The following is a 72,089-nucleotide window of genomic DNA, read 5'->3' as shown; positions in this document are numbered from 1 at the left end:
GCGGCTGCCATTGGTGGAATACACTTATTTTCGTTAAATAATCCTATCAATGGCTTATGATCTGTATAAATGGTGAATTTTCTATCAAACAAATATTGATGAAATTTCTTTAGTGCGAATATAACGGCTAATCCCTCCTTCTCAAGAACACTATAGTTCCTCTTGGCGGGTGCTAGCGTGCGCGAAACATATCCAACCGGTCTGTCACATCCATCTTCCATTTTGTGCGACAGGACAGCCCCTATTCCATACGTTGAAGCATCACACGATAGAACAATGTCCTTGTTCGGGTCATAATGTACCAACACTTTAGAAGACTTCAGTAAAGTTTTTGATAGTTCAAAAGCCTCTTGTTGTGATTTTTTCCATTCCCATTGTTTTTGCTTTTTCAACAGTTCATGCAACGGTACTAGTTTTGAAGATAAATCCGGCAGAAATCTGTTGTAGTAGTTAAGCATTCCTAAGTACGATTTTAACTCGGTAACATTTTTAGGTTCCGGTGCCTCTGTGATCGCTTTGACTTTGCTTTCAACAGGATATATTCCATATTGATCAATTCTATGACCTAAATACACTACTTCAGGTGCTAGAAATACGCATTTGTCCTTGTTGAGTCTCATACCTGATTCCTGTATCTTGCCTAATACAGTTTCTAAATTGTTTAAATGTTCACTCTTTGAACTTCCAGTGATAAGAATGTCGTCTACTCTCACAACAACTCTCGGGATTCCTTGCAACAAATTTTCCATTGTTCTTTGAAATATTCCCGGTGCGGATGAAACTCCAAACGGCAAACGATTATACTGATACAATCCTTTATGCGTGTTGATTGTTACATATTTACGTGACTCCTCGTCGAGTACAATTTGTTGATAGGCCTGGCTCAGATCTAGCTTGGAAAAAGCTTGTCCCCCACTTAATGTTGCATAGAGATCATCTGTTTTAGGGATCGGATAATTGTCAAGTTTAGACACTTGGTTAATAGTTACTTTGTAGTCCCCACAAATCCTTACTGATTTGTCCGGTTTTACTATTGGCACTATGGGAGCAGCCCATTCGGAAAATTCAACCTTTTCGATATTTCCCCCTTTTTCCAACCTATCAAGTTCTTTTTCAATTTTTTCTTTGAGTGCGTACGGCACTGGCCTTGCTTTGAAATATTTAGGTGTAGCGTCTTTATCTACATAAATCCTTGCTTTAGTCACTTTTAACGTGCCTAGTCCTTCTTTAAATACTTGAGGGTACTTACGTAACAAGTCTTGTAACTCCTTGTCTTTTTCCGGTTCCCGATTGTGTGACAATTGCTCAATTTTGAATATTGATTTCCAGTTCAGTTGTAGTTTATGAAGCCAATCACGCCCCATTAAACTCGGTCCCGTTCCCTTAACCACGGTGATCGGTAAATCCACACTTTGACTGTTGTATATAACGGTAACATTCCGTTTCCCTAACACATCAATTTTCTCTCCTGTGTATGTACGCAAACTACACGGTGATTTTTCTAATGAATGGTCACTTCCAAATACTTGTTTACATGTCTCCTGACTTATCACTGAAACTGATGCACCTGTATCGATTTCCATATTTATTTCAGTGTTGTTGAGTTTAACGGACACTAGATACGGTTTCCTTTTTGTATCTTCCAATTGATACATTGTATAGGTATCCTCCATATCGTCACTATTCTCATCAACAAAATGTGTTTTAGTCGGACGCTGCTTAGGGTACACTTTCCCTTGCTGTGTTTGTTGCTTAAATTTCGGTTTTTCTTTAGCATTTTGCTTCCCCTTATTTCGGCATTTTTTCGCTAAATGTCCCTTCTTATCACACACATAACACTTTGCGTCTTTCCATTTACAATCCGTTGCATTATGAGATCCTCCACATCTGTAACATTCCTCATTACGAATTGTAACTTTGTGCACTTGCTTAGGTTCCTGAACTTGCAGATCGTGTGCGTTCTTAGCTGCCATTTCCATTGCTGTTGCAACTTCCATTGCTTTTTTGAATGTCAATCCAGGTTCAGCCAACAAACGTCTCTGAATACGGTCTTCTTTTATTCCACAGACAAGTCTATCTCTCAACATATCATCAAGAGTAGCTTTGTAATCACAATGTTCAGATATCTGTCTAAGCTCTGCTACAAACTGGCTCACCGATTCGTTTGGCTGTCTCAATCTACTGTTAAACTTGCACCTCTGTACGATAGATGACGGTTTTGGATGTTGGTGATCCGTGACTAACTTAACAATGTCATCATAAGTCTTTTCCCCTGGCTTTTGCGGACCACTTAAATTCCTCATAAGTTTATATGTCTTTTTGCCACAGGCACTTAAAAGAATTGCTCGTTGCTTTTCCATACTTTCAATGTTATTTGCAATAAAATAATGGTTAAGTCTTTCGGTGTATTGTATCCAATCTTCGGAAATGTCATCAAATTCGTCAATACGTCCATAATTTGTTGGAATTATTATAGGTGGTGCAGCTTCGTCTCCCATTGTTCACAATGTATTCACTAAATCGAAATAATTTTTAAATCCTCGTCGCCAAATTATGTGGCATCTTATGCTACATATATATAAAGTAGAATCCAAGTAAATACTAATATTTATTATACAACTCAAACGATCGAACTACAGTTACAGAATGATTATAATCCTAATAAAAGCCTTATTAAACTATGTGCAGATAATGAACCTGTGTGTGGTCGAAATGATAGATACATAGAAACTGTCACAGTATCAATTATCAGCGGATGTAACTGTTTTATATCAAGCCAGTCCAGTTCAAAGTACTATCACGTGGTACAATTCTCATTTACATATTATGAATATTAATTAGCAAAACCACTACTAATTTCTGGCTATGGATGCTGTACCCTTCCTAGCTTTCTTTTAACCTTTCAACGGATTATTGTATACCAAACCAAAATACGATGTAGGAAACGTCTTTAAAAAATCTTGATTTGTTTTATTGCTTTTTTTTTTTTTTATGTTAAATGCCACTTTCATCACTACTGGTGTTTTCATTGCGGACAGTTTTTTTATCAGTAAAAAAAAAACTCCAAACAAATGGTAGCATCAGCAAAGTGAATATGCCATTCATATATATCTGTAGTCGTTGAGATGCCGTCTCGTTTAGGGAAACTTGCATCTCCTTTTCTCCGTTCAGCGTGCACATGTCGTTTGCATATTTTTGTTGCTAGGTTGCTGTCTCATTGACGTTTGCCCCACATTCTGTTTGTTGCACACTATATATTTTCAAACATGCAGTGAAAGATGTTATTTCATGTATAATAAAGTGAGAAAATGCCGAAGAGAAGACCAAAGAACTTAATAGAAAAAAGAAGAAATCATATTTTTTTCTTCTTCAAAACGACCTGTTTGGTCACTCGTTATATTGGTTGTCTATAAATATAGTTCCTGTCAGTTTTATGAATGTAAACTATAAGTACTGTGTTTTTTCGGGGAAAATGTATAGCTTAACGTTATAAGTTATGTTATTTGTTTGATAGTTATGTGTATCATCATTTCTTTAAATTTGAAATTTTTCGGATGGCTTTGTGGGATGAAGTGTCAAAAATGTATGGAAGGCAACTCTGTCTACTTAAACAGCGTAAAAATCGTAGTTTTAAAGTTGCGACTTTTCCCATGTGTCTAATGACTTTATATTTCATGTCATTAAACAGTTCATAATAAGTCAGCACACGAGCTTGTGTTTAGACATACAACAGATTTCAACTTTTGTTTAATTTAGTAACTGTAAATCTTAAATGTGTGTTTGCCAAAAAAAAAAAAAAATTAAAAAAAAAATATGTCTTCACTGGGAACTCCAGATCTGAAACCTACAGACTTCAGTTTAGCAGGGACGTAACTCTATTGACATTTTTCGCATAGAATCTTTACAGAAACAGTCAGTGTAGCACAGTTGTGCTTCCCAACAACATGTCTACTAAGCTACCGAATGATGCATTCAAATATTGACTGCAAGATACATTCTCCGAAATTTTGCAATCCTTTGTCATAAACCACACCCTTTCGTAGTAAGAAAAAATATTCTATATATAAAGGTGTCGTCTTAAAGTTATAGAACGAACTGACTAGTGTAACTTTAATTATAAAGTTAAAACCTAAAGGTCACAACACTGAAAAAACAGTGATAGACACATAGACCTTTTAACTGAGGCCCTCTCACTGATGCTGTATTTTCCTACCTTTCTTTTAACCTTTCAACGGATTATTGTATACCAAACCAAAATACGATGTAGGAAACGTCTTTAAAAAATCTTGATTTGTTTTATTGCTTTTTTTTTTTTATGTTAAATGCCACTTTCATCACTACTGGTGTTTTCATTGCGGACAGTTTTTTTATCAGTAAAAAAAAAAAACTCCAAACAAATGGTAGCATCAGCAAAGTGAATATGCCATTCATATATATCTGTAGTCGTTGAGATGCCGTCTCGTTTAGGGAAATTTGCATCTCCTTTTCTCCGTTCAGCGTGCACATGTCGTTTGCATATTTTTGTTGCTAGGTTGCTGTCTCATTGACGTTTGCCCCACATTCTGTTTGTTGCACACTATATATTTTCAAAAATGCAGTGAAAGATGTTATTTCATGTATAATAAAGTGAGAAAATGCCGAAGAGAAGACCAAAGAACTTAATAGAAAAAAGAAGAAATCATATTTTTTTCTTCTTCAAAACGACCTGTTTGGTCACTCGTATATATTGGTTGTCTATAAATATAGTTCCTGTCAGTTTTATGAATGTAAACTATAAGTACTGTGTTTTTTCGGGGAAAATGTATAGCTTAACGTTATAAGTTATGTTATTTGTTTGATAGTTATGTGTATCATCATTTCTTTAAATTTGAAATTTTTCGGATGGCTTTGTGGGATGAAGTGTCAAAAATGTATGGAAGGCAACTCTGTCTACTTAAACAGCGTAAAAATCGTAGTTTTAAAGTTGCGACTTTTCCCATGTGTCTAATGACTTTATATTTCATGTCATTAAACAGTTCATAATAAGTCAGCACACGAGCTTGTGTTTAGACATACTACAGATTTCAACTTTTGTTTAATTTAGTAACTGTAAATCTTAAATGTGTGTTTGCCAAAAAAAAAAAAATAAAAAAAAAATATGTCTTCACTGGGAACTCCAGAGCTGAAACCTACAGACTTCAGTTTAGCAGGGACGTAACTCTATTGACATTTTTCGCATAGAATCTTTACAGAAACAGTCAGTGTAGCACAGTTGTGCTTCCCAACGACATGTCTACTAAGCTACCGAATGATGCATTCAAATATTGACTGCAAGATACATTCTCCGAAATTTTGCAATCCTTTGTCATAAACCACACCCTTTCGTAGTAAGAAAAAATATTCTATATATAAAGGTGTCGTCTTAAAGTTATAGAACGAACTGACTAGTGTAACTTTAATTATAAAGTTAAAACTTAAAGGTCACAACACTGAAAAAACAGTGATAGACACATAGACCTTTTAACTGAGGCCCTCTCACTGATGATGTACCCTTCCTACCTTTCTTTTAACCTTTCAACGGATTATTGTATACCAAACCAAAATACGATGTAGGAAACGTCTTTAAAAAATCTTGATTTGTTTTATTGCTTTTTTTTTTCGTAGTAAGAAAAAATATTCTTTATATAAAGGTGTCGTCTTAATGTTATACAACGAACTGACTAGTGTAATTAAGATATGAATTTAAAGCGTCAAGGCCACACACTAAAAGAATTGTGATGGACATATAGACCTTTAAACTGAGGTCCTCTAACTGATGCTGTACGCTTCCTACCATTCTTTTAAATCTTCTCACACGTCGAAGTCATATACTTGTTTAAATCAAGTACAATCTAACATTAGTAATATGTTTCTCAATAAGTCAATCAATACAACAAGGCATTGATCAACAATATTTATTAGATGTAACTGCTGCATGTCCAGCGACAAATATATCAGTCACATTTAAAAAAATGATAGTAACATGTATGTGTTGCAATACATTGCTTAAGATGATTTAAAACTCTAGTTAATAGATCTTACAAAGCATACAACAAAAATTTAATCATCGATGAATCTGCTTCATGTCCAGCGACAAATATGTCAGTCATAATACAAAAAGATAGTAACATGTATGTGTTGCAAAACATTGCTTTAGTCAATTTAAAATCCTTTCAACAGATTCTTGTATACCAAACCAAAATACGGTATAGGAAACGTCTTTAATAAACTCTGATTTTTTTTATTGCTTTTTTTTTTATATTTAATGCCACTTTCATCACTACTGTGTTTTTTTTTCAATGCGGATAGTTTTTTTCAACAATAAAAAAACAAAAACAACAAAAAAAACCCAAGAAAAATGGTCACATCAGCAAAGTGAATATGTCATTTATATATATCTGTAGTCGTTGAGATGCTGTCTCATTAAGGGAAACTTGCATCTCCTTTTTTCCGTTCAGCGTGCACATGTCGTTTGCATATTTTTGTCGCTAAGTTGCTGTCTCATTTACGTTTACCTTACATTCTGTTTGTTGCACACTATATATTTTCAAACATGCAGTTAAATATGTCATTTCATGTATAAGAAAAGAAAAAGAAGAAATTATATTTTTTTCTTCTTCCAAATCGATATATTTGGTCACCCGTATATTGGTTGTCTATAAATATAGTTCCTGTCAGTTTTATAAAAGTTATGTTATTTGTTCGATAGTGATGTGTATCATCATTTTTTTTCAATTTGAACTTTTTCAGATGGCTTTGTGGGATGAAGTGTCAAAAATGTATGGAAGGCAACTCTGTCTTCTTAAACAGCGTCAAAATCGTAGTTTTAAAAGTGCGACTTTTCCCATGTGTCTAATGACTTTACATTTCATTTCATTAAACAGTTCATAATAAGTAAGCACACGAGGTTGTGTTAAGATGTACGTACTACAGATTTCAACTCTTGTTTTATTAAGTAACTGTGAACCTTAAATGAGTGTTTGCCAAGAAAAAAAAGTAAAAAAAGTAGATATCTTCACTGGGAACTCCAGGGCTGAAACCTACAGACTTCAAATTAGCAGGGACGTAACTCTATTGACATTTTTGCACATAGAATCTTTACAGATACAGTTGTGCTTCCCATCGACTTGTCTACTTAGCTACCGAATGGTGCATCCAAAATATGACAGTTTTTATCAGTAGGGAAAAAAAATAAAAAATAATACACTGTAAAAGTCGTGCTTAGAAATTAAAAACTTTTTTTTTTACATATTTAGATTCAAACATGTTTATGATTATGTTGAATTTCTAAACACATTTCTCAGGAAAGCACATATAATAACTAGACATGACTTGAATTTAAACACATATTTCTAAGCGAAACACGATTCTAAACACAATTCTAAACACATTGCATTGAGACACGTTTAGATCTAAACATGAAAAACAAACGTGCACAAAAGATGTGCTTAGAAATGTGTTTAGGATCTTAACACAATTTTACAGTATACTTTGTAAACACGATTTACGAACGACCAAACAGATGATTTTGTCTTTTTCTATTCAGTTTTTGAGTCTTTCTTTTTAACTTTATTATGCATAACATGAAACCTCAGCTGCATATTCTAAATCAATAGATACGTGCATATTCACTGCTTTAATATGAAAGTATGGGATGACGTCAATGAGACAGCCACCTAGTGACAGAAATAACCAAAAGACATGTGTTCTGTTTGGCGGTAAACCAGATATAAGCGAGATTCCCTTACGGGAGAAAGGAAAAAAGACCATTCACAATTTGTCTTATATTTTTTTTTCTCTCTTTTAATTAATTTTAAAAAATCTAATCTTTTCGAATTAGTTGGGCGGCTTACCAAACAAATCATGCAAATGGTGATACAAGCATGAAAATTTGTAAGAACATGCCTTTAGGTGTATGTAGTCATATTGGGGGTAGTTACGAAAAAAAATCATCCGATCATGTCGGTCATCTTGGATTTTCAAAATGACGTCTTTCAAGGGAAACATATATCCCCCTGCTTGTAGTGTGTCCAAAATGATACAAGATGGAGTAACTGAAGATAAAACATCACTTCCGGTCAAATATCGGTCGAAAACTCACTTCCAGTTTAATAAATACCCCGAATATGACTGTTTTATGACCCGAGCAATGTCAGTCGTTATATTCCGCCAATCTCAGACTAATCTCCGAATGCTACAAAGTTTAGTCCTTGTATCTATGATGAGTTTATTTACAACCACTTGGTCGATGCCACTGCTGGTTGAAATTTATTTCCCCGAGGGTATCACCAGCCCAGTAGTCAGAACTTTTTATCAGACATGAATTATCATTGATATGGATATTTATAAATTAACTGTGTACAAAATTAATCGAGTTTCTTTGTTGCGTATACGTAGATCCATTAATGTTACAGACACACACTTCGTGCACTTCTCTTATAGTTGATGTGTTTCACTCGGTTTTGGTTTGTAACCAGAGGATAATAACATTTGCGTTATTGTTCTATTATTGAATTGTTGATTGCTTTTGTTTATATAATATTTATTTAGTTTTTGACTGAATGACAAAATAATTTGATTATCAGCTTCCTCAGCAGATAGTTGGGAAACTGGTTGGACAAAATGGTGCTTGTGTCAGGAAGTCTAATAATACATACTGAATTCGTCAGATGAAGGATATACGATGTAGTGCAAACATATTCCTCTGTTTCGTGAATTAAATGCCCTCCTTATCTCTTTAGATATTCGGCGAGTAAACCACAGAGAGGTTATTGAAAGCACAACGAAAAAGGAAAATGCCAAGTACCATAGTACGTGCAGAATGATGTTTAACATAACAAAACTTGAGAGACCCCATGAATGCAATATGTCACCGATGCCATCTGGGAGTTCGATTGAATGTAAGTCTCCTTAACTTTTAGGTGTACTGATCGTTCTAAAGGCGAACAACCAGATCCAGTTGAAAATGTGCATAATTGTTTCATGTGTGATAAAGAGTCGCCTTTATCTGTCTTGAGATAGACAATAACAATGAAACTGAACCAACGACTAGTGGATTGTGCAACAGTTCGCCAGGATAAACAATTGTTGGCTATGTTAAGTAGTTGTGATGTGATAGCACAAGAGATGAAGTATCATCCGTCTTGTCTCGCAGCTGTATATAACATAGAGAGATCTCAAAGACGAGACAAACAGAGATCGGAAGCAGTTGTACACTGAATGAAAGAAGTTGCATAAGCTGAGCTTGTTACACACATCTTTGTAACTCATAGAAACGGTCGAAAGAAAGAGTCGGTGATGTTTTGATTAGCAGACCTGGCAAACCTATACGATGAAAGAGTGACACAGCTTGGTTCTTCTTCTGCACATGTACATTCTACCCAGCTGAAGGACAAGCTTTTGCAGAATATGCCAGAACTAGAAGCACACACGAAGGCCGGAAATATACTGTTGATGCTTGTTAAAGATATAGAACCAGCTATCGCGTTTGCTTGTGATTATAATGACACCATGCATTATAGCAAAGACGGCCGAAATGATTCGCTGCCAGTTAGCTGCTAACAAGACAACATTTTCGTGATCCCTGGTCTCTGAAGATATCGATGATAGCATACCCCTTTCTTTGTTACAGTTGATTAAAATAATAGACGTCTGACTTAGCTCTGGCCAAACTTTAAATGTTTAATTATCATCCCCACATCAAAAAGGTTATAGTACAACAGAAACATTCAGATAATATTCAGACACCATTTTGTGTGTATTTTGGACTGTCACTCTTTCAAAAACCAGGAAGAGAAAGCTAATAGATACATTATTTCAACACGGGTTATGTATTTCTTACGATCGGGTATGTTGAACTTTTTTTAAATGAAGGTGTGGTATGCCCGCCTTTATTAAAGGGTACAGTGTTTACCACAGCTGCAGTTTAAAATAAAGAAGAATACCCCCAGAGTCTCCCGAGAGGAAGGATGAGAGGCTCAACCAAACAGATCAAACGGCAACGACTAGGAAACGAAAACGGACAACGACACAGATGGTGCAAACAACTTTGACAGGAGAGACGGCAGAAGCTAAATGCCATTGTGGAAAGATCTGCAAGAACAAAAGAGGCTTAAAGATCCACCAGTCAATGTTCGGATGCAGTCGAGCAATTGTTAAATTGCGCAAGGAATCTCTCAGCATCAGTCAAATTCCACGAAAGCAGTCAAAGCTTGAATGTTGAGGAGCCTGTTACACAGCAAAGGCAAGAAACATCACATCAGAAAGAACGGATAGCATGGCCAAAGATGAACAGCGAAGACCAATGGAGAGATCTGAACGATGATTTAGGGGTAATTCTAGAAACATCACTCCAAGGATGTGTTGAGAGGAGAATAGAAACACTGACTACACTAGTATATAACATCGGGAAGGAGAAATTTGGTGTTGAGGAGAGGAAAGAAAGGAATAACACCAAGCAGGCGTCAAAGAGGAGATAACAAAAGATTAAACAGCTAAGGGATGAGCTCAAAGACCTAAACAGAAGGTACAAGAAAAGCAATGAGATAGAGAAGTTGGGAATAACTTGCATTACAGACACTGTTAGAGAGGAATTGAGAAGAACAAGAAGGGAAAAACAACTCAAGAATAGTAATAAGAAGAAAGCAAAAAATAGAGCAGACTTTATTAAGGATCCATACAGCTACAAAAAAACACTGTTGGGTGGAGAAAGAACAGGGCATCTGCATTGTAGTAAGGAAGAAGTAGAGAAGTATCTGCATGCAACACACTCAGACAAAGAAAGAGAGACACCTTTGGGATATTGACCATGAGTTGAAGAAGAACAACAACCAACGATAGAATTTGAAACAAAGGAACCAACATGGAAGAAAGTTTGTGAGGTGGTAAAAAAAGGCAAGAACAGGATCAGCACCTGGATACAGTGGTGTACCATAAAAGTCTACAAGAAATGTCCAAAGATACTAAGAAAACTGTGGCAGCTATTCCAAACACTATGGAAAAAAGGAACCATTCCTGAAAGCTGTCAGAAAGCAGAAGCATGCTTTGTACCAAAAGAAAAGGATTCAAAAGACATCTCACAGTTTATGACAATTTCATTGTTGAGCGTCGAGGGAAAACCTTTACTTCTCTGTAATGGCAAACAGGATGACAAAGTATATGGTAGAGAACAGCTACATTGATACATATATGCAGAAAGGAGGCATTGTAGGTTTTTCGGGATGTGTAGAACAACTCATACATGAGGCAAAGACAGGAAAGAAAAATTTGGCAGTAGTATGGTTAGACCTGGCAAATGCATATGGATCAGTACCACACAAATTAATAGAGATGGCAATGGATCACTACCACATTCCAGAACACATCAATAAGATAGTCTTAAAGTATTACGATGGAATACTGCTGCGATTTACTGTAGATAACAAGACCACAGAATGGCAGAAGTTAGAGAAAGGAATAGTTACTGGTTGTACCATATCACCAATACTATTCATTATGGGTATGAATATCATCATGAAGGCAGCAGAAAGAGAAACAAGAGGTCCAAAGACAGATTCAGGGACAAGAGAGTTCATGGATGACCTCACAGTAACAACACCTCCCATATTCAAGCAAGATGGATACTGACAGCACTGGAAGAAGTAGTCACCTGGGCAAGGATGAAATATAAGCCAAGGAAATCAAGATCAATGATACTGAAAAAGGGTCATATAACAACAAAGTTCCAGCTTAAAATCCAAGGGGACGAAATACCAACAATAGTAGACAACCCTATAAAGTGCCTTGGAAAATGGTTTGATGATACCCTTAAAGACAATACCAGTGTGAAGACAGTACAAACTGAGGTTGTAGAATGGCTTAAGAAGGTAGATAAGAGTGGATTGCCTGAGAAGTTTAAGGCTTGGATATACCAATATGGGCTGTTATCAAGACTGACATGGCTTCTCATGATCTATTAAATGACAGCAACAACAGTCGAATCTATAGAAAGAAAGATAAACAGTCACCTAAGAAGATGGCTAGGAGTACCACCAAGTTTTACAGCCATAGGCCTTTACAGTAGATCATCACAACTACAGCTACCTTTAACATCAACTTTGGAGAAATACAAGGTATCAAAGAGCAGACTTGTTATGACTCTCAGAAACTCGAAGAATAGCAAGATCAGTAAGGCTGGAATACAGACACGTACTGGGCGTAAATGGTCAGCGAGAACTGCAGTAGATCAAGCACAAAGACATAGTTGGCAACACCTGTACTGCAAGACAAGGCTTAGGAATGACACATTTCCAACAGTGGTCAAAGGCAACACCAAAAGAGAAGAGTAGCATGGTACAATCAGAAATAAGAACAGTAGAAGAAGAATAAAGAAGGGCAAAAGCAGAAGAGCTTAGCCGTCAAGGAGCATGGATAAAGTGGAACTTGCCAGAAAGAAAGATCACGTGGGCAGAGTTATGGAGGATGGAACCATTCAGAATTTCATTCATGCTTAGGTCAGTGTACTATACACTTCCTTCCCCTTGTAACTTACACCGATTGGGACTGATAGAAGGACCAAGCTGCAAGTTATGTGGTGAAAGAGGTACTATGGCAATTAGACTTTCAGGCTGCAAGGTTGCTCTGACACATGGAAGGTATCGATGGCGGCACGACAAGGTCCTAAAACATCTAGCAGAGATCCTTCATATTGAGAGAAAAAAAGAAGAGACCATCAAAAACAGAGGCAAAGTAGATCAGATTCGTTAGGGAGGGAGATACGGGACATGCAGAGATGAAGGAAGATGAGCAGTCAAGAGAATATGACAGCAGAAAAGCAGAGTACCACCATCTGTAAGTAATAGTCAGTGAGTAAAAATGAGTAAAAATGAGGTTTGTCTCGTCCGTTTTTTACTGAATTTTCACGGTCACGTGACTCTATTGTTGCTGATAGACTTGGGGTTAAACCGTGTCCTGCTTTCCAACTGTATCCTTTTTACATCTATGTATTCCTCATATATCGAGGAATGGAATATTTTAAGGTAAACAAATATATATGGTCTCAGGCGTTGTCAGTTAATTTTCAATCTATGAGTTTGACTATCCCTCTGATATCTTGCCTCCCTCTTTTAAAGTTATGTGTACAAAACTACTAGATTCCTTATATTCTATTTACTTTTTTCACTTTTCAAAAATGGTTATATCTCCTTAGCGAGTTCAGTGGAATATTTCTCTTTGTTCACATTTTCCTACTTGGGTTTTTTCAATATATATTCGCGAGTATTTTTTTTTTAAAAGACGATGGACGGGTTGTTACCTTAAATACATGTTTAAGTCTTTAAAGGCACATAAACTTGTGGAAAGAATGTCGATTGCCGTAGTAAAAGGATGCTTAATTGTTCAAAATTATAAAAATATACCTTATACTGATAAATGAGATTATAAAACTATAATCGAGATCCCCTTTCATTTTATAAGGAAGAAGTTAGTAAAAAAACTATTGGAAGATATACGATATCCATGTGAGTTCATGCAGTTACATATTTGTATAGTCAATAGCTTACTTCCTTAAACTAAATTTGTATAAAATGTACTTTTTACAAAAAGATGTCCCTTACGTGGGAATAAAATAATCGGATCATAATAGAAATTTTATTGATAAAGATCAAGTATTTAGAAAAAGAGGAAGCAGACGAAGACATGAAACCTGCTTTACTGATAAAGACATGTTTTACTGCTTAAACAACCATTATATGTGAAGGAATAAACCAATAAATACACACCAGTAGTGTACGCAAAGTTTATACATGTATCTTTTGTTATGATTGATTTTGAAACATAAACTGTCACATCTGTGGCCTGCATCATCATAGCATGTGTTAGTTTTAATTTTGATTTAGCGGACCATACATTTGTATAAAATGTACTTTTTACAAAAGGATGTACCCTTACATGGAAATGAAATAATCGGATCATAAAAGAAAAATTATTGATACAATCAAGTATTTAGAAAAACAGAAAGAAGGCGAAGATACAGAACCTGGTTCAATGAAAAACACGTGTTTTACTGCTGAAACAACCATTACATGTGAAGGAAGAAATCGGTAAATACACACAAGCACAGTGGATTAAATTATGAAATTCGTACAAAGAATTACCCTAGCAGTTTTTTGGGTATCTACATTATTGTTTTTTAATAAGACAGTGATAATTTCTTTTTCAACATACTATGAAACAGTGTACAACAGCATAAATGAAAAGGTACAAAACGCTAGAAACAAAATACTTTTATTTCATGGCAGAAATATCTCTACGGAGTTTGAGAGCTTTTATATAAATGCTTCTGATTATGAACTTATGGATCCTTTTATCCATCAACATCGCTACGAACTATTACTAAACAATGTTGTGAAATGCAAAGGGAAAAATCTTTTTCTTTTAGTATTTGTACATATGGCACCGGGCAATTTTGCTGGGCGCATTCTGATAAGATCCACGTTTGGATCAATTCTAAAATTTCACAATAAACGCATTGAATATGTATTTGTGCTCGGCAAAACCGAAAACGCAACCCTTCAAAAAGATCTTGAAAACGAAAGTAAGATATACATGGACATAATTCAAGGAAACTACATCGATTCATACAGGAATTTAACATACAAACTGGTATTTAGCTTGTTTTGGTTGAATAATTTCTGCAAAAATGCGAAATTCGTCATCAAGATGGACGATGATATTATTATCAATATTCCACTAGTAATACTCTACCTGACAGAGAAGCTAAAGACAGGAAAATCGGTCAATGTTCTTGAATGTCAAACGATAACGAAAAATATTCCGGTTCGTGAAAGTAACAAAAAATGGTTTATAACACTGGAGGAATATCCATTCACAAAGTTTCTACCATATTGTGCTGGACACAGTTCTATAATGTCAATTGACGTTGTAAGAAAAATGTACAGAGCATCAAAGAATGTACCTTATTTGTGGTTAGAAGATGTGTATGGAAGTGGATTTTTATCTTTGCTCTTAAAGCTAGATATGGTGATGCCGAAATTTTATGTTGAACCCGTGTTAAATGGGTTATATGAAATGCCATGCAGTTTATTTTATTTGAATATTTTAAAAAATTACAATAATTCGTTAGAAATGTGGAAGACTATAACAAAATACGAAAAAAGACTCAATTGTTCGGATTGATATAAAAAAATAAAATAAATGTATGTATTCACAAATATCCCATACTGGATGTAAAACAAACAACCTGAACCAAATACTTTACTAACTGCTACGTTTTCTTTTTTTTTATAAAACCAGGTTTAATCCACCGTTTTCTACATATGAAAATGCCTGTACCAAGTCAGGAATAGGACAGTTGTTATCTATTCGTTGAATGTGTTTAAGGTTTTTGATACTGTAATGTGATTAGGGACTTTATTTTTTTGAAATTACCTCAGAGTATAGCCCTTTTGTGATTTTACTTATTTCCACAATTATGTATATATTTCAAACATATCCCATCATTATGAATGGATGAACTTAGGTTCATGTTTGCACGACAACAACTGCATGGTGAGCTACCTTACAATTAGTTTTAACTCGATACAGGTTGTATTAATCCTGTAAAATATGACCTTGAATTTTCTTTTAATTTAAACGGTTTTATATTGCTGTTCTAATTATTCCTTTTTTGGTATAAGATAGTAAAACAGCAAATACAACATAAAACAATTAGCACAATACAAACGCATTTTTGCCATTTAGCATGCGTCCGCCATTGAGGAAATAGAGGCTTTAATTCATACCTTCCTTTAGACGATATTTGTCTTTGTTAAGGAATAGTATTGTACGGCATACAAACTATTTTCCTTGTTCCAACAAATGAATTTATTGAAATTACACTCCAATTATATTACCATTTGATACTGTTCTACCTGTTTGGAAAATAGGTTGGTTCCCTTCGGAAAATATTCCGAATACTTATTAAGGCATTTGATTTATAGTTTAATTGACTCGTCCTTATTATGCGTGAAATATTTGTTGTCGGTAATATACCGCGCTGAAGTATGTCCATTTTTCATAGTTCATTATTCAAAATTCAATAATGAATAATGAAATAGTTCACTATTCACTATTCAATGTTTAAAAAATGAATAATGAATAATGAAATAGTTTATGTTTCATTATTCAACTTGAAGCGGTGAATAGTGAAAAAAAAATTTAAAAAAAATGACTGTGACACTATAGCTATATCCCGTATTGCGAAATTCGTCTTTTTGGTGTTATATAACAAATATTCAAATTAATATCAGAAAAATTAGATAAAAACACTTTTTAAATTTTAGTTTGATATATTTATCTAGTTCCTAGTTACAGAGGATAAACTAATGGGTTTTCCTAACTCTATATATATATTTTTAACAGAAATTCCTTGGTTCAATGCATGGACGACCTGAATGCCAAAACATATTTTTTCAAAATTGAAATACTCTACGTGGTCTTTTTTAAACTTTTCACTGGACTATTCCTATTCCTTTTCCTTTAATAAATTATAAATAAAACAAGTCGATTGTACAGTAATGGCCATTAGAGGGGTTACGGAGGATCTATAAATGCAAAAATACGATTGAAAATTAAGAAATAGCTAATTTTGAATAATGAAATAGATATTTTGAATAATGGAATGTACTGCTGCGACCCTTTAGCCCCTAATTATAGATAAACTTTATACCTCATTCGAAAGCTTATTACGAGAGGAACAACAGGTATATAGTCAACATGTTCCACAAGGCAAATTAGAGGAGAAACGAAGGACTTAAATATCGAAATACGCTTGAACTTGAAGAAATAGCTTATTTTGAATAATGGAATGGACTGCTGCAACCCTTCAGTCCCTAATCAAGGCATTTGAAATAAACTTGACTCATCATTTCAGTATAAATCACAAAACTAAACACAAAACGACAAAATGCTCAAAGAATAGATGTAGTAAAATCAACGGTACCAAGTTTATTGCACCAGATGCGCATTTCGACAATACATGTCTCTTCAGTGATGCTCGTGGCCAAAATATTTGAAATCCAAAGCTTATATAAAAGATGAAGAGCTATAATCCAAAAGGTCCAAAAAGTATAGCCAAATTCGTGAAAGGAATCAGAGCTTTGCATGAGGGAGATACATTCCTTAATTTAAAATAATTTCTAATATTTTGTAACAGCAAATTTCAATAACACAAAAAATCCGTATTTTCATGCCAGTACCGAAGTACTGGCTACTGGGCTGGTGATACCCTCGGGGACTAATAGTCCACCAGCAGAGGCATCGACCCAGTGGTAGTAATAAAATCAACGGTACCAAGTTTGTTGCACCAGATGCGCATTTCGACAATACATGTCTCTTCAGTGATGCTCGTGTTACCATCAGTTTCTGAAAAGTAAAGGCCATTTTCAAAATAAACAATCTAAGTTGAACACGTTTTCCAGACCAGTGCACCTTCAACGTATTTAGTTAAAGACTTTGAAAGCAGTATTTGTAGAACTTTCTAAACAAAATCTTTATTATACGTGTATATACAAAAAAATACTTTAAACGTATTAAATTGTTCAAAATGACAAATGAATCAAACGAATTACACTTCAATACAGACACGAGGCATAGCGAACGAGTTGTGAAATATAGATACAGATACAGAGTAATGAGAGTTGTCCCGGTCGTGATGGAGCAACCATTTGATTTTTATGGGGGTGGCTTAGATGAAATTTAAAAAAAAAATAGACAGGACATTTTTTTGATCGAGTAAAACGAAAGGCAGAATTAAACACTTATAAAAATAGCCAGGATGATAATTTATGTATAAAGGTCAGGATAAACCGTGAAAAAATGCAGGACCCAGTTGAATGAAAAATCAAAAGGTAGGAGAGAGATTACATCTATGAAAAAGGCAGGACAATATTTTTACCCTCCCCCCTAAAAATCAAAGGTTAGCTCCCTTATATTTATATGATATATTTTCTTAATCATTTCCGTTTCTTCAATTCATGAATGTTATTTAATGGTGTTAACACTTTTGATCAATTCATTAATCTCCTAATTCTACATGTACTCCGTAAGAATTTTTGGTACCTAAATATTGCTTTACTGAAAATTGGAGAGAAAGCGATGTATATGTCGTGTACATGTTATTATTTTGTACAGGTTACTACTTGTACAAACATTTTATACGAGAAATTACTTGTATGAGGCCATCATACAAGTTATTACCTGTACAAATACAATTATACAAGTAATTACTCGTACAATTTTTACTGAGAAAAAAAATAATTACTCGTGCAAATCAATATTCTACCTTTGCCCATTTGAGGTTCTCAACAAATCGTTTCCCTTTAAACCAATAGTCCGTAGTTAGCCGACAACAAGCTGTTTATCTGAATTTGCTCAAGGTGTCATGTTATCGTAATACATTGTTACTTTGCATCCGTCGTTTGTCTGTAATTTTTTAACATTTGAAAAATAATACTAATACACACGTAAACAAAGAAAAAAAAACCAATCAAACAAAGTTTAAATTACAAAAATACAAACGCTGAGTAATATCAACTAAGAAAAAAAAAACCAAAAAAAAACAAATAAATAAATAAGAGAAAATAATAAAACAAAAAAACAAAAACCTGACAATCGACAAAAAAATCCTTGACTTACAAACCCAAAGAAAGGAGTTTTTTAATGAATCATTTAAAGCAAAATAAGAAACAAACATAACTCAAAGATGATGTTTTGTACAAGTTATTATCCTTTTCTCAACAAAAATTGAACAAGTAATTACTGGTACAATTATATTTGTACAAGTAATAACTTGTATGATGGCATCATACAAGTAATTACTCTTACAAAGTTTTTGTACAAGTAATAACCTGTACAAAATAATAAAATGTACACAACATATATACGAAATAAAATCACATATATTCTAGAAATCTGTAAATTTTAATTATCCAATTAATATGGCTGTGTTATGGTATTGATAATTATGGCGTTTTTTGACGACCTTGACTACCCATGAGGGTTTTGCACGGTCGGGATATCAATAATGCCGGGTACATTTTGTATCAAACTGTTATTAGTTTTAACAGTAGTAAACACTTCTTCCATATCAATACACGGTTTATCAAATCAAGATATGTAAATATACAAGGTTATAAAAAGTAAATATTTGAAATTTACACAATTGAACCCACATAACACGAAATATCTAACACTTTTAAGTATTTAGGTACATAATAAATACTTGTATTTAACGTAGATGTTAATATACTAAAAGTACAATGAAGTGCCTTAAGTTTATTATTGTAAAAGTTTACTGTTTGTGAGTATAATTTATAGAAAGGGGTATACTCTGTTTGTGTGAGTCGATTAATCGGATGATACAGTCTAGAAGTATCAAGAAAAGATATTTATTAGCAGGTTTTTTTTTAACATTTTTGTTATTGGTGGCTGAAGCCGGAGTGTCCGGAGAAGAAGTATTATGTTGAAAATATCTTATAAATTTTCCACTGGAAATGTATGGAACTTGACAAATATTATTTGATGAAAATATATAAACAAATGTTATAATTTTCACAAAACATAAACAGACATGATTTCTAAAGTTTTAGTAAAATTTAATATTGAATGTCTTTCTTATTTGTTTATTTTACATACGCGTTAACATGTCTTGTTGTTTTTAAAAAATTAAAGTTTATTTCGGAGTTGTACCTGTAAAACCTTACAAAGAATACGGCTTTCTACTATTGAATAATGAGAAATGTGTATGATTTTGACAACAATTGTAACAAATCGTGTTTCCGCTAACCGTTTGTTAGAAATTTGTCAATACAAACTGTCTTTATATTTGTTTGAAACATTCCACATCATATTTTCATATATATATATAGATACTTGTACTAAGATATTGACAAAGCAAACGTTAGCATAATAAGTTTAGTTCAATAGCTGGATGTATACACTTGAACCACCCTACCTACCCCTATTTCAGTGTCTAAGATTTATTTGCAACATTTGAACTATCACTACACTGAAGAAAGATTGTTTCTCCTATTTACACCAGTCTAAAACGGTTTGAAAAATGAAATTATCAATGTCGACCTTTCAATCGGCCCTATTTTCAGTATGTTAGGGAAAAACTTGTGATGTGTCTGTCATTTTTTCAAAGAAAATGTTTTCTGAGTGTATTGCAGAACATTTGTGTAAAATTACAGAATATGTTGATAGTACCTCAGTTGTTAATACGAATATGTCTAGAATGATTAGTCAATATATTGAACAATGAAACTGCAATTTACAATCCAAGAAAGTTTATATGGCAAACTTGGAACACATAATTTATTTAAGAACAGTTTTACACAGAAACTTATTGTACTCTTACAATGTCATTTTCACAATTGAGTTATTTTGCACCACTAAGAATCGAAGCACGAAGATTTAAAAAAAAAACGCACATTTTGAGGAGCCATTCTGTGATAGTTGTACGCGTCTGGCGTACTAAATTATAATCCTGGTACTTTTGATAACTATTTACACCACTGGGTCGATGCCACTGCTTGTGGACGTTTCGTCCCCGAGGGAATCACCAGTCCAGTAGTCAGCACTTCGGTGTTGACATGAATATCAATTATGTGATCATTTTTATAAATTTCCTGATACAAAACTTTGAATTTTTCGAAAAACTGAGGATTGTCTTGTCCCAGGAATAAATTACCTTAGCCGTATTTGGCACAACCTTTTTTGAATTTTGGATCCTCTATGCTGTTCAACTTGTACTGTTTGGCTTTATAACTATTTTGATATGAGCTTCACTGATGAGACTTATGTAGACGAAACGCGCGACTGGCGTACTAAATTATAATCCTGGTTCTTTTTATAACTATTGTAAGGATATTTTAGAAAATGAAGCCCATATTATTTGATCGTGTCCTTTCTATTTGGGCCAACTTTTTGGAGCTTTTGGTCCTAAATGCTCTTCAACTTTATAATACATGTTTAACCCTGCCATATTATGCATGTATGTGCCTGTCCCAAGTCAGGAGCCTGTAATTCAGTAGTTGTCGTTTGTTTATGTGTTACATATTTGTTTTTCGTTCATTTTTGTAATATAAATAAGGCCATTACTTTTCTCGTTTGAATTGTTTAACATTGTCATTTCGGGGACTTTTATAGCTGACTATGCGGTATGGGCTTTGCTCATTGTTGAAGGCCGTACGGTGACCTTAGTTGTTAATTTCTCTGTCATGTTGGTCTCTTGTGGACGGTTGTTTCATTGGCAATCATACCACATATTCTTTTTTATATAATAATAGGACCCTAAAAATGCAAAATTTAAGTTGCGATACTGTTTGTAACTGAGATACAAGCAAATATTGGTAGTTTTTGGAAATAGTCATGGTATTTTTTGTCATCCTTTTGTTGTTGTTTTTTTTTTCTTTTTTTTTGCAGTTTTTGTAAACTCTCTTTCTGAATATGCAGTCTTTGTTCTTTGACGCTTAGCTAGCAACAATGAATCCGTCATAATTAATAATTTTAAAATGAAGACTTTCACTGCTATAAACTGATCAATTAAATTTATAAATGGCAGTAAAAAGTTTTAAGCAATCCGAGAAATAACACATATTTTTAAACAAAATGTACACTGAAAAATATGTACATTTCAAAAATTCGTTCATGAACACACAAGTTCTAGTATAAAAATAAAAGTTTAACTTTTTAAATTAAAGTCGTGTAGATATCTTTACCGTTACGAACTTTTCCGAAAGTCAGATACGGTTATCTTTTGTTATTCGGAATTGTTACGTTAAGATAAGATATTTTTTTTCGCTTTGTCGAAAATTCTGCATTGTAAATATTGAAATATTGACCCATGAGCAAACAAATAATTTATTCGAAAGTCGTTTTTTAACAGGCATATGAAATAAATGTTATCGAATTTTCTCTAATGCTTAGTTCGTGCTATTTGTGTTACATTTTAATGTTGTGTCGTTGTTCTCCTGTAATATTTAATGCGTTTCCCTCAGTTTTAGTCTGTAACCCGGATTTGTTTTTACAGCGGTAATACTGTTGCCTTTATTTATACCTTTAAGGAATGACTGTAGAAATTCTGTCAATGATAAAAATAACACAAAACTTGTGTTCACACTGAATAACCCGCGTAGCGTGTTATGTAAAAGTGTGCACACCACTTTTTAAGTTATTTCGAATAGACAGGAAAATATTACAATGAGTCCTAACAACTTAATTTTAAATTCCATTTTTCAGTAGTAAATCATGAAATATATGTGGTTATATGACAACATAATGTCTATGAGCTGTCAGCTAATAAGTACGTGTTAAACCCAAAATTAAATTATTTTCAAATGTACATACATTACTTTACCCTTTAATTTATGCTCTAGCAAAATGTTCTTAAACTCAAGTTCAAATGTAATTCGATTTGATTTTCTGTGTTAAACGCAACTTTTGTATTGGTGGAGGAGGCCGGAGTGTCCAGAAAAAACCATCGGCCTTCGATAGGACAACTGACGTCACAATCCTAGTAAATTAAGATTGAAGTCGAGTGCACCCGCATGAACAGGATTTGAAGTCACAACATCAGTGTTGACTGACGAGTGAATTTAGTAATAACTACTTAGACAACTCGGCCACCGAGGCCCCTCAATTCAAATTTTCAATTCAAAGTTTAAATATCTGTCATATCAAAGTTTAACACGTGACATTTACACGCAACGATGATATATTAAATACATGGTCCGTTTCCTTGAAATACCAACACCAATTTTGAATTCTATGTGCAATAACACGGTATTTCCTCACTTTCCAGTTCGTTGATTCTTTGAATCATATGCATTTGCTATGCAAAAGTATGTTTTTCATTGGATAATAAAATAGTTTTCCAATTATTATATTCTCTGCCAAATTAGACTTTATTTTTGTTTAGCGTTACCTTTGTACACAAGTATGTAATGAGATAAAAACTTATTAGTTGTTTAATTAAGAAGAAACTTTGATACTACAAAATTCAAATGTAAATGAATAAAACATGATACAATTAATTGGTCTTAAAATAAATCTCGAATTTTATAAATAAATCTTCTTCTTAAACAACCATTTTGACAAGGTATAAACACATTATAGTATATGTTATTTATAAGCAACAGCATGCCTTTACATGATTTTGTCTAAAATAATGTTATTTCAAAATTAAATAAAATCTAATTGAATAATATAGAAATAGCCATCTTATAGAATGGATTAATGGTAACCAGTCATTCATCAAATAATAAAATAATTAACATGACTTTTAAACTACGGATTAGGAGACCGTATCTTCATATTCACTCTCTGACCAACAGGACGTACTATTAAAGAGAAATAAAACAAAATTAAATAATTGGATCATTCATATTAATCGAAGTGCTAAAGACAAAGTGACAATCACAATTTGATATTGAAACTAGATGGCCGTAAACAAATCTTAATTCATTGAAAAAGAAGGTTTTGACGCTAAGAACAATTATCACAAGTGCAGGAAGGAATTAGCAAGTCTCAAGATATACAAATATGAAGTTCGTACAGAGAGTATTTTGGGTATTAGTTTGGGTATTACCATTATTGTTTTTTGATGAAACAATTATGATTTCTTTTTCATCTTACCACCAAACAGTGAACAACAGCTTTGACGAAAAGTTACACTACGTCACAGAGAAACTTCAATACGTCATGGAGGAATTACAATACGTCACAGAAACAATGCTAAACGCTACGAATAAAACGCAAATCAATACATGTAACCAAAAAAAAAACCAATTATTTCATGGAAGAAAAATATCGCCACAGTTTGAGAGCTATTATATATATGCTTCTGCTGCTGAACTTATGGACCCATTTATCCATCAACATCGCTACGAACTATTTATAAAACAAAATTTCAAATGCAAAGGGAAAAATGTCTTTCTTTTAGTTTTTATACATATGGCACCTGATAGTTTTGCTGGACGAAACTTGATTAGATCCACGACTGGAACAATTTTAAGTTTTCACAGTAAACGTATTGAACGTGTATTCGTGCTCGGTAAAACTGAAAATACAACACTTCAACAAGAAATCGAACTCGAAAGTAAAAGATACATGGACATAATTCAAGGTAATTTCATAGATTCATACAGGAATTTAACATACAAACTTGTATTTAGTTTATTTTGGGTGAATAGTTTCTGCAACAATGCGAAATTCGTGATCAAGATAAACGACGATATTATAATCAATATTCCACTCGTAGTACCCTACCTGACAGAGAAGGTAAAGGTGGGAAAATCAGTCAACGTTCTGGAATGTAAAACGATAACGGAAAGCATTCCAGTTCGTGAAAGGAACAATAAATGGTTTATAACATTAGAGGAATATCCATTCTCAAAGTTTCTGCCATATTGTGCTGGACACAGTTCCATAATGTCAGTTGACGTTGTAAGAAAAATGTACAAAGCATCACAGAAAGTACCTTATCTATGGTTAGAGGATGTTTATGGTAGTGAATGTTTAGCATTGCTTTTAAAGATAAATATGTTTATGCCGAAGTTTTATTTCGAATCCGTGTTAAATGGGTTATATGGAATCCCATGCAGTTTATTTTATTTGAACATTTTTAAAAATTACAATAATTCGTTATAAATGTGGAATACTATAACAAGATACGAAAAAAGACTCAATTGTTCGATTTGATATTCAAAATAAGTGTATGTATTCGCAAATATTCCATACTGAACGTAAAACTCCGAAATAAAAAAAACTTTTAACTGAAACGTTTCTATAACCAGTGAACCTTTAGAAACCTGGATTAAACCATAATTTAGTATATATATGTATTTTAAACAAATTCCATAATTATTACAACTGAACTTAGGGTCTGGTTTGCTCGACAACAATTGAGCTACCATTAACTTAAATATTAACTTGATAACGATCGAAGTCGTCCTTTAACATACACCACAAACCAGTGAAAGTAAAAAAATTGCCTGTTTGTGTTTTACTCGACCAGTCTGAATTGGTCTGAGTTTTTCTCAATATTACTTGACCCCATTCTTAACCATAATCTACTGTACTGGTTTGTACTTGACCTTTATCTTTGATATTAAATGTAGTCCAAATTGCGGACCCGACCAGTCTAAAACAGTCTGAACCCATTCGTGACCTGTATTTTATCAGTACTTGGCCAGTTCTCGTTCATATTTTTCAGTCTGTACCATACTCGACTAAAGGTCTGAACAATGCTGGACCAGTCTGCACTTTGCTTGACCAAATATCCTTTTTTATTTTTTTTTTTAAATTTTAACTGTAAAATTAACTTTAACTGACCTGACAACAGCCACAATAAAAAAAGATAAACAGATTTTTACATCAGTACATGATTCTCAGATGTATCTAATCGAGATCGTTAAATTATCTTATTTTAAAGTCTTAGCCTTGTTAATTAAAAGATTTTCTTTAAAATGAAAAAAAAACAAAAAAAAACATACCTATACTGAGGGTAATAACAACTTTATTAGGGTGCTTCTAGTTTTGGGAAATTGGACAGAAAGTCACAGGACCTATACTCATTGATTTGATAAGACAAAAAGTCACAGGACATAATTTTATTGATTTGGTAGGGAAAAAAAGTCACAGGACAAAATGAAACACAAATAATTTGTTGGTAGTTGTTTGTTGTTTCAGAGAATGTTCTTGAAATAATAACATTATTAATAACTTTTTATAACGGATAATCATTATACAGTTTAGAAAAGTTTGCATAAGAATGATAAGCCTTGATAAATTAAAGATATGGCAAATTTAAGGTGGTAGACCTAGGTTAAGGGAAATAACTTTTAAAATCATCAGTACGTTTGTGTCAACCATTTTCAAAAACATATTCTAAGCTTCTAGGTTACATAGATTATTTTCAATCTGTTTCAGGTAGATGCTTAAAATACATTGGTGAACTTGACTTTTACAAATGCTTGACTGATTTAAAGAGTTATCTCCCTTAACCTAGGTCTACCTCCTTAAATGCAAATGATATACATGTATGTCTAGTCACCATGTAACCATCTAAGTACCAATTATAAATTAAGCCATTTTCAAGCTGTTTTCGTAACAATAATTTAATCATCATTATTTTTATTACATAATAAAATACATGACCTAAAAAGGGACAAAATCTTAAAGAAATGAATTGTTCTTATGGGTAGGTTAACTTTAAAGTAAAACCTCCTGCTAGGGGCAAAATCATTTAAATGATTACATCTGGTCAGAGGGTTTTAAATTTTAAATAACAACCATTGAAAATGACATCCTGTAAAACTTAAATCTCATGGCATTTTGGACTCACTAGAAAGGTAATACACGATTTTGAAGATTGGAGTTCCTTTTTAAAAGTAAAATACACCTGTTCTGAGGAAATAAAACCGGACCAAAAGTGCTTCTTGTATGCCATGTCTTTAATTTTTACAAATCATTAATTAAAAAAGATTTTACTGCAATTTTTTGAACACAGTTCCTTGTTAAAAAGGTAATGAAGGATTGCTATGGAAGTTATATTATCATGAATACTAAATTCTTGGTTTAACAAAACAAAGGTGTAATTTAAAAAAAATATTATTTTGCTTGATATACTAGCCTTTGTTTATCAAATATGAGACTACTATAACACATATGTGTACATATGTGTTATAGGTTGCACTTTGTAAATACAGCTGTTTCTCAAAACACGCCTCTTTTGGGGAGTAATTGAATATTCATAGAAAATTCATTTTGTTTACATACTGGTTCCCAGTTATGCTCTCTGTGTTCCATATCGCAGAGACAGAACTTGGGAATGTTACCAGTAAATAAACACGTGCATATTGTTTACATTGAAATCTGTGGTAACCTTTCATTCGAGGTAGGGGTAGTTAAGAAAATTAGTGTAAGTTTAAACTCTGAGAAGTTCAGGGCATATAAAGGTTAAAAATATGCCGCACAGCCCTATATTTTGACCTTTGAAAAAAATTGTGGTGCATATGAACTTTCAATTCTAGGATAAGATTTTTTTCAAAACTTCATAGTAAAAGTGGTACAGTTTTAGCCGTAAAAGGAGTTCCTATGGGAAATTGCATTGTCAATATTTACAGAAATGCAACCTATATAGGGTGAAAAAGGGTAACATTCAGAATTTAACCAAATTTGCTTTATTTCACAGATTTTAAAGAAATTAACTCAAATAAGAAGTTTTATAAATATTTAATGAAGATTGATATAATCCTGGGCCTTAAATATGATGACTCAGCATAAATTCACAGTTTACAGTATGCATAATTTACTTAAAGTCCTGGATACAAAATTAAATCAAAATATTTGCATATTTGTAAGTTAAATTGTTAAGAAGTGCTTATATTTACTCTTCGCAGTCATTGAAACTCATAGATCCTTCCTGAATATTATTTATGGGGTATTTGTGTCCTTTCGATAACCCAAAAGTAAGCCGCAACACCTAAATCTTCTTTTTTGTCACCACGGCATAATAAATACAAGCTAGAAAAACAAAAATATCTCAAGAAAACTTGCAATAGTGTGTTCTATCCTGAATATATACTAAATATTCCAAATTGCTAGAAACAGCAGAATTATTTAGGAAATTTGAGGCCCCAGGGGCAAGAAACATAGAAAATTGCCTACCCCCTGGGTCATAAAACAAATAATTTAACTTGTAAATGCTATGATTTTATGATTTTAAAGTTCTTGATATAGAAAACAATAACTATGCTTGGAAGTTATGAAAAAATCAAATGTTAGCAGTCATCTCTACAACATTTTAAGTGAATTTATATCTCAGACTGGTATCTGCATACATACAACTATTGCAAATATGGCTTTGTTTGAACACTTCTAGTATATATATAGTAGCTAAATTGTGTCAGCTATATGGTTAAAGATGATACTGTTGTGACAAGAATTCTAAATTGATCATTTGAGGCAGAAAATGTGTTCTTTAATGGACAAATAGGCATACAGTAAGATGTGGACTGGAGATAGAGGCTGGATTGGATACTTTATATAATGAATAATTTGAATGTTGTAATGATTGACAGCTAAACATTACATTTATGATATTCTGATATGCTTTCAATATGTTATCAAAACAGTTTTTAACAGGTTCTTGGCATTTTTTATCAGAAAATATGCAAATAGGGTAAGCTGGCAATAATTAAAGTCTTGTTTTCAAATTCTTTAAAAAGTTAAAACAGGGGAGGGGGTATAAAATGTATAGTAAAGAAAACCTTAGAGTATACACAGTGATTTCTTTAAGACTTTAATTCTGATAAATGAGTATTAATGTGAGAAAAACTGATTTTAGAGAGTTTTCTATTTAAATAAATGTCTGTATAGGTTGCACTTTGTAAATACAGCTGTATGCCATGTCTTTAATTTTTACAAATCATTAATTAAAAAAGATTTTACTGCAATTTTTTGAACACAGTTCCTTGTTAAAAAGGTAATGAAGGATTGCTATGGAAGTTATATTATCATGAATACTAAATTCTTGGTTTAACAAAACAAAGGTGTAATTTAAAAAAAATATTATTTTGCTTGATATACTAGCCTTTGTTTATCAAATATGAGACTACTATAACACATATGTGTACATATGTGTTATAGGTTGCACTTTGTAAATACAGCTGTTTCTCAAAACACGCCTCTTTTGGGGAGTAATTGAATATTCATAGAAAATTCATTTTGTTTACATACTGGTTCCCAGTTATGCTCTCTGTGTTCCATATCGCAGAGACAGAACTTGGGAATGTTACCAGTAAATAAACACGTGCATATTGTTTACATTGAAATCTGTGGTAACCTTTCATTCGAGGTAGGGGTAGTTAAGAAAATTAGTGTAAGTTTAAACTCTGAGAAGTTCAGGGCATATAAAGGTTAAAAATATGCCGCACAGCCCTATATTTTGACCTTTGAAAAAAATTGTGGTGCATATGAACTTTCAATTCTAGGATAAGATTTTTTTCAAAACTTCATAGTAAAAGTGGTACAGTTTTAGCCGTAAAAGGAGTTCCTATGGGAAATTGCATTGTCAATATTTACAGAAATGCAACCTATATAGGGTGAAAAAGGGTAACATTCAGAATTTAACCAAATTTGCTTTATTTCACAGATTTTAAAGAAATTAACTCAAATAAGAAGTTTTATAAATATTTAATGAAGATTGATATAATCCTGGGCCTTAAATATGATGACTCAGCATAAATTCACAGTTTACAGTATGCATAATTTACTTAAAGTCCTGGATACAAAATTAAATCAAAATATTTGCATATTTGTAAGTTAAATTGTTAAGAAGTGCTTATATTTACTCTTCGCAGTCATTGAAACTCATAGATCCTTCCTGAATATTATTTATGGGGTATTTGTGTCCTTTCGATAACCCAAAAGTAAGCCGCAACACCTAAATCTTCTTTTTTGTCACCACGGCATAATAAATACAAGCTAGAAAAACAAAAATATCTCAAGAAAACTTGCAATAGTGTGTTCTATCCTGAATATATACTAAATATTCCAAATTGCTAGAAACAGCAGAATTATTTAGGAAATTTGAGGCCCCAGGGGCAAGAAACATAGAAAATTGCCTACCCCCTGGGTCATAAAACAAATAATTTAACTTGTAAATGCTATGATTTTATGATTTTAAAGTTCTTGATATAGAAAACAATAACTATGCTTGGAAGTTATGAAAAAATCAAATGTTAGCAGTCATCTCTACAACATTTTAAGTGAATTTATATCTCAGACTGGTATCTGCATACATACAACTATTGCAAATATGGCTTTGTTTGAACACTTCTAGTATATATATAGTAGCTAAATTGTGTCAGCTATATGGTTAAAGATGATACTGTTGTGACAAGAATTCTAAATTGATCATTTGAGGCAGAAAATGTGTTCTTTAATGGACAAATAGGCATACAGTAAGATGTGGACTGGAGATAGAGGCTGGATTGGATACTTTATATAATGAATAATTTGAATGTTGTAATGATTGACAGCTAAACATTACATTTATGATATTCTGATATGCTTTCAATATGTTATCAAAACAGTTTTTAACAGGTTCTTGGCATTTTTTATCAGAAAATATGCAAATAGGGTAAGCTGGCAATAATTAAAGTCTTGTTTTCAAATTCTTTAAAAAGTTAAAACAGGGGAGGGGGTATAAAATGTATAGTAAAGAAAACCTTAGAGTATACACAGTGATTTCTTTAAGACTTTAATTCTGATAAATGAGTATTAATGTGAGAAAAACTGATTTTAGAGAGTTTTCTATTTAAATAAATGTCTGTATAGGTTGCACTTTGTAAATACAGCTGTTTCTCAAAACACGCCTCTTTTGGGGAGTAATTGAATATTCATAGAAAATTCATTTTGTTTACATACTGGTTCCCAGTTATGCTCTCTGTGTTCCATATCGCAGAGACAGAACTTGGGAATGTTACCAGTAAATAAACACGTGCATATTGTTTACATTGAAATCTGTGGTAACCTTTCATTCGAGGTAGGGGTAGTTAAGAAAATTAGTGTAAGTTTAAACTCTGAGAAGTTCAGGGCATATAAAGGTTAAAAATATGCCGCACAGCCCTATATTTTGACCTTTGAAAAAAATTGTGGTGCATATGAACTTTCAATTCTAGGATAAGATTTTTTTCAAAACTTCATAGTAAAAGTGGTACAGTTTTAGCCGTAAAAGGAGTTCCTATGGGAAATTGCATTGTCAATATTTACAGAAATGCAACCTATAGTAGTCTCAGATCAAATGATTTAGAAATTTCACAGAATTATCAACTAAGCTCGACTGGCACCATAAATCTATACCAGAAAACAGTAAATAACAAAAATACCCAACTCCGATTAAAATTCTAAATGGGAAGTCCCTAATCAAATGACAAAATCAAAAACCCAAACTCATCAAACGAATGGATAACTTCTGTCATATTCGTGCCTTGGTTCAAGAATTTCCTTATGCAGACCATGATGAATTAAACCTGGTTTTATAGTTATCTAAACCTCACACTTGCATAAAATTCCATTATATTGACAACGATGAATAAACAAAACAAAACAAAACAGACATAATAGGTAAAATGGCAAAAATAGGGTAACGCACTCAACATTGTATCATAATCTTAATCACTTCAAAAACAAACAAATATGTCAACAACAAAAAAAAAAAATGGTAAAGACAAGGCACATAGGCAAAAACGAAAGAAAAGAATACTATAACACGTTATCAAGAAGATAAACAACGTCAGTATCTAGAATCGATACTTCAAGACCATCATTTATTATTTGTGAATTCGACGTTCATTTGGAAAAAAAGGACGAGACGTTCTTTGACATAGGTATTATCCCTTGTTTTTTTATTCTGCTTTGAAACTTGAATGAAAAATGACGAGTCCAGAACCAATCCTAGATATACCAATACATACTCTTTGTATTTTATTTTTATTCTTATTCTATTTTGTTCCATTCGATATTTTCTTCTTTGTAGATATCTTTTGTGTTTTTATGTGTTCCGCTAAAGGTTTAACTATAAAAGGCTTTTCCTCATCAGGTATCCCGAGCCTCTTAAATATTAAAATATTCAGTTTAGAAGGAAAGTTCAAAGCATCCATGCGCATAGAATTTAATTTCCTGGATATTGGGATACGACACCTGGTAAATTTGTATTGATGTATTGTTCTCTAAAGTCAGTCAATTAATGTTTTGGTATAACTACTGTCTTTAACCCCCTGGATCCGCCTATGGGCTTTTCCTCAACAGGTATCCCGACGTTTTACAAAGTCTGAGTAGCAGCTACAAGCTCTTAAATACCGAATGATTTGGATAATGTATATCCTGTATACAGGTGCATGAATAATGTTACAGTGGTACCCAATGAAAATAATGAATCCACAGTATTCTTTAACCAGTCATATGCCAATAGGCATGATACACAACTCCTAACGGGAGAGATGGGGATCAGCTGCAAATCTCTAAATTTGTAAAACACTTTCCATGAGATCATTCCTGAAATAACACAATTGATAAGCCAAGTGATTCCTTATAAAATTTCAAAGAACAAGACTATTTGAATTTGCCCTGTTTGCAAGTTTGATCTGGGTTAATATGGGCAGTATACGAGTATAAATCTTTTTTTTTATCAGATTTATAGTGAGAGTTTCTTTCTCTAGCGATAGATTGATTGATTAATTGTTTGTTGTCGATTAACGCCACTTGTAGCACAATTGTCTTAACCATGGTGGTCAGTATGAAGTGGTGGAGGAAGCCAGAGTGTCCGTAAAGAATGTTTTAAACAGTGATAGAACTAAAAGGCATACACAAATTCTGTAACTTAAACCAATCATGCTTAAAATAAATAAATTTAATAGAACAATATTATAGATTTGTAAAAAGTTTTCAAGAGTACTAATTTTTCACTTTTAAATCATTATAAATATCCAATGACATATTTTTATTCCTATCTTAAGCTTATCGCCCTAAACTATTTAGAAAAAGATTTAAAAATATAAATATTTGATTAAATATTTTTTTAATTAAATCATTTAAACACTTAATCAAGAAATCAGAGGCTAAAGGGAGATAACTTTAATCCGTCAAATAATTAAATAAAAAGAACTATCTTAAAAAAAATATCTGCGGCATTCAGATGTAAGCATAGAGTTTAATCTTTATCAGTTTTTGTTTATCATCATAGTTGATAAATTGCAAACAATTTGACAACAAAAGGCTGATGATGCTAAAAGTAAAGGATTTGCGTTTTGTTCTAAAAGAAATAAAACAAAATATTCTGAATGATACTTAACTAAACGTATCTACATAGAGGTATTTTTTCAAAAATAAAGATGTACATATACATTAAATAACCCGCAAATTATTGAATAACGAACTTGAAACGGTTCAGATCCATGCTAGTAAATACATTAAAAAAAAAAATGAAAACAACACGTTTAATAATTTCTTGCGACAGAAGCGCTTTTCTGGATTTATCTTCATCAGCAACGCTCAAAGCCAAACATTTGAAATCCGAAGATGGATGAGAACCGAAACTGTTGAAGAGTTATATGTCAAAAACACCTAAAAAAATATAGCCAAATTCATCTAAAGCCAACTTTACCTGAGAGAGTTGAAACCTTAGTTTCTTAATAATTTCAAAATTTGAAAACGGACAGTTTTAGTATGTATGTGTCAAGAACAACTTAAACAATTGGAGATATGTATACAACCTTTTTCTGTGTATATATCGGGATTGACCTGACGTAAAATTTGGTACTCACTCTTTAAGATTATTACTACGCCTTGGAAGTTTCAGTTGTTAGCACTCGAGGTTTTAATACCCTAATTGACCTGGTCTAATGAACCTGTCAGTTATAAGCACATACTAATGTATTAATGTATAGGTAACAATAATTCAAACAATTTGCCAGAGATGGTAATGTCTGCTTCTTGACCTTATTTGAATTTGATTTATCTGGATAATTTTTCAGTTTGATCCTTTTATTGTAGCATAAACATTTTTGAAAGTGTTTGTACAATTCCGTTATTTCATCCAATCATAGTAAAGATTTGTTTCATGTTGTTACCATAGGGAAGCGTCTTTTATAAATGGCTCACTTATTACATGTTCTGACTGCGTCGGGAAAATGTTGATGAGACAACCTTTAAAATTGAGAATCGAAATGGGGAATGTGTCAAACAGACAACAACCCGACCATAGAACAGACAACAGTAGAAGGTCACCAACGGTCTTCAATACAGCGAGAAATTCCCGCAACCGGAGGTGACCTTCAACTGGAATTGATATATTGGTATTTGATCGGTTTTAAGATGGCCGGAGATCAATCTATTCCCAAATACTAAACTGACCTGTTTTACTTTTCTTTTGTTCATGAATACAAAAGTATGACTTCTATGTTGTGTTTTGTAGATTTCTGGTTTCCAGATTTTCAATGCATCAATGGTACATTATTTAGTCAGAGATTTCGTTACCATAAATTACTTTAAAAGTTTACTAAATTCTTCCATAGATACAAAGATTTGATAAATAAAGTTGGCTGTTTTCGAAAAACTAAGGATTTTCTTATCCAACAAACAGATTACCTTAGCCGTATTTGGCACAACTTTTTCGAATTTTGAATCATCAATGCTCTTCAACTTTGTACTTGTTTGGCTTTATAACTAGTTAGATTTGAGCGTCACTGATGAGTCTTATGTAGACGAAACGCGCGTCTGGCGTATTAAATTATAATCCTTGTACCTTTGATAACTATATACAGTAATATTGTACTAAAAGCGCGGTAATCACTATGTGATCCGTGTAAACCCATCGAACCTTTAAACAAACTATTTAATCATAGTAAAGGTTAGGTTACCAAAGTTGTAATTAGATCTTTGAATATAGTTTACATTGGCACCAACATCGATTTTGTCATCAGCAAATTAAATTATAAACAAATTGTTTTGTATTCCTTTTCAAACGGAATGCATAAAGACACATCTACGTTCATTTTTATTAATTAAGAGGTTAACTCCTAACTATCCTACTACATTTATGTTTGGCATTGCACAAGTCATGTCTTCTTTCACTGTTCACGACGTTAAAATACTAAATCCCTGAGATGTGATTTAGTTGTTTTAGTCTCTGAAGCATGATGATTTATTATTAATTATTTTTGGCTTTTACCTACATGTAGCGGTCAGTAACTGAGAGTACTCGCAAATCGTACTTTCTTGTTATATTGATTTAATTATTGTTGATATGGTTATATTTATAAATTAACTGTTTACAAAATTTAGAATTTTTGAAATACTAAGGCTTTTCTACCTCAGGTATATAATACGTTAGCTGGATTTGGCAAAACTTTTAGGAATTTTGGTCCTCTATGCTCTTCACCTTCGTACTTTACTTGGACTTCTTAACTTTTTTGGATTCGAGTGTCACTAAGAGTCTTTTGTAGACGAAACGCGCGTCTGGCGTACATACAAAATTTAGTCCTGGTATCTATGATGAGTTTATTGATACTTTTATAATGCTTTGTTTTGTTAGTTAATGTTTACTTATTCAGGGTTATATCTAGTCTATATACCAGCTTTGATATATTTTTAATAGTATTACTATAAATTTTCACTTCTTCGTATTATTAAAATAATCTATTTTGTAAAAATATTTTTTTCCATTCAAACTGTATGCCTAACAACAAAATCAGTTTTGTTTACCTGTGTTTGTTATTGAAAATGGAGGGTTTTTTTACAAGGTTATTGTTTTTTCGGAATTGCTTGACATTTCACAGCGGTGTTATACAGTGACTTTAATTATTCACCCTTTATTAATATTTTTATTTTGTATTTACATTGTATCATAGATAAAATTTATTCGTTTAGAGTATGTGTACCTGTTTTATTATGTCTTTTGATTGAATAAATCCATTTGAATTGATATTTTATAGTGTGTCTTTCTATGCTGTAATGTTACAATATTGTTTCAGATAAGGGTGAAGGTTGGTACCTATTAAAACGTTGAAACCTGCTGCAATTGTGTACATCTGTCTGAAGTCCGGAATCTGGTGTTCAGTAGTTTTCGTTTGTTGACGTGGTTCATAACTGTTTCTCGTTTTTCATTTTTTACATAGATTAGACCGTTGGATTTTCGCGTTTGAATGGTTTTACACTAGTCATTTTTGTGGCCCTTTATAATGTGCTGTTTGGTGTGAGCAAGGCTCCGTGTTGAAGACCGTACTTTGACCTAAACGGTTTACTTTTATAAATTGAGACTTGGATGGAGAGTTGTATCAATAGCACTCATACAACATATATTCTTATATCTATTTATCGTTTGTTTTTTCCTGGTCTTTGACAGTTTTATAGCAACTAATGAGTTTAAATATCCCGTTGTTATCTTCCGTCCCTCTTTAATATACAGACCAATCTTCTGATTTTTATATATACATAGAAAGAAGGTACAAGATGTAGTATATTAACCCCTAGATGTCTTTATTGATAGATTTAAAATACATATATATGTAACTAAGCAATGACTGTGGTATCACCAGCCCTGTAGTCAGCACTTATGTGTTGACAAGAATTGTCATTGATATGGTCATAATTGTAAATTACCTGTTTTTCTAAACTTTGAATTATTAAAATACTAATGCTTTTCTTAATCAGGAATAGATAAACTTAGATGTATTTTGCAAAACTTTTAGGAATTTTTGGTTCTCACTGCTCTTCAACTTCGTATTTATTTGGGTTTTTAACATTTTTTTTATTTGAGCGTCACTGATGAGTCTTTTGTAGGCGAAACGCGCGATTGGTGCAAGTACTTGATATCAATCCTGGTATCTATAAAGAGTTTATTTATTATTCTAAGAGCTCACCGGGTAGAAAATGTACAAATTTGGTATTAGGTCTACATAGACGGTATATCAATTTTATATATAGATATATCTTTAGTGCTATTACAATTTGCCATAAGTGGATGGCAATAACATACAGTTAATACGAAATAAGACATATTAAGAGGGACATTTGACATAAATATTTTCGACGTAGGTGACGATACAAATATTACTTAAAAGATTAAAACATTAGAGCCTAAACATCTAGGTAAATACCTTTATTTAGCTGATAAGATTCGTTATTCATAATATAATGATGATATTTCATTATTTATAACTATATTATTTGTTGTCATTCTCCACCGATGATAGCTGAATAACAGACTTTTATCATTATAGGTTATTAAAAAAGATAAATATTTTATTTATCGTTCTTACTCCGAACGAAGTTGCGGAGATACATAAGGTTTTAAACCAGTCCGTCTGTCTGCCGTCCGTCAGTTCGTCAGTCCGTCGGTCCTGTTTCTTGTCATCGCAACTCCTCTCAAACCACAGAAGAAAATTTCATGAAACCTTTTGGATAACAAGGACGTACTATGTAGATGTGCATATCGACAGGATTTTTGTTTCTTTCTAAAAGTTATGCCCACTTTAACTTATTTGCTTCAATGTACTACTGCAAGTTTGTCAACTCATCTTAAACTACACAACATCATTTCATGAAACCCTTTTTGATGATAAGGACATACTATGTAGATGTGCATATCGACAAGAAATTACGATTCAATTTTTTTTCTAGCAGTAACACCCCTTTGTACATATTTACTTTAATGTAGTTCTGGAACAGTTTGTCATCACAACTCCTCTTAAACAACAGAATTTCATGAAACCTTTTTAAATAACACTACAAAACTCCAAAAGTCTGAAAAGACCAGTTTTTGTCTCGATTTGCATGAACTTTTACTCGACATTCTCGTTTTGTATGAAATTTTTGTAAAAATTCTCGACAAAGTCTTAATTTGTCTGAAATATGTATTTATATTCTCGACATTGTTCTCGACTATCTGTATTGTTTCTCGATTTTTCTCGACACTTTCTCGACAGTCTAAAATGTGTCTTGATTTGTCTTGACCTATTCTCGACTGTCTTGAATTTGTCTCGATAAGTCTTGACATATTCTCGACATTCTTAATGATGTCTGAATATGTCTCGACACATTCTCGACATTCTTAATGATGTCTGAATATGTCTCGACACATTCTCGACATTCTTAATGATGTCTGAATATGTCTTGACACATTCTCGACATTCTTAATGATGTATGAATATGTCTCGACACATTCTCGACATTCTTAATGATGTATGAATATGTCTCGACACAATCTCGACATTCTTAATGATGTCTTAATATGTCTAGACACATTCTCAACTATAAATTTCATCTGAATTGTGTATCGACGCAGTCTTACAGTCATAAACACTTTTTTGAGCTGATTTGTTTTCATTTCTATTATGGCTTAACTAGACTAAAAGAATTAGAATACAATATCACAATGCAAATTATAAAAACAACAATTTGGTCAATAATTGTTTATTAGCCATACAAACATTGAATATTATGCATGTAAAATGAAATATGTCTACAGTATGAGTGATTTCAATCATTAAGCACTTATTTATTATATGTATAAATTAACATTTGTAACCCATATTTAAATAGGTTTATATTTAACCATACTCACATTTGTATTTGTAACATTTTCATACCAATATTAATTTTTGTTCTTATCAAAATATTTACATATAAACATTTTAATACAAAATATTTAATTGCCAAAATTTTGTTTCAGTAGTAATAATTTAAGTGTAACTTGAAAAAGAACAGTAAATTCTAGAAAGAGAAATAAAGCAGAATAAATATCCTGTACAATGGTTGTAATTTGAAAGCTCGGAACTTTTTTTTTTCAATTACAGAAAAAAGTAGGATGTGAAATGTGTGTTTTGGTTTCCACATTTTAAATGTTTTGACACTACGTTTCTGAATTTTTATAGAAGTCGTTATCCTCATTGCTTTTTAAATTGATAATACTGACCGAAACCAAATCAGGACATAAAATTGAGTGTCCAAAAAATAAATCAAACATATGCAAATTTATATAAAAGATATAACAAAAAACTGAATTCATCAAATATGGGTCCACTTTCTACATGATAACTTTTAAAAAGTACTCACAATGTTAAGGCAGATCATATGTAAGTTTCCTGAGATTCATTTTTTTTATACTTTGCTAAATTGAAGATTTTTATATGCTCTTTTAAAAAATATAATAGAAAGAATGGGCCTCTGTGCTATTTTTAAAACTATGAGTCATTGAAAAATTGTAGGATCATGCAAAAACACATTTTTGTGCAAAAAAAAATCTATGAGATAGAACTTTCATTGAAAGAAATTGTGAGAAGATAGGTTTTATAATATGTATAAAGAAAAAAAAAGAAAAAGTGGTGTCACTGAACTGCTTTCTTGATACAAGTAAAATTTAAAAAAAATCCCAATCAGACCAGTAACTTTTTTTTACTAAAAGAGTTATCTCCCCTTAAATGGCTCAGTTGAAAAAAAATGTCTCTAAAACACAAAATGTATGGTATTTGTTTAAATATTTTGGATAATGCAATAATTATCTACCTATTGAAGGAACTCATTAATTACAAATTACTAAGAAATACTATAATAATATTAAGTCTTATATATTATTATTACCATTTTTTACAGGTGAAATACAGGTAAATGCGTTAAGGTGCAACTATTATTTTGGAAAAGTAATGCAAAAAAATGTTGGAAACGTAATACACCCTTTGAAAGGAATATCTCATAGAAAAAAGCAAAGTTGACTTCCATTTAAAAAATCTCTTTTTATCCATTTATTTTTTTCTTTTGAACAACTCGTTCTATATACAGCAAGAAAATACATAACAATGTACCTTTCCAAGTATATAAACTATTTATCTACTTCATACAAAATACATGTACATGTATAAATGCATATCTAAACATTTAAAAACCATATTTTATTGTCTTCTGAAGCAAATACAACTGGATTGCTTATTTTATCAAAGCTAAATATATGTGTGTCAATCTTTCTGTCATCGGTGACCAAGAATAGTCCAGATTGTTCCGGAATGGGAAACATCTCCAATTTTACCCACATGGTAGCTTTATCTAAATGGTTGTGTTTGAAAATCTTAGAAATTGTGCCAAAGCGACGGTTTGTCCTATGCGAAACACTAACACAATAGTCATGTGAGCGTGATGCTGTCGTCTGATGCTCTGTTGTTGAGAAGAAAATTTGTCTTTTTAACTCGGCATCCTGTCTTTGGCTGAACTTTAGATATGTGACCACTGGGTCTATGTCAAATAACTCATAATTTTGGTCATATATATTATTGTAATTGTCTTTTAGAATTGATAGATCCTCACTTTGCAATATGAATCTTTTCGTAGATGCTGTAGATATATCTTGATGGTGAATGGAGTTTACTTTTTCTGCCAAGCGACACAGACTTGTTTGTCTGCTGTAATTTATAATTTCACCACTCAAAATATTGTGAGAGCTCCAATCGTATATCTGAAATATGAATTAAGGAAATTAATTTATGCATACTAGAGTAAGTGAATGAGATGTGATAAATTGTATCTTAACAAGGCTGTATTCCTTAACTCTTGAAAGCCAAATCAGCAAATTGTATATAGATAATGTTAAATGCTGAAAACCATCATTATTATATAGGGTGCTCATGTGAACCCTCATATGCAGTATCTCAAGAAAAATGCGACAACCATATAAATCATGTCTGTCTTGTGTTAGACTAAAAACATATGTGTTGACTTTTAAACCTGAAGCATTTGTTTACAACTGTCTTAAATAAGGTACCTGGTGTTCAGTTGTTGTCGTTTGTTGATTTGGTTCATTTTTCTTTTCATTTCTCGTTTTTTTATAAAAATTAGACTGTTGTTTTCCTATTTTAATGGTTTTACACTAGTCATTTTTTGGGGCCCTTAGTAGAAGTTGTTTGGTATGAGCTAAGGTTTTTTGTGGAAACCGTTCTTTGGTCTTTAATGGTTTAATTTTAGTGATAATTATGAAAATGCAACACACAATATAACTTGCTAATATGAACCTTGATTCAAATTTCACCAAGCATTTTGAGCGTATTGTAAGGCAAAACATAGATCCCTACTTATAAAATTTCATTACACTGCAACAAAATGCTTTGACTATCACTTGTCAAGGTGTAAAGTATAAACAAATATCAAGTCAATATCTTAAAGAAGATAAAAAAAAAGGTAGAAAGTAATGATTTGAGTGAATTTTCAAAGTCCAAGGACCATAACTCTGCACATATTGTTTTCATAGTATTATTCATCTTTCTCAGTACATTTTCAATCCCAAAATGAAAATTTGATGCAACTCAAAACGCCTTCATTTTATAACCTATCATCTATATATAAGATGTTGTGGTCTGCTCGTTGTGGCTCATTATTGAAGGTCATACGGTGATTTATAGTTTTTAATGTTTTCGTCTCTGGTGGACAGTTGTCTCATTGGCAATCATACCACATCTTCTTTTTTATGTTATTCAATTCTGTTTTAACTTACCCGGTATGTCTGCATCACTGTTGATTCTTCATGTCCATGTTGTAAAATTTGTCTGGTCACCCAACTGTTTGCTCGTTCCAAAGGATAAAGCCATCTATCATACAATGGTCCATAGTCTTCATAACCCTCTGGGATATGATGTAGCAGGTGTGTTGTGATATTCTACAAATAAAAATATTTTAAACAAATGAAAAATTATAAATTCATTCGGTATTATATAGTACTACATCTGAAAAGAAAATTATATAAACCTTAATTCTGACTTCAGTACTGACACTGGTTTAGTGTCTGTCTGTTATGATGTTACTGATGAAACTTAACACATCAGCTATACACAACTCCAGGATGTGTGTGAAGGAAATTATTGCAAGGGAAATAATTGAATGTGCTTATTTTAATTGATATTTCAACAAGCATCATGTTTAATTATTAACATCAAAGTCAAGTGTATCCCAAACTCTGTCTGAACGACAAAATGGCAGATAAAAAATCATTCGGACAGACAGAAATTTTGAAATATTTTGTTTGAATATATATGTACAAAAACCCAGATTTCTCTTTCGGTCAGACAAACCCTAAAACAGTTTGGCACAGACTGAAAGTCCATTAATTGGTCACTGAGAGAGTTGGCTTTTTGAAATTATGTGACATCTTCTTACGTTGCATTTTTATATCATTCCGCAATTTATCTGCCCTTTAATCGTTTTTTTTTAAAATTATGTATACATTTATAAGGGTGCTATAAACAGTTTCATATAAACAACAGGGGTTATTCCCTGACTAAAAATAACCATGGAGGGAAACCCCTGTTTATTTACTCAATTAATGCTAAAGTAATTAGCTTTCAATTAAAAAAGGTTGAATATTGAAATAATTTAAAAATTATATTAAATATACATGTTTTGAAGGCAGACAACACTGTAAACATCCTGTTTTTAGGCAGTGAAAAATTAAAACATATTTGCAGCCACTGTAGCTGTTTTCGGAGCAGGAGACCGTACTTTTCAAAGGCCTGGTTAAAACCTATAAATTTCATACAGTTTTGATTATATAAAATGTGCACGTCTGTATGGGTATGAACATAACCTGATTTCAGGTTTTTTATGTTCAAATTAGGCTTCTTTTTTAATATGATAAAAGTACACTTTCTATCAAGGTTATAAGAAGCTAGAGAACATTCTGATTCCAGTGATATCTAGTTTTATACAGGTATCTTTATAAATCAGTCCACCACTAAGGGTCACTTATGCATGGCCCCTCAAAATATGACATCATAGAAAAAACTGTTGATAGCACCCCAAGTACTTAAAATAAATAGTGCCTGATATTATTTGTTTTATTCAGCTCTCTAAGCATACTTTTGGAAAATTAGATCATAAAAATATACTAATTCTTATGAGGCAAAAATCTACAATCTGATTGAACAATTACAATTAAGGCTGTAAATAAAACTCCATCTTCCTTAGCAGCTAGTACATGTAGTAGTAAGCAATCTTTAATTATTATTTAAATGGTTAAAACAATCATGCCTTTTTTAATCAATAAACAAAATATCTTGTTTCAATTCGTTGTTTTTTTATCATTTACATTTCCTAGGAGAGGCATCAACAAAATGTTTTGAAATCTTATAAGAATTAACTTTATTTTGGTTGATCAGGGGTGTACGGATATTAACTGTAAGCCTCCTGCTGTAAATTGTGTGAGATAATTAAAATGATAAAGTAGATTATTATTGTTTACTTGATTCTTTCAATTGCAAATACGGATGAATATAGAACTCATACATCTAAGTAGATAAACTAACCTGCAAGGTCAAAGGAAAATCCCTTTCAAGTAACACCACTGCTGTACTTGTGTCTTCAATAAGTCCTTGAAGCTGCTCAGTTGTGTAGGATGGTTGTGTCAGTCTTTTGATCACTTCAAATAAATTGAATAAGGTTTCTTCTTGTGGCTTTGCTAGGAGGCCTCTGATACACCATGCTGCAATATTCTTGGTTACGAACTGAAATAAAGTATTTTTCTATATAAATATGAAAAAAGGAGAATATTCACTATTATTTGAGTTTGAATTAACAAATGTTCTAAAAAAAAAATACTTATATCATACAAGTATCTGTCATGACTGAATTAACTGTACTCTAATAAACCCAATACAATATTTACACATTTGACTTTTATCAAAAGTTCAAAATAATTTTTTATCTTTAATGACATTTATAATTGTCATAATTGATATTTTCAATAATTCTCAGTTTAGGGAACTTGACATATTTGTAATTGGTTTCCTTTAAATTCTATCTTCAAGTTAATCATTTTTTTTTAGATCACTTTATTGAATATTTCATAGCATTTGTGCATGGTAACTGCATTTTGTTAAAATACAAAGATTCAAAGCATTTGGATGAAATGATATATATTACTAGATATATAGGGCATACTTTCAGTATATATATATATATATAATTTAAAAGTAAAAAACACAAATGTTCGATTTATGATGTGATTTTTTGTGTTTTTTACTTTTAAATTATATTTTCTGTACCAAGGACTTTTTATTTATCAAAATATATATATATATATATATATATATATATCAGAAATAAACAAAAGTTATACTTTTTTCCAGCTTTCAAATAATTATAATATTATCTAAAATTATTATTAATTATGAGTTATTATTCCCTCCCCTGAATGGTTGCTTTGACAAACACTAATTTTGATCATTGAGAAGCTCAATATTCCTTTAACAACACAACAACCTAAAATGTTTCGTCGATTTAAAAGAGTTATCTCCCTGTAGTGTAAGGTACCACCTTAACCTTGCATTTTGGAAATTTTGTATATATATGAATTAAACAGGATTTTTCTAAATATTGCTAAAATCTAAATTGCATTTTAGTCCCCAAAAAAAGGTGCAATAATAAATGCAAGCAATAATTTCTGAACTTACAGTATTCATATCTAATTCATTAAATAAAATATTTTTATAATCAATACCTGTTGTTTGCCATGCATTGTACGCAGTGTCCATGCTCTAGTAAAATGGTCAGCAGGAGTATAATCAAAGCCTTTAGGGTATTTAACACTCTTTGCTCTGTTGTCAGCTAATTTAACATCCTGTTTTGTTAGTAACCAAGGAGCTGCTGGTAAAGGAGGCGCTTTTGGTGTTGGTTCAGGAACAGCTGTATCTACAGATGATTTCTTTGCCTGTTTGGATGGTCTCTCACATTCGGTTGTTGATGATGATGGTCTTTTTGGCCAGGTTTCTTTAAATCGATTATAATCTTTTTCGCACTGGCGAACTTTAGGTCCATCAGATTTGCCTGTTATCAGATCAAGAATGTTGCTGATGACATCTGCTAATGTGTGCATGCCATCTGGTTGCATCTGATGCACCCTGTCAAAATATGGTAGGCGATGAAGTGGATGTATCCCTTTAAATCCAGTTTCTTTTTGTAGTTTACATTTTTGGTTATTGTTTTTTTTTTTGTCATATTCTTTTCTTATTTCCATTTCTTCTTCCCTTGAATATGCTTGTGGTTTGGGAGCAACCTCTTCAGTTTTCTTGGCAAATAAAGTCTTGTCTTTCCGAAATGGCGAATCTGTGGGTAAAAACTCTCTGTTCGATATGTGCAATACTTTATTCACGGAACTGCTATGGACACCTGTATCTTTGCAGAAAAAACAAGCACGAATAGCTGCTTGACCAGAACAGTGTAAAAGTTTAGAAAAAGCTGGTATATCACATAAATACTGTAATAAAGCAATCTTTAAATTTACTGGTGCATCTGTGTAGGCGTCATACAAGTTACATTCAATGTTTGATAAAAGTTCGTCAACTAAAACGTTAATATAAGGGTCCAGTGATTTTGGTTCTTTTCTACCATAGCCTGGAACAATACCTGCCAACATCATTGGTCCTAAAATATATCGCATTTCTTGTGGGAGTGTTATCCAAGTGATGATGAGAGGCCATATTGACTTCTGGACTGTTTGGTTCTTATTTGGATTCACACCATCAGCAAAAAGAGCCAATGGCACACAGTTCTGCTGTTGCTGATCTTTGAAGACTCCATCTGTCATCTGTTGTCGAAATATATTGCCATCTGTGTAGCTGCTTAGCCTGCCAGTTGTGTTAAGCTTGTTGGCATAAAGAATCTTTGCCAGGTTCCTAGTTCCATACCAACGAACTATGCGTGGTACTATAGGCATATATTGGAATGTTTTTTTGTTCCTGTTGTTTGAAAACACCAAACTTTCATTACAGTCTGGACAGGCAAGAATGGTACTGCTGATAGGAAAAATTTTACAGTCATTTGTACAGCATTTAAATTTTTCTATTGGCATCAGGTATGGTTGAATAATAGTGACAGCTTCACAATAAGTGGATGGCAGGTTGTTTGGTTGTGGTAGAACACACTTTTCGTGGTGAAGATACTGTGACAAAGCTGTCTTTGACATTCCATTATTAGATGAAAATATGAATAAATGTTCGGCTATGGCATCTTTTACAGTTCTATTAGTTCCTTCATGCAGTGGCTGATTTAAAATTAAAGTTTTTTTTAAAAGTTCCTTAGACTCTCTTACAATCTCAGGTTGTTCTCTATGAGTGTCTGATATTTCAGCATGGGTGTTATGGATTTTCTTTGAATGAGCTCGGAAAGTCTTAATGTTGACAAATTTTCCATTACACTTTGAACATGTGCATTGTCTCTTCAAGTTATCCATTAAGGTGATGGTATGGCTGTATACTTCATATGACAAAGATGTTGATGATGTCATCCTGCAATAGAGAAAAAAAATGACTGTAACTACTGCAGTGGTATATGGATCATGCAAATGACTTGAGAATAAAATAGAGAATTTAAATGGAAAATGTGTCCAGGTGACAACAACCCGATCAAAAATAACAATTTAGTCCAGTAAATCTAGCATAAATTTGACCCAAACCTGAAAGTAATTGCAACAGAAGATTCTAAACTTTTAATCTTTAGTATTATACCCCAAATATACACAGAAAAATTCCCATAAATTTTACTCAAGGAAGACTTAAAAAACTCTTACAAAAATGGTAGAAATATCAATAAAAATTGATACAAAATGATAATTTTTCCGCTTCTATTCATCAGAATGTATTGAGTCTTTAGAGTATAACAAACAACTCTAAACGTGTTTTCATATCTTTTATCAAGCTATTACCTAGATTTTTGTAATTCTTTTTTTTACCATTTATTGAATTTTTCAACATGTCAAGTGGTCCGAGTACACAGTTATTTCGTAGTGCATTTCTTATGGACAATAAATAGAAATTAAAAAAATCCCACCTGCGCTTTCTAAATAATATTTTTACAGTGTGCTGTACTACTTTTGGGACAAATTATATCAAAATTATAGAAAAATTCATCAGCTCTTACTCAAAATATGGACAATTTTATGTTAAGGGGACTTGAAATGTTTTGACAGCTTCCGAAGTGCTAATTTGTGACCTTTTCAGCTGAACCTTATCACTACTTTACATTAATATGTATGACCCAAATTTTTTTACAGTGTCATTTCATCCCCCAACTTGCTATATGAGGCATAAAACATGGAGAAATAAATTTGGAAGGGGTATAACAAAAATTGACAAGTAACACACTGTCCACAATAAGGACTATATTCGTGGACAACAAAAATCAAAGGACGATAACTGTGTACTCGGACCTAATAGGATAGAAAAAGTTTACCAATCTTAATAAAACTTGGTATGACTAAAGCTTAATATATTCTAAGACTGCTTACAAAGTTTCATAGCAATAGGATATATATTAAAGACATTATGATTAATTCTATATTCAACTTTGCGCGTTAAATTCAGACGTTAAAATTGAGAAATTTCAACTATCAACATTTGAGGCTTTTAAAATTTAAATATTGCAAAAAAATACTTTCAAAATGCCTATATATATAATATGTCATTATGTCATGTAATTTAAAGCAATAGATTACTCATTTGATACATCAGACTTAGCATAATTATTCAAAAGTCAACTTTATATGAGCCTATGACTAAAAATTGAGGTTTTCCAATGAAGGGGGACCTTTAATATATAAAGATGTAATATTTTCCAGCAATTTTAAATTTGTGAAGCTTTTTGATTAGAAATAATCCTTATACATGTTATATATGTATTTAATGTACTTTAAATGGACAGAACACTTACAAATAACATCATATTAATTTAAAAGGGTCTTAGGCTAAGTAAGACTAAAAATAATTTAGGGTCAATTTAGGTCGTAGCACATATTTACATTTAAAAATGCATATTTGAGCTATAGGAAATAAAAATTTGTGTCTTTTCTATCATTTCTATACTCAGGTGACATGATGCAATAAATCTGAGCACAAAAAGGCTCTTACATTCAACTGTTTAAGCAGACAGTATGGTCTGATACAAAGAATTTTCACTTTTTACACCGGACACAATTTTTAAACTAGATACCCCAATGATGATTGTGGCCAAGTTTGGTTTAATTTGGCCCAGCAGTTTCAGAGGAGAAGATTTTTGTAAAAGTTAACGACGCCGGACGCCAAGTGATGAGAAAAGCTCACTTGGCCCTTCGGTGAGCTAAAAAATCTGTTGCAATTAGTTTGAGGTTAAAATTTAGTTTGACTGGACTAATTGAACTAAAATTATAAACTGAACTTTCACCATTAATTCCAGTGGATAGGATAGGATTAGTGTTTTTATACAAGTTATAAACAAAGTTTATAATTTAAAAACACATTTGGATCAAGACCACAGTGTATCAGTTTTTAAACAATCTTAATCTTCTTGTCAATTATTTTAATTGAAAAACAAAAATTATATCAAAAGATTTTTTTGTTGATGCATTCAAGAATTTGTATAGTTAATGAGCTTTTAAATTTTAAGTTTATAATTTTAAAAACATTTGTGAAAAAAAAATGGAACTTTTTTGTAAATTATTAATTATGAAGGATTGAAGTGTTACATTTAATAATACATGTACTGGTTTGTTTAATATAGAGTAGAAACATAAACAAAAAAAGTCACAAAACCTCAAGGAAAAAAAGTCATTTTGATAAGATATAAAAAATAAATAATTATGAAACAAAATTAAAAAAATCAACCTACTAAATTGCTATACTAGTTCTGGTGCTCTTGTCATGGTTATGTGCCATATGAATATAACAAGGTAAAAATTATGGAAATATGCTTTCTAAAGGTTAAGCTTAAATTTTATACTTTTTTAATTTTGTGTAGAATTTGAAAGTAAAATTTAAGTTATAATCTAGCTTTTCTTGGACATAATGAAATTAAGTGAATCTCATCATCCACAGACTGACTGTGGATTTTCATAGATTACCAAGTCTTTTGATTCTGTTGAATTAATTTTTATTTGACAAATTTTGCAAATAAATTGTTTCACATAATCATATATTAAAGAATATTTCTGGTTAGGGCTATAAACTTTAAAGTTAATAGTACTATTTAAAAATGTTAACACAAAACCGCTTTACATATAATGCACAAGGATGCAGGAAAATAATTTACATTTATATTTATTCAAAAACACTTTAATTATAAATATAAATGTATTATAAACATAAAACTTCTGATTGTAATTAATGCATATCATTAACATTGCAAATATATTTGTACACAACATTTCAAATGTATTATACATAGTAAAATAATTTAAATGTTGTTTTGATAGCAATTAGGAAAAACAATCCAAACATTTAATGAATTTGCAAAAAACCTTTCATCATTTGAAGTTTCCTATCAGGATATATTTGAATGGCTTCACAAAGCCAATCATAAAATTAAAAACACAATAGAAATGGCATTTTCTATTTACAAGAGCTATACACATGTCAGCTTGGCATTGAAGCCATGTTCATCGTTATTATAACACCTGTAAAACTTCAAATAGAAAACACAAGTAGATGTTTAACCAATCAATTATCATCTTTTTAACCTTATATAAAAAGTAAAACTGAATTCTTGCACATCATTGTTTGCTTGTCAACATGGAATATCAACGTCACTACCAGCCAACCTTTACACCTCTTAACAATGTGAGAAGTAACAACCAGATAATGCATCAATACCAGCCAACTTATTCTCTGCCAACTAGTAGTACATCAACAAGTCAGATGTCATACCAGCAAAATACGGTGAGTTGCAAATACACTATAGTAATTAGTTTAAATAATTAACATGTGAATAATTAATATAAGGCATTCAAATCTGTCTAGTAAAGTTACTTATTTCGGTTTTTTATTTGGGAGGACAGATAGAAAAAGAGGGGAGGAGTGTTAATTACTCTGTATAAATTATAATAATCAAACACAACCATTATAGACCCAATAAACCATTTCAACTCATTTTAGTTTCATTATTTTCTCACCTGTTTATGAATATGAACATGAATATTGCATTTTTAAAAGTAAAGTTATTTTTTTTTATCATATTTTCTAATAATCAGATAATGTTGCTTTGCTTTATATATCATATTTTATTTTTCTGAGCATAAGCAAGGCCCTATTTTGCAATTTGATGTTGTTAAGTATAAAAAATCTTGATATTTAACAGGTCTAAATGTTCTTATTTATTATACACATATTTGCTATTTCTGTGAAAAAAATGAAAGAAAAAAAAGCACAATTGAATGTAAACCAATAAAACCTAATACAGAGCTTCAATACATTTTTGTGTGTTTTTGTGTCTTCAACTTCAACAAAAACTACCTTGACCAAAAACTTAAACCTTAAACTCCCACTTTCATTTTCTCTGAAAAGTTGACCATGAAATTGTGATCAAAAGTTTAATTTGGCTTTAAAATTGGAAAGATCATATCATAAACAACAAGTGTACTTAGTATCAAGTTCAGCTTCCTTAAAAAACTACCTTGATCAAAAACTTTAACCTGAAGTGGTGCGAGCAAACTCACAGACATACTAACTGACGGACAAAGGAACGGAGGCACAGACCAGAAAACAAAATGCCCCTCTTTTATTGTAGGTGGGGCATAAATAATATTAAATTGCTTATAGTACATTGTCTGTAATAAATAAAATATCTGAAAACTAAAAATGATGTGAATTAAACATAGCATAACGTATGGTAAACAAATGCTTAAAGTAAACAGAAAATAATTTCAATTGTATTATAAACAAGCATTAGCCTTTCAAAAAGTCTCTCGCTTAGTAGATTAATTCATTTACTAGAATAGCCACATGCATCAATCAACAAATTTTACTACACCCGTGAGGTCAAACTTTATGAAGTAGTATTTATCATTTAAAGTTGTTGTTTACTCCAGAAGATTCACCTATTTTAGATAAAAGTTACCTGTGTAAAATTAAATTTTTGAGCATTAAAAGAATGTCAACGTAATCTATGATACAGCTGAATTATGTCCCTTGGGAGTATTAATCTCCAACAAAAGTCCTTGCAAACAGTTGAAATGACAAAAATGTATATATGCCTGATATAAAAAAAAAAATAGAAACTACTAAATGAAGCGATATTGAAATATTTGCTGAATGAATTGCCAAGAATGTGAACAATTCTTTACACAGGAGAATATAAATTCTATCCAAATTAAGCCTCAGCTCAGGTTGGTCTCTTTTTTTCTTAGATGGACAATTTAACATTTCTTATTTTAATAGATTATGGCTATAGAGAAATATCCAAGTGATACATTTAGGGAATTACAAAGCAAATATAAAATAAAAAAATAAAATATTCTGTCTGTCTGTCTGTCTGAATATAAGGCAAATAACCCAGTTAAAATATTTGTTTCTACTTGAATTCTTGAGTTTCCAATTAAATTAATCATTGTGAAAGGTAAAAACAAATACAAAAGAACAATAGTTTGGTGCAGATTATACAATATAGCTTATATTGAAATCCGAATATACAGTTTAATTATTTACCCATCAATTTGACGTATTATGATGACTTTGGACTTTTTTCTCGAAACAGTATTAATGTTCTCAGTGAAACATTTCTATACTTTGTGATAAAAATCAAATGTACTAAGCTTCAAAAAAGTAAAAACATAACTGAAGTCTGATGCCCACAGTCATTTAACACCAAATTAATGAATATTTATATAATATTTCAAAAGGTTTCAAAATTGAATTTGGAAATATACAAACTACAGCCATTGACTCATAGATAGATAAAAAAAAATATTGTACCCTTGGATCCAATCACAGTGCTCCTAAGTTGACTTCCTTCACAAAAATTAAGTCTTTATAATATTGAAATATATATGCATTTTAGTTGAAATATCAACTCTGATATGTACATGTATTATTGATTTCATAAAAAAATATCATATGTGTACTTAAGTTTTTTTAAGCAGGGCAAGGACTTTTTTCCCATTAATTAAAGCCAAGCGAGAACTTTTTTTAATAATAAATATTGACAGGCATAATTTTCTTTTTATTTGCTCCCAGCAAAATCACACTAGTGTTTCAAAAAGTAGTATCTACATTGTATTATCATATGGTGGAATTAAGTCGACAATTAAACATGAAATTCAGAAGTGGCATTATAGTAGACAAATATAGTGTTGCCAAATCTAGTACTTTTTATATCTTTTTAACAGAGATTATCCCATTTGTACCATCTCCCTTTTTCCAAAGATCTTTCTCAAAAGTCATAATTATTTATTAGCTTTCTCTTTTACCAATGCATACATGTACCGGTAAACATGTTGTGCTACTTTTTTCTTTCACAAATAAATTTTTACTCTTTGGTCGGGTTGTTTTTCTGTGACATTCCTTGTTTCCATCTGTAATTTTATTGTTATTAACCTCATCCTATTTCTTTATATAAATCTGATTTTTTTAAATTTTCAAACAATGTATTATGATAATTTGTGTTGATAATTACTTAATACAAACAACTAACAAGAATGAAATTAAAACTCTGAGATGGGGAAATATGAACTTTTTGTTTAAAGAGTATATTTATATATATATAGTTAATTAGCTAAATAAACATGATAAATAAACTTAAAACTATTTTGTCCAGGGTAAAACAGTTAAGATGGTTACACTAAAGACTGGTGTCCGTGTAAATGGTGAGAAGTGATGGTCTAGCATTGATATTAACCATTTATATCTGAAATTAATAAGTCATTTTGCAATAATATGTCATTATAAAAACAACCATTTGTTTTCAAGAAACCAGTCATGGTTACTTCTAGTACAGGGGTACTTCTAGTACAAGTTATTTGTGTCTACTTATAAGTAAATTTTGTTAGATTCAAATTTCATTGTCGATAAAATTAAACATACATGTTGAATAATGACATCTGTAAACATATGGTAAAGGACAGACACTCATGTTTGATAAAAAAAATCTCAAAGAAATTTAGAAAGTTTGACTTTTTTTACTTGTATAAGTTAAAAAATTTAATGTCTATGGTACATACATGTAACTAAATTAGCCAATAAAATAATATATTAGAAAAATTAAATAAAATACACTTGTATCAAAGTTGTATGTATATTTTTAAAAGTACATGTATCTTACTAATAAATTCTTTAAATAAATAAAATAAAAGTAACTTGTACATGTATGTAGTACTCTTGACTGTGATATTTCTGTACATTTCCGCATCTTTGGCAAATAACAATTTCTTAGTTAATTATTATTGTTCTATTACAAAGGCAAAATACTCAAATAATTCCTATGACTGAAATAATAAAATAGTCTATCAAAAAGGATGTCTATGCTCAAGTCTTAATTTACTGAATCTTTTAAGAGTTCACTGAAATTATTATCATGTTTCAATATTTTATTATGCATACAAAAGTGATTTAATTTACATTGCAAATTTCTTATTTAATTTTCAGATGCTGAATCCTTCCTCTAAAGACATAACTATGGCCACACTACAGAACTTTAATACACAATCTGACAGAGGAGATCAGCCACCAAAATGTGATCTAAGATGCAAGTGCTGTGCTGTACAAATGGCTTTTGGACTAGTGTGTGCCTGTAATCTGACCAAAGAAAGTGTTGGTACACAGACTGATATTTTAGTTCTCAACATGAATACTGAAGACTACTTCAAACCAAAGACAACTGCCTTTAAGCTATTGCAGGTAAGACAATTATGTATTTTATATTTTACTAGACCTTTTTAAATTAAGAGTATCAGTTGAACATAATAAAAGTAATATTGCATTCTAGTATAGACATGATAGATGTAGTAATACTATCATACTTTGAAAAAATATAAAAAATTAAGGGTCTGTTCTTTTATTTTCTAAACTAAATTCTAACCAATATTTAAAAAAAGGAAATTTGTATTAAAGACATTTATAATCAAAAGAATGTTGGATTAGATATTGTCAGATGTGATCTTAATATTATTTATTTCTATTAGAAAGTAAAACAGGTCTTATCATATCAGAAATATCCTCTCATACATTTAGAAGTGATATTTTCAAACTAATAAGTTATCAGTATGATTGATAATGGTCTATGCATTCGTTATAGAGAGTGTTCAATGAAAGAAAGTAACATACTATTATACTGTATTAGTCTGGTACTAATTTAGCATGATCAAAACTACCATTCAGAAGCATACTACAATTTGTACATTGTATATCAACAGAAAGAACACATTTAAAGTTGAAAAGATGATGATCAGCCTGAATAAACCATAATCAGAAAATCTTAACATTCAGCAATCATAAATATATATATTTATTATTGTTTTCCCCCATTTTCTAACATTTAAAAAAGTATAATTTAAGTTTTAAAGTTATCCAATAGGGGTCAAATTATGGATTAGCTTTAAACAATCAGTGGTAGTTCATATACATATTCAGGACAAGCCATGATAATGAGAAATTTATCAATTAGAATTGTTCTTATAGGGAAGGTGACTGTGACTGACATTGCCTAGCCTTCAACAATAATCAAATACTTCAATTTAGCATTAAGCCCCATTTATACAAATTAATATTATCTAAAAATGTTTTATTTGTTTATGTATCGATATTTATTTAAATGACCTGCTAATTTTAAATACTTTTTGAATTGTAATTGAAGAAATTATAAGCTATTTAGGTAAAACAGGCAGTATTATGACCTTCAAATATATATATATTTTCAGTTCTGATACCATGCACTTAAAACTTTGAATATTTAAACATTTTAAATCCATGAAATAAAACTGAATTGTACATGCTGTAACTTACACAAGTTTGTCAATTCTGGGCCTTTTATAGCCGTCTATGCAATATGGGCTTTGCTCATTGTAGTAGACTGTACAGTGATTATTTAGTTAAGTGTCATTTGGTCTCTTGTGGAGAATTGTCACATTGGCAATAATGAATCATACCACATCTGCTTTTAAATATGAAAGAACTTAATTTTGATTCTTTACAAATATGTTCAAAAGTGAAATTTGAAAAATCTTAAATAGAAAATTTATACTATAAATTTGGAAACATTATTGCAGAAAAAAAAGACTAAAAATATTGATAGGATATATGGAACTCATTTTCCTGATATTTGACACTTGTGGGGGTGACTGCAATTTAAATATGAAAAAACTTATATTATGATCAAGATGAAATAAATTGTATTTCTGTTTGTTTCATACACTGATACATTGTATGTCAAGAATTCAAGATAATTAAATGTGAATTTTCATTTAGAAGAAAAATTGCCAAAGTTTTAACTCGTATATTCATATTTTTACAAGTTTTTAAGGATTATTATAATATATAGAGCACAATGTTTTTTGTTTGAAAATGCATTTTGAGGGGAAGCGACTCTGAAAGAGTGCATTTTCTGAAGGAATCTACTTGTGTATCTTGCTGTTTGTATAATAGCCTTAACTGTGACCCTATTTATTCTTTAGATATTTTAAAAGCCTTTTCAAAGGTATCTCACTAATTGTTTAATTTTTTAACCATAAATTAACATCAAAATCTATTTAGTTTTGTCTCTGCAGTGTATATAATAATCAGTATAATTATATTCAAGTATGAGTTAAAAAAAAATTAAGTCTACTCACCATATTTGAAAGGAACTGCAACACCCATAGTTTAATACAAAAAACAAGATTAACAACATTTATGCACTGACAGGATTATGAGATATGGATTTCAATTAAATAATTGAAGTTATATTTATATGGCATTGCTTATGTTTGTGTTTAAGACTTTCTGATTGGCCAATGAGTTTTTAAACATAGGTAAAAGTAAAATGATGCTGTTTCATGATTTGATAAAAAACATCAATCAAAGGATTAAAAAAATATTTACCTTTGATCAGGTTGATGAAGTAATAAAATTTATTTTGCAAAAAGTTTTAACTATAGGTAATACACGAAAGGTGTGAAAAAATTTAAAGATCTAATATATTGTGCAATAAAGATGTCAAGGTTGTGGATGTAAATTAAGATCAAAATGATAAGATTAAACTCTTACCTTCATCAATTGTACACTGATCATTTAAAGGTGTGAAAATTACAAATGAGTGAATTAAAATGTAATTAAAGTAAAATAAAATGAATTGGAAAAATTATGATGAAATTATGAAAAAATAATAAAGCCTTTCTTTTAATGCATATTACACTTCTGGGACTATCATTATTATTATACTGACGATCACTATTTTAAATGCTTATAACACTTAATGATAGGGTACTTTGATATTTTGTATTTAAGGAGAAATTTTTCTTAGTTTTAAATAAATCTGTTCATTCTTTACATGCCATTAAGGTTTCACTTAATTTTGAATTATAACTTAATGAATGATATTTGAAATAAAATTGTTTGGCCCATGAATTAATTTTATTTCTTGAAAACTTTAAACAATACTAAGTTTTTTTATAAAGATTATGGTTCAAATGGATAATGTTTGCCTACGGCATGAAGATATGAAACTACAAATGTATTGGGTCAGAGAAAATTAATACACCTTTCCACATACAAAAAAAACCAACTTTTTTTCAGCTTAACCTTGTACGCTATTTGTAAAGTATTGAACTCGTTGATAAAAATTTACTCCTAGCTTTTGTTAATAATGAAGAATAGGAATACATTTCATTATGATTATGAATAAATAGGTGTAATATACTGAGTAAGTTCCAGATACCTATTTAATCTTCTTATATTAATGATTAATATTTTTCAACAGGTTTTTTGGTAAAATTGTATGAGCATCTCCTAATAGTTAATTTGAAATAAAATTAAAAAGATTCAAAATAAGATTCAAAATTTATCAAGGAAACTCAAATGTTACTATGTGACTTTTAGGTAAGCAGGAAGAAGTCTAAGGACTTAAAGTCACAGAAAAAAATGAACATAATTGCAGTGAACATATTTATTTCAAAATGCTTATGACAAAAATGATACAAGATTGTATAATTTAAATATATACAAGCAAGATCTTTAAATATTGTCTTTTTATGACATATTCATTATTCAGTTTAGGAATTTGTTCTTAAGGAGGCTCATGCAACGGTACAAAAAAATCTGCAAAAATTGAAACATTTGTTTTTTTCATTAAACATTTCATTTATTACATCTAAAATTAATTGTTACTTTAAAACAGTTGTTTTGGCCCCAGATGACTTTAAGATTTTTTAGATAATTAAAAAAGCTCCCTCGTTGGTAAAAAATGCCATTATTTTGCATAGAAATTAAAATAACTTTTTTACCTCATTAGTGACCTATATTTTTTTCAAATGAACTGATCTTAAATTTAATATTGTAAGATTTAAACCATTTCTGTAGTTTGATTCTTTTTTTGTTTCAATTTTACCCTTTTTTTCTCCTATTAGTTCAACAGAAAAGTACTGTAAATTCAGAAATTATTGCGTGTGTATGATTGCGATTTTGTCATTTTAAACTTAAATGTGATTTTGATTTTTACGATTTTGAGAAAAGTCATGCTTTATTCAGTTAAAATATTACAAAAAGTGAGTTTTAATTATTGCGTTTACAACTCTGTCGCATTAATCGCAATAATAAAATTAAAAACCTCACAATAATTTCTGAATTTAAAGTACCTAAAAAAAATGCATGCTGCTTTCAAAGGTAGATTGTGAGCTGAAATAAACAGTGACCCCATATTTTTATTTATTTATTTCCATTAAGAACAGGATAATTTATTTATAGAAAAATAGTGAAATCCTTTGTTTGAAAAAAATAATTATTTAGACTTGCAAGCCCCCTTAATAGAAAAAAAGAAGGTGTGGTATGATTGCCAATGAGACAACTCTCAAAAGGATCAAATGACACAGAAATTAACATCTACAGTTCACTGTATGGCCTTCAACAATGGGCAAAGCCCACACACATAGTCCGCTATAAAAGGCCCAGACATATTTCTTGGTTTTCGACCCCCCTGGGAGCAAAAAAATAGCTGGATCTGCACCTGAATAGAGAGGGGAAAGGTACCAAAGGGATATCCAAACTCATATATCAAAAATAAACTGACAGCACAATGACTATATATATAACTGTAAACAGAAATAGGGGTCAGGTCAGTGAACCATAAAATTGGAGTAAAAACTTTCATACGTCATAATTACTCATTAGATTTAAATCTCATATTATACAAAACTGTTGTCTGCTCTATGGTTAGGTTGTTGTCGCTTCGACACATTCCCCATTTTCTTTCTCAATTTTAAAACTGATATAAGAGTTTAAGTAATAATTTATAGAAAGTCTCATGAAGTTTTTTCAATTTATTGCAAGAAAATGATAAGATTGTCGCATATTTTTAATATTACAACATCACTTCTGACAATTTATCAGTTATGGTCACATCTAAAAAAAAAAAAAAAAAAAAATTGGATACAAACACTGAAAATTGCAAGATGAACCTGGGCATGTAATTATGGCCTTAAATGGACCTTTAAGGGCAAAATGGATAATTCTTGTTGTTTTAAAATAAATGTCAATTTTAATGTCCATGATCTGCTATTTCTATGTTCTCTATTTTCCATGTTCCTAGATCTTTCTGTCAGTAAAGATTGTTGCATCTTTTCTTGTTAAAGTTTCCGGTCAAGGTAGATTTCAATGACGTTTAAGTCACAGCTACTTTAAACTTTTAGGACATATAAAAAAGAAGATGTGGTATGATTGCCAATGAGACAACTATCCACAAAAGACCAAAATGATACAAACATTAACAAATATAGGTAAATGTATGGCCTTCAGCAATGAGCAAAGCCCATACCGCTTAGTCAGCTATAAAAGGCCCGGATGAGACAATGTAAAACAATTCAAACAAGAAAACTAACGGCCTTATTTATGTAAAAAAATGAACGAAAAATAAATATGTAACACATTAACAAACCACAACCACTGAATTACAGGCTCCTGATCCTTATTAGTTGTAAGTCAAATTAGTGTTCTGACCAAATTTCATGGTTTATTGGACATTGAAAATATAGTGTGTCACACTAAGTGAATGTCAGTACATCAGAACTGTACTGTAGAACTTATTCCTTAATTTCTTTCTGTAATATTATCATTCATTTTATCATATTTATTCATCATTGTAGAACCAGATAACCAGTGTCCTCCATACAACCAAACTGAGCAGCACATCTGACAAAACTTTTGAGGACAGTGTTTCAGAAGTTATCAACTTCATTAATGATCTACCAGATACACCTAGAACCAGAGAAAAAGTTAGAACAAGGTTCAGAAAAAGAATGTACAACCAAAAGGGATATGAAAAAACCAAGTGAGTATAATTTTGTTTTAAGAAGTGTATGCATAATTCATGCTCCTGCCACCAGGTCAAAAGGGTGTTGTTTACCTTTGTCCTAAGAATGTCAGTACATGTTTGTCTGTAATGTGTTTAAAAAATAATGGGGCGTAGCATACAACATTCTTGAGTTATATAAAATAGAAGATGTGGTATGATTGCCAATGAGACAACTATCCACAAAAGACCAAAATGACACAAACATTAACAACTATAGGTCATAGTACAGCTTTAACAATGAGCAAAGCCCATACCGCATAGTCAGCTATAAAAGGCCCGATAAGACAATGTAAAACAATTCAAACAAGAAGACTAACCGCCTTAGTTATGTAAAAAAAATGAACGAAAAACAAATATGTAACACACAAACAAACGACAACCACTGAATTACAGGCTCCTGACTTGGGACAAGCACATACATGTTCTTTAAGGAGGCTCTAGGGTGTAAGATTTTCAGAAAAAAATTAAACATATATTTTTTATTACAAATTTTATTAATTATCCTTAGTAATTGTTACTTTATCATATGGTACAAAAATCATTCCAAAAAATCTTTCTGTGTTGGCCCCAGGTGACATTTAAAATGTAAATATCATTGAAAAAGCTCTAAATTATCTCCCTTTGATGCAAAAATGCCATTTTTTGGTATTAAAATTGAAATATTTTTTTTAAATCATAGGTGAACTATATTTTTATTGTTTTTTTTTTTCGAATAAGCTGTTCATAAATTAAATAATTGTATAAGTTTAATTGATTTCTGTAATTTTTTTTTTCTATTTTGATATTACTGTTTCTCTTATTATAAGTTTGACAGAAAAAAAGGACATTTACAAAAAATGTGCTTTTTTTTTAAGATTGTGAGCCGAAATGAATGGTGACCAAATTTTTGTATTTATCTATTAAGAATAAGATAAAGTTCATTTATAAATAGAAAAATATAGCGAAATCCTATATCATATAAATAAAAATGTTTTAGACCCAAGAGCCCCCTTAATCAGGTTATATATAAGCCAGGCTGCATTGCAAGTTATAAGAAGACCAAGAGTAACACCTGTTTAACAATCCAATAAATGGTCTGAATAAATTTTAAAATTGAAAACAAATGACATGTATATAAATCACAGAATTGCATGCTCTCGATTACTTTAGACAAGTGAATAAGTGACATAGTTTACTCAGGGAGTTGATATGAAAATGTTAATAAAATTAACAGTTGTTGATAGATATATCTTCAGTGAACCTTTGCCACTTCTGTTCTATATAAACAATTAAAGAAACAGGAAACAAATACTGGCAAATAAACTTACCTTACAGAATGAGATGATGATACCAGTTTCTTTTTACTTCTTAGAGGTCTTCTGAGATTTCTTGTTCAGTTATTACATTCCATGTTTCCGGTACTGGCTTTCATGCAAACCGTGAATTAAAGGTGTACGCAATATATATGAGATATAGAAGTAAAAAAAAATCTTTCAGTTAATCAAATTAAGAATTCTGTTTATGAAATGTCAGTTCCTGATCCTAATAATAGAATGAAGAAGTCTGGAAGACTTGTGAACTTGCTTATTATTCCCAAATTTCTATAAAATTAAATGGTTTTATTATGAAAAATTAAAAAAGACCCTTTCACCCTCTGATGTTAATATTTCCCCATTGTGGCTAACATTGGACACCAACTAAAAAATGGAGATAATTGAATCTTTTATGCAATATGATAACAGTTATTATTATTGTTATTTTAAACACCTTTGTTGTTGTTAACAATTCAATATTTTAAGTTATATACTAGTGAAAGATGTGTGTTATAATGCAGCATATTCTGAAATATTGATGCATTAGTCATAACAGCTAAAACAAATAATAACATTTCAGTTGACGAGTTAACTATATAAAAAACAAATTACTTATAAAAAGAAAATCTGTATAAATATTTACAAACTTAGGTTTAATAGAAGTACAGAGATACTAATTATTTATTTTTTTATTTCAGAGAGTTAGCCATAGCAACTGGCGGTAGTGTTAGAAAATTGCAGTGGAAGAAAGCCAGAGAGGCAGTAATACCACCAAAACAAGCCAGGGCATCCTTCAAACAAAGGAATATTTCAATTGTGAGTTCCGCAACATCATCACCCATATCTTCTCCTGCTGTGTCTCCGGAATCTACTCCATCAAATTCTCCACAAACTTCACCCACTCAACCTCCAATGATTTCTCCTGCTTTGTCAGTCTCTTCTCATACCCCAGAACAGCTTCCACAAACAAACAGTTTAGGAGTTCATTTTAAAGTAGGAGACAATGTCTGCATTGCAAGTGGCGGCAAGACTTATGACTTTGCAACTGTGGAAAAGATATGGACCTCAAGAGTCGACATTACCTACCTAAAAAAAGCTGGGCCTAAGCTTTCAACATGGAAGTTGGGTAGTGGTAAACTTTACAAAGACAGTATTCATAAGAACAGTGTCTTTCATTGCTTGGGCAAAGTAGATCTAGTAGAGGGTCAGCTAATGCAGACAATAAAGAAAAAACTAAATAGTCTTTTTTAGTAGACAATTTTGTAAAAACATGTAAAGTTTGACTTTTGAAATATGTTATCTTATTGTCATTGAAATTTTATTTTCAGATTTTATCAAAATTTACTAGTAATTTAAGGGCCCTTTATGAACCGAGGCTTCGTGTTGAAGGCTTTTCATTGACTAATAATTGTTTACTTTTTTAAATTGTTATTTGGATGGAGAGTTGTCTCATTGACACTCACACCACATCTTCCTATATCTATAAGTTAACAGTTTTGATTATAGGTTAAGCTAGCTGATTGTTTTTTTGTATATATTTATGTAAATATTTCAGGTTTCAATTAAGATATATAATATAAAATACTCATTGAATAAAAATATATTTAATTCATTTAAGACTGTTCTCTCCTCTTCTATCTTAAAAAACTTGCCAGTAATTGGGAATCCTATAGCTTTGTTTTAAGTTTATCCATGAACTACCATTTAAAAATTTTGCACACTAACTCTGACTTTTTTCCCTTAAATGTATCACGTAGAGTTAAAAATGTCATGTTTACAAAACTATAGAAATTTTTGTTATATTTTCATGGGTTTTGAAAGAAAAAATGTGCCAATGTTAAGTGTAGGAAAGTTGAACACAATATTTATTTTCTGACAAATTTTCAATACATGTATTTATCTTGAAAAAACGCACACAGACCAATTATTTGTTTTCTGCTTTTTCAGTCCCTTTATTTATATTAAATCAATTTGTAATAGTATTGTAAAAAGCTGGTTATTTTTACACTGAGTAGAAAATACCCTTTAACATGTTAAATTAAGGAGATAAGAAACACAAAAAATACTTTGTTTATTGTTGAACTTAGTTGTCTTGTATTTTTATTGTTAACAGGCAAATATGTTTTGAATGTTGAATTGTCACTTTACTGTTTGTCATCTTGCAGGAAAAAATTAAATTTCTTTTTGTTGAGACTTTGGGTTTTCCCTGTGTTATTGTTATACTGTGGATTCATTATTATTTGTTGGATACCAATTTTCGTGGCTTTCGTGGATACAGGTGAACCACGAAATTAAATGTTCAACGAATAACAAATTTTCTATAGGCTTATATGCAGACTTCGGCAAAACCACGAAATTTAATATCCACGAACATGCAAGTTTTCGTAATCCACGAAAATTGGTGCCCACGAAAATAAATGAATCCACAGTAGTATTTATAAGTTCAAAAATGGTTAGTGAGAGAAGTTGTATAATAGGTTCTTGTATTGGGAAAAAGATATATATAGGTAAAATATGCAAAGACGTACTTTGGCGGTTCAAAAGGTGGAGTTCAGTTATGATATATTATTTTTTCACAGAATGTATGATTTACAATATCAAATATGACTTCAGTCCATTTAAATAATGTATTGGACATTTTGTAATTTGTTTTGTTTGAATATTGTTGTTATAATATATATGTTTATTTATAATGTTATTAACATGATTAAAATTGCTAGCTAGAAAAGAGAAATGTTATTGCTAGCAACTAAACCTATACCTAGAGTTTTGTTTTATTTATTATACGAAGGATTAACAAATGCAGAAAAAATGTTTATATAGATTTACATATTACTATCTACACTTACACTTCCAAAGAAAAAATAATCTGCTTTAATTCATTAAGGGGAATAACTCTAACTTAACAATTGGAAAACTAGTTTGACCTAGTGTTAAGTACATTCAAGACAGATTTTAGCATGTCAAGAATATATCAAGAAAAATTAAGACACAATTCAAAATGTTAAGAATGTGTCGAGACATAATGAGGAAAAAAAAGAATGTCGAGAATCCGTCGAGACATAATGAGAAAAAAAAAGAATATCGAGAATACGTCGAGACATAATGAGGAAAAAAAAGAATGTCGAGAATCTGTCGAGAAATTTTAAGACAGTATTCAAATGTCGAGAATTTGTCAAGAATTTTTTAGAAATTATTCAGAATGTCGAGAATATGTCGAGTAAATTTCATACTTATTTAATACAAGTCAGAATTTGTCAAGAAAAATTAAGACATAATTCATTCTTTTTGAGATTGTCGAGTAAAAGTTCATGCAAATCGAGACAAAAACTGGTCTTTTCAGACTTTTGGACTTTTGTAGTGTAATAAGGACATACTATATAGATGTGCATATCGACAGGAAACTAGGATTCATTTTGTAATGTAAGAGTTATGCCCCTTTGAACGTATTTGTTTCAATGTACTTCTGCAACAGTTTGCCATCGCACCTCCTCTGAAACCGCACTATATAATTTCATGAAATTTTGTAGATAATAAGGACATACTATTTGGATGTGCATATTGACAGGAAATTGTGATTTTTTTTTTTCTTACACTTATTTTATTTCTCCAATTATATTGTGGGGACGTGTGGTTTGTGAGCGCGCTCACTAAGGTTCTTTTAATTCTAATGTTACACTGACCAAGAAAGTCATTGAAAAAACAAATAAGTTCAAAGAAACAAAAATTATAAGCACAAATGAAAACAAAAATGGGCGCAAATGAAGTGAAGATTGGCGATATTGCAAAACGGCGCAGGAAACTAAGCTTGACTTTTTAAAACGATATGGTAAATCATGAAATTAAATTGATAATTTAAGGTTAAAGGTAAAATAAGGTTCTTAATAAAAATATATTAAACTAAACAAAAGATATTTAAAATTAACTAAAGAAAGGTTTTATTTTAGAAAATAATTGAAAATATTTGTTTTGAAGTTATCATTGTTGGTAATTAACTCTTTTTGAAATTATAGGTGTCTGTCGATACCGGCATGTCTCCACATTCATACAATAGCACACCCACCATAGGCTTTTACATTCCAATGAACCCGTGGATGACATTGCCAGTTAAGTTTTTTTCTTAAATTTTCTATTGACTTATTTTGTTGTTTGCTATTGTTTATTGTGTATTTGTTATTTTATTATCAATGCCCCCCCCCCCCCCCCCCCGAGAAGAAAAACCAGGATTGTAAGATAAATAAAAGACATATAAATATAAGGTTTGTTCGTTCTGTATCAGGACAATTTGAAGTCAAATTATGTATTCTATATCCAGTATGCCATAATCCATAACCGCCTATACTGTAAACCAACTTACTTTCGCGAGCGATTTATTGTCGCGACTTTTGAGAGTAGAAAAATAACGCGAACAAATTCGTCGCAATAAAGTAAAACTTGGATCTTTCCTTCTTAAACTACATCATATAAATTTTCAAAATCACGTAACTAAATAGCCGTGGACTAGACAGGGTAAAACGCGAAATAAAGTATCCGCGAAAATAAGTTGGTTTACAGTATTCATATTTAAAATAATTTGCATACAGTTGAGTCTTTTTCATGTTCCGTGATTGTATTCCACAAAACCAGTGCATTGCTGTCATTCTTTAAAACGTCCAGGTAAAATAAACTGCATGGGGATTTATGTAACCCATTCAACACAGATTCATAATAAAATGTCGGCATAAACAGGTTTATCTTTAAGAGCAACGATAAAAAGCCACTTCCATACACATCCTCTAACCATAAATAAGGTACGTTTTTAGATGCTCTGTAAATTTTTCTGACAACGTCAATTGACATTATAGAACTGTGTCCAGCACAATATGGTAGAAACTTTGTGAATGGATATTCTTCCAGTGTTATAAACCATTTATTGTTCCTTTCACGGACCGGACTATTTTCAGTTATCGTTTGACATTCCAGAAGATCGCTTGTTTTTTCCGCCTTTTCCTTCTCTGCCAAGTAAGGCACTAAGAGTGGTATATTGGTTATGATATCGTCGTCCATCTTGATGACGAATTTTGCATTTTTGCAGAAATTATTCACCCAAAATAAACTAAATACAAGTTTGTATGTTAAATTTCGGTACGAATCGACGAAGTTACCTTGAATAATGTCCATATATCTCTTACTTTCCTTTTCGATTTCATGCTGCATTGTTGCATTTTTTATTTTTCCAAGCACAAACACATGTTCAATGCGTTTATTGTGAAAACTTAAAATGGATCCAAAAGTTGATCTAATAAAGCTACGTTTGTCAAAATTGCCAGGTGCAATATGTATAAAGACTAAAAGAAAAATATTTTTGCCTTTGCATTTCACAACATTGTTTAGTGATAGTTCGTAACGATGTTGGTGGATAAATGGATCCTTTAGTCTATTAACAGACGCATTGATATAAAAATTTTCATATTTCGGAGATATGTTTCTTTCATAGTTAACTTTGTTAACCACTGTGTTAAAGATGTTGTATACTGTTTGATAGTATGTTGAAAAAGAAATAATTATTTTCGGTTGGTGACTATAAAGAAAAATCAATGTAAATACCCATAACACTATCAGAATCGCTCTTTGTCTAAACTTCATATCTTTATTCAATGTACTCTTTGTCTATTCTTTTATTTCTTCCGTCACTTATGATGAATATTTTTGGCATAAAACTATCTTTAATAGTGAATCCAGTTTTGTTTTTTGTTTCGTTTCTTTGATTTTTTTCCCATCGACTCTTTATCATTTCATTCCATGTTTAAGATTTCAACTAATGGCCAGTAAATCCAGTTGTAATTTCTATTTCGTTTCTCTGACTTTTCCCACTTGATTTTATTATCATTTCATTCCATGTTTTTTATATCAATTACTGATATTTTTATTTTTATTTCCTAGTAATTGCATATGAAATAAGGATATGATTGCAGATGCGATAAGTATCCAAAAGAGTCTAAATACAGCAAATTGAAGTTTGTTGAACGTACATTTAATTCAAATGAAAACGAAAACACGTCTGTGCAATAGACCTTTCAATTGTCATAACATCATTGGACAAAATATAATAGATTTAATGAATACACCAGCAGCTATACTAAGTAAGCAGTCAAAGGTTAAATATTAGGAATACTGCGAAATAATTTCTAAATGTATGAATTGGTTTATTTTGCTTTCCTATTAATTTAGTCTAGAGATTAGCGTATATTTATATATATAATTATATACATGTACGTATTGTTATAAGTACGTCTGAACCAGTGAAAACTCTATGAAAAATATTATCCATCGGATCACACATGGAAAAACATTCTGTATATATAATTCGTTTAAATAGCAGCCCATCAATGTTAGATCTGTAAATTTGCAAAACAAAATCCAAAATAGTGTACCAAATATAATATGTACTTAAGGTGGTACCTAACACTACAGGGAGATTACTCTGTAAAATCAGCTAAACGTTTTAATCACGTTGTGTTGTTAATGAAATATTAAGCTTCTCAATGATCAAAACTAGTGTTGTTCAAACTGCTATGTAACCAGTATAATTTTTCTGATAAAATGGTTGGTTCAAATTTTTTCAAAATTTTATATTTTTGTCAAAGGGTCAAAGTAAATGCTTTGTCTAGAAAATTAAACGTGCCAAATTAATTTTAGTGAAGGTGTTTGGTACCACCTTAAATTTACATATAAATTAATATTTAAAGGACATACGATAATAAACATGCTATAAATGTTGTTCTTTTATATATGTTTACCATTAATGAATTTCAATTGCCGTTTCTTGAACACTTTCAACTGTTATTGGGGACTAGATAATGCATTAGAATGATATAAAGGGCGAGCGTAAGCAAGTACTTATCACAAGGAAATGGATTATCATTCTATTACAAGCTAAGAATATTGTAAGAAGCTCAAGACTCAAATTATCTCTAAATTGCCTTTAATCAAGAATCCGTTTCATTGTCAGAGCAATGATTATCATTAATGCACGACTTTCTTTTCAAGCCTCATTTATGGCATTATGTTTTCTGGTCTGTGCATCCGTTCCTCTGTTCTTTCGTCCGTCCGTTCTTTCAATCGGTCGTTCGTTCGTCCGTCCGTCTGTCCCGCTTCAGGTTTAAGGTTTTTTGGTCGAAGTAGTTTTTGATGAATTTGAAGTTCAATGAACTTGAAACTTAGTATACATGTTCCGTATGAGATGATCTTTCTTATTATAATGTGAAATAAACGTGGTTATTTCACTCTTCTGAAGTCATACAACAATATGCGTTGTCAAGACGCCGATAATGACGGATCAAACATATCATAAATGCTTAGAAAAAGATGTAGTTCCTTACCTTTTCTTCTTTAATTTCATAAAAACATTTATCAAATTGAATGTAATAAAAAGAAGAACTATCAATCAAAGAATTCAAATTTCGAAAAAAAATGTTAAACTCGTGAGCGAACAACACTGATAATTAACTCATGCGCTAGGCGTATTTGTGAATTAATGTGTTGTTCAGTCACTCGTTGAATATTTTTCTTTATTTAAATTCTTCGATTAGTCATTCTATAATTATATTACTGGGAAGTTAAATAAATATTCTAACGAAAATATGATGAAATTGTAGGTTTCTAAATTATGAATATTAATGTATTAATGTTAACCATGTAATGATTTATTGGGGAAGTATCATTTTGTTGGTTTTTCTACAGTTCAAAACCAATAAATGCTAAATTCTAGTAACAACTAAAGTTTAATCTACAAACAATAGTTGATTCAAACTTTAAACACGAAGTACGATTTCATATAGAAGGATTATTATCTAAAAATAAATGGACAATACTATGCATTGAATTTCCAAATGAATTAAAAGGGAACAATCGACCCATATAATGCAAATATTATTTTTACTTTCCGCGGACCCATTGATCTGAAACTGTATAAGGGTATTGATATTAAGATTTAGATAATATTTAGCTTAAAACGCGTTACTTTTTCTTTCCTTCTACAATTTTTCAATTTTGTTTATTTTTCAATTTAGCCTCTATGTTTACTTTGACCTTTTTAATATTTGTTTTTTCAACAATTAGATTTTAATCGATTTCTTTCATTATATAAATCCATACAAACCGTCAAATGGCTTCTGGCAGTTGTATAAAATAAGCAGTTTGTAGAAATCTTTTGTTCTGACTTGTTAGAAGAACAAGAGAAAAACCCATTACTTAAAATATGATTTTTCATTCAATCTTGGCAATAAAGACTCATAAAATCCTACAATTATATTGGTCCTGAACAATTTGTTATATTCTAAAGACATATCAAATCCGTTTGTGAACACTCTTTTGATCAGTTTACTCAGTTGATGTAATAATGTTAACACACCCAGCTTGTTGATCTGAAGGAACAATTTGACCAAGAAAGTCTGAAACTAGCAGATAAAAATACACAAAAGCAAAAATAAAGTAAAATCACAAAAATACTAAACTCCGAGGAAAATTCAAAACAAAAAAGTCCCTAATCAAATGGCAAAACCAAATGATGAAACACATTAAACGAAAGGTAAAAAAACTGTCATTTCCTGACTTGGTACAGGCATTTTCAAATGTAGAAAATGGTGAATTGAACCATATACATACTACGGATAAGATAAATGGGCTAATGATTAAGTGAAGTATGACAGAACATTTTTGAAGAACACAATAGGTTGATAGATTTGATTTTTTAAAGTTTTATGACCACTTTTAAGCTCCGCTTTTGGACTATTTCGTGGTGGCCAGTTTTTATTTGGCGGAGAAAACTGACGACCTCCTATGGGAAAAATGACAATCATAGTCTATTAAGATTGGTATCGAGTGAACCCGCGTGAGCGTGGTTAGAACTCACAATCTCAGTTTTGAGTGGCTAGTGATTACAGTAGAAACTAGTTTTTTTCTCTTGATAACATTTATTCAAATATGTACAATGAAACATTCACCAGACAGTACCTGGTGACACAAACAGACAGTTACACATATAAAATCAGTTAAAACAAATAGAAATTCAATGTAAGTTCAGATATGTTTATAATTAATATAATATTTCTGCATGGATATCTGTTACTTTGATAACGGGATTGTCCGATATGAAATATTTTTCTAATAAGAAATATTCTTTTCTCTGATTTAAAAGATAAAAATAGTGAGTGATGTATATTTCTAACAATGTTGTATACAGTATTAACTACTTAGACCACTCGGCCACCGAGGCCCCTATATCAATAGTAATACTTGCTAAAGACATATGATGGTGTTCAAGTAGCTGAAATAAAAAAAAAATCACCAAGAAAATATGCAATGATAATATTGTGTATTTAAGTTCATATATCAAAATTATTTAGCTGTTTCAGGTACAATTTTAGAAATAAATGAGATCTTTTGTTTACGCGGTACGTCTATTGAACAGCAACAAGCAATCCAGTTCCATAAAGAGGTTAACATACACTCAGTGCTATTTATGAGAGCCTTGGTGTAGTGGATAAAGCATCGGACTACTAATACACAGGGTCCTGGTTCGATTCCCGATCCGGGTAGAAAATATCAGGGCTGAAATTTTCGGCTCTCCCTTGACACCATTTGCGAGTATGGTTTAGAGGAACGAGTAACTTGTTTCCCAATCCACTATAAGTTAATATCGTTAAACTAAACTAATCAGGGTTATTAGGCAAGAACAATAAATACCATAAGGTAAACTACTGATTTGACATAATGTTATACTTCACAATAGTATCGGTTACATTACTAATGGTAGATGGCATTCGTCATTGTCATTAATAAGTCTAGTGTACTATTCTGTTTTCCTTCTTAGCAGATTGCTTTATTTTATATCATTTATCCTTCGAAAAGATGTATCAGAAGAGCGAAGGATACAAGAGGAATATAAAACTCAAATGTAGAAAATAAATATATAATGGGTACAAAAACAAAAAGCCCAATAGACAAACAGTACATAAACCACAACATAGAAACAGAACGACTGAAGCTCATGTAGGGTTAAGGAGGTTGAAGCACCGAGACCTGAGAACATATCAATGGAGCTGTTGAAAACATCTGTTACCTCTTCAGAAATACTTCGAAACAAGTTTTATCGTATAAGAAATCGAGAACAAAGGAAATCATCTGATTATGTTAAGTTCATATATGATAGCGGTTATATTTCAAACTACGCGAAAAATATTTAACAAGCGAAACATACATGTAGGTATTGCTTCAAAATAAAAAAGAACACCGAGAAGCTATAAAGAATGCTGGACAACATTACAAATTAGAAACATATAACTGTTTCAAAAGTTTCCAGCATAATTTGAGTGTCATCTTTGTAAAATCTTTACAAAATCTTCGAAAAAATTAGGAATATTCTAAAACTATAATACGGAATTTTTGTAGTTTGAAATATAACCGCTATCATATATGAAACGGGTCTTCATAACGGTCAATCAACGCGTGATGGCGTCCGTAAATTTTCCGAAGAAATGATTTTTACTTTACCATTTGTTACTCTTAATTTAATAGCTTCCTTGTGAGCAGCAACCCTATATCAAGAAAATACAAGACCGGGAATATCGTATAAATAGGGAGATAAATGCTAGTTATGCAGGCGCTGCTAGATGTTGTTACATAAAAATGGAAAGTTCATGATTTGGAAGCTGAAATAATCTCTTTTGTCGTAATGGTAACCCAGTTTAATGGAAAGCGAGTGGACAAAGAACATCATATTAGCGTGATTAGGGACTTTCCTTTTTAAAGGAGTAGGTTCAGTAAGACCCCTTTTTGGCCCCAAAATTAGGTAGTTTTGCAAAATTGTGAAAATGTAATCTTTTAGCTATTTTTTGGAAAGTAGAATGCTTCTGCTACATAAATATGTGCTGTTTTTGACAATACAATGTACATATATCGTGTACTAGCATCATAAAGTCATGCTTAATTACTGAAATCTTCACAATTATAGCATTTTAGTTAAATTTTAGACGGTTTCCGTCTTAAATGAAAGTGGCCGCATTCGTGTTCATTCATAATATTGAAATGTAAGTTGTATTTGATGATAATACATAACATATATAAAGGTTGAGGATGAACACGGATGCGGCCACTTTCATTTTTGACGAAAACCATCTGAAAAGTGACGTTTTTTGGCATATTTGATAGATTTTTCATATTTAAGCTTCAATCGGAGCGTTTTTAATGACTGAATCAGTTAAAATCTTTTACATAAATTAATCGAATCAATTGAAATAGACACTTAAGTGTTTAAAAAGTGTTCTAAATATCTCGTTAGATGAAACTAAAATTTGGGGCCAAAATTGGCCCTTACCGGACCTACTCCTTTCATCGCAATTCAGTATTATCGGAATTCAGTATTTTTGTGATTTTACTTTTTTTTTAAATATTTTGACAGATATTTTACACAAATTGACGTTCAAGTGTTATTTAAATCAAATTGTTTATAGAAACGATAAACATTTTGCTTATAAATAATTTTACTATAGGTTATTTCAAATACTTCTTTTTAAAGAAATTAAAATTATTTCTTATCACAGTTATGATATTTCGTAATTTCTTAATTTCTAATTTCACTCTTACAAAGAAAGTCAAGTTGCAATAATATCAATTTTATGGACTACTTAAACAATTTTCCGCCTCAGAAATTCATCATTTTCGAATTAAAGGTAAGTCATGAAATTAAATTTAAAAGATTTAAATTTTATCTTGTAAATTCTTAAACAAAATAAACCTAGTTTAAATGATTTTCAATTTAGCTAAATAAATGTTTCGATTAGAGAATTTGCTTTGTTATACTTGATGTTTAAGACATTATGCATGGGGGCTTGAATTTATACTGATTTTACCACGAGTTGGCCTTTTATACTAAATGCTTTATTA

The 72,089-nt window shown here is 31.2% G+C and overlaps 4 protein-coding genes across 4 annotated transcripts; 1 reads left to right on the top strand and 3 right to left on the bottom strand.

The window, feature by feature from the left end:
- Nucleotides 1-38,018: 38,018 nt before the first annotated feature.
- On the bottom strand, nt 38,019-44,057 carry LOC139500388 (uncharacterized). The gene is made up of 4 exons (XM_071289130.1): nt 44,049-44,057; nt 42,903-43,118; nt 41,099-41,260; nt 38,019-40,066 (listed from the first exon to the last, which is right to left on the bottom strand). Exons 1-4 carry the CDS (start codon nt 44,055-44,057, stop codon nt 39,488-39,490), a joined length of 966 nt encoding a protein of 321 aa, XP_071145231.1. The 3' UTR covers nt 38,019-39,487.
- LOC139502040 (uncharacterized) lies at nt 43,917-60,744 on the bottom strand. Its single transcript, XM_071291360.1, has 2 exons — nt 60,180-60,744; nt 43,917-45,881 (listed from the first exon to the last, which is right to left on the bottom strand). Exon 2 carries the CDS (start codon nt 45,878-45,880, stop codon nt 44,060-44,062), a length of 1,821 nt encoding a protein of 606 aa, XP_071147461.1. The 5' UTR covers nt 45,881; nt 60,180-60,744; the 3' UTR covers nt 43,917-44,059.
- Nucleotides 58,006-62,730, top strand: LOC139502041 (uncharacterized). Its single transcript, XM_071291361.1, has 2 exons — nt 58,006-58,848; nt 60,863-62,730. Exons 1-2 carry the CDS (start codon nt 58,817-58,819, stop codon nt 61,413-61,415), a joined length of 585 nt encoding a protein of 194 aa, XP_071147462.1. The 5' UTR covers nt 58,006-58,816; the 3' UTR covers nt 61,416-62,730.
- A 1,703-nt stretch (nt 62,731-64,433) lies between these two features.
- LOC139500387 (beta-1,3-galactosyltransferase 5-like) lies at nt 64,434-65,360 on the bottom strand. The gene has a single exon (XM_071289129.1). The coding sequence runs from the start codon at nt 65,358-65,360 to the stop codon at nt 64,728-64,730; it is 633 nt and encodes a 210-aa protein (XP_071145230.1). The 3' UTR covers nt 64,434-64,727.
- Nucleotides 65,361-72,089: the final 6,729 nt, after the last annotated feature.

The sequence above is a fragment of the Mytilus edulis genome, chromosome 13, assembly GCF_963676685.1.
Source record: "Mytilus edulis chromosome 13, xbMytEdul2.2, whole genome shotgun sequence".
Classification (NCBI taxonomy): domain Eukaryota; kingdom Metazoa; phylum Mollusca; class Bivalvia; order Mytilida; family Mytilidae; genus Mytilus; species Mytilus edulis.
This window is presented reverse-complemented; position numbering and strand designations above follow the sequence as displayed.

Bases quoted from the DNA above. Each gene is read 5' to 3' on its own strand.
- LOC139500388 (XM_071289130.1), bottom strand. The intron at 41,261-42,902 runs GTTAGTTTATCT...TTTTATTTGTAG, and splicing joins ATTTTCCTTTGACCTTGCAG to AATATCACAACACACCTGCT. The intron at 40,067-41,098 runs GTAAGTTAAAAC...TTCATATTTCAG, and splicing joins CAGTGATGCAGACATACCGG to ATATACGATTGGAGCTCTCA.
- LOC139502040 (XM_071291360.1), bottom strand. From the start codon at position 45,880: ATGACATCATCAACATCTTTGTCATATGAAGTATACAGCCATACCATC.
- LOC139502041 (XM_071291361.1), top strand. From the start codon at position 58,817: ATGTACAACCAAAAGGGATATGAAAAAACCAA. The intron at 58,849-60,862 runs GTGAGTATAATT...TTTTTATTTCAG, and splicing joins AAGGGATATGAAAAAACCAA to AGAGTTAGCCATAGCAACTG.
- LOC139500387 (XM_071289129.1), bottom strand. From the start codon at position 65,360: ATGCAGCATGAAATCGAAAAGGAAAGTAAGAGATATATGGACATTATT.